Source organism: Artibeus jamaicensis, unplaced genomic scaffold (genome assembly GCF_021234435.1).
Source record: "Artibeus jamaicensis isolate MK-2021 breed Jamaican fruit bat unplaced genomic scaffold, CSHL_Jam_final contig_233, whole genome shotgun sequence".
NCBI classification, from domain to species: Eukaryota; Metazoa; Chordata; class Mammalia; order Chiroptera; family Phyllostomidae; genus Artibeus; species Artibeus jamaicensis.
Genome location: NW_026521486.1, coordinates 1 through 60,642, shown reverse-complemented (window position 1 = coordinate 60,642; position 60,642 = coordinate 1). Strand labels below are relative to the sequence as shown.

The 60,642-nt window shown below is 45.6% G+C and overlaps 2 protein-coding genes across 7 annotated transcripts; both read right to left on the bottom strand.

Moving 5' to 3' along the window:
• Positions 1–2,796: 2,796 nt before the first annotated feature.
• Positions 2,797–17,373, bottom strand: LOC119060370 (histone-lysine N-methyltransferase PRDM9-like). The gene is made up of 11 exons (XM_037160492.2): positions 17,254–17,373; positions 16,425–16,512; positions 16,099–16,216; positions 15,717–15,827; positions 14,622–14,671; positions 12,254–12,410; positions 11,540–11,641; positions 11,069–11,340; positions 10,594–10,661; positions 9,282–9,463; positions 2,797–5,674 (listed from the first exon to the last, which is right to left on the bottom strand). The coding sequence occupies exons 3-11, from the start codon at positions 16,130–16,132 to the stop codon at positions 5,574–5,576; spliced, it is 1,077 nt and encodes a 358-aa protein (XP_037016387.2). The 5' UTR covers positions 16,133–16,216; positions 16,425–16,512; positions 17,254–17,373; the 3' UTR covers positions 2,797–5,573.
• A 20,184-nt stretch (positions 17,374–37,557) lies between these two features.
• LOC119063186 (histone-lysine N-methyltransferase PRDM9-like) lies at positions 37,558–59,577 on the bottom strand. 6 transcript variants are annotated; one of them, XM_053661963.1, is made up of 11 exons: positions 58,921–59,439; positions 57,741–57,864; positions 57,348–57,458; positions 56,239–56,288; positions 52,270–52,426; positions 51,563–51,700; positions 51,089–51,360; positions 50,606–50,673; positions 49,304–49,497; positions 46,992–47,375; positions 37,558–39,414 (listed from the first exon to the last, which is right to left on the bottom strand). In XM_053661963.1, the coding sequence occupies exons 1-11, from the start codon at positions 59,206–59,208 to the stop codon at positions 39,362–39,364; spliced, it is 1,839 nt and encodes a 612-aa protein (XP_053517938.1). In that variant the 5' UTR covers positions 59,209–59,439; the 3' UTR covers positions 37,558–39,361. The 6 variants fall into 6 exon arrangements, with proteins under 6 accessions (XP_053517938.1, XP_053517937.1, XP_053517932.1 ...); XM_053661962.1 differs by lacking the exon at positions 37,558–39,414 and adding an exon at positions 59,504–59,577 and having other exon boundaries at positions 39,421–47,375; positions 58,921–59,009; XM_053661957.1 differs by lacking the exon at positions 37,558–39,414 and having other exon boundaries at positions 39,421–47,375; positions 58,921–59,453.
• Positions 59,578–60,642: the final 1,065 nt, after the last annotated feature.

Here is a 60,642-nt window from a genome sequence, read left to right as displayed (position 1 = left end):
GTTGGGGTGACTGCCAGGGTTGGTTCAGGACTCGGTTTAGGTTTGGGGCTATAAGCTAGCAGTACATGAAGACAAGATATGTGGGACTAGGCTTAGGTTCAAGGTTAGAGGTTGCATTTACAGGTTACAGGTTCCGATTTCGAGGTCAAAGTGTTCTGTTTGTGGTTAGGGTCATGGAACAGGTGAATGTGAAGGCTGTGGGCTAGGTTTAGCATTACATTTTAATTTAGGGTTACAGAGTCAGAGGTAGGGGCTGGAGTTAGGGTTTGGGTTCAGCAGTTAGGGTAAGGATCACGGCAAGGCTCCAGATCGAGTTCAAGGGTCAGGGTCTGGATTATGGTCAGAACCAGAGGTTCGGAGTCAGGATCAGGTCTTAAGGGTTAGGGGTTAGAATTAGGGATTTTAGGGCTGTGTGAGGACAGATGTGTAAGGAGGGGCAGAAGCCTGCCAGAGCGGCCACTGAGGGGCTGATGTAGATGGTGAAGACCGGACAGCGTGATGGAACCCAGTGAACACATGTTGAGATGTGAGTGTCTCTGCAAGACCCCTGCCTCACGCTGGTGCCACCATGTTTGGCATCAGTGGCCGTGGTTGCTCCCAGAAGAACTTTAGTCCCAGTAATGTCTCATTTACACAAGACCCACAGCATCAGCACAGAGTGCCCTTGCTCTGTCACTCGGTTCCCACTGTCCCAAAGGGCCACACATGTCCCGCACATGAGTGCCCAGGGCAATGCACACTAGTCGGGACTTCCACAGAGGTCCATGCAGGCCCCAGTGAGGACAGCAGGGTGGCTTTGGTGTCACCATCCAGCCCCCAGGCCCACCTCAACTTCCACACCTGCCCCTGGGGTATGAAATACCATGTTTTACTGTGACCCAGCTTTCCTGGAACGGTCCCTGAGACTGAGCCCCATCCTCACACCTTGATGGATTTAAAGGGCACTAACAACTGTGGCCTGGGCCTGACTACTGTATCCTTCTGTGAAGACCAAGCCCTGCCTTCCTGCAGGGACACCTGGCCTGATGTTGTGACTGCCCAGGACCACCCATCTGCATTTGCAATGTGCAACCACCTAGTTCCAGAACCTTCTTTCCACCCTATGGGGAACCCCTACCACTCAGCTGTCACTGCCCTTTCCCTTCCCCTGAGCCCCTGGCAACAGCTAATGCACGTTGCATCTGTGTGGATCTGACCCTTCTGGTCATTTTATGTAAATGGAATCGCACACAGTGTGTCCCTCTGTGACTGCCTTCTCTCGCTGAGCATCGTGTCTTCAGGGTCCATCCTCCTTGTAGCCTGTGTCAGAGCTGCGCTCCTTGTTATGGCAGAGGAATGTTCAGTGTGTGGCTGGACCCCCTCTTGCCTGTCTGTCATCCATCAACCGACACTCAAGTTGAGCTCACCTTTGGGCTTATGGGTCATGCAGTTGTGAACATGGGTGCACAGATCTCTGCTCAAGTCTCTGTTCTCAGTTTTGTGGGGTGTGCACCCAGAAGTGGAAGTGCATGGTAACTTAATAGTTAATTTCTGATGAACCACCATGTTTTCTACAGCAGCAGCACCACTTTATATTTATGACTTCGTTTTTGACTGAATAGTATTGTATTCTAGGGAGAGAGTACGTTTTGTTTATCTACCTTTCTGCTATGTGACTAATGCATTACAAACATTCATGAACAAAGTTTGTGTGGGAAACCTGTTTTAAATTTTGGGAAGTAGATAACTGGAAATGGAATTCAGTCAAAAGGTAACTATTTTTAGCTTTTTGAAGACACGTTAAACTGTTTTACATTCCTAGAGCGTAAGAGTCAAACATCTCTGCACATACTAGTCAAAACTTATGTTCAATTTCTTAATTATATTCATCCTATTGTATGTGGAAACAAATATCTCGTTGTGACTTTAATCTTCATTTTAATAATGATTATTTCCTTGGCTGGTGTGGCTCAGTGGATTGAGTGCTGGCCTGCTGACCAAAGAGCGGTCGGTTCAATTCCCAGTCAGGGCACATGCCTGGGTTTCAGGCCACATCTCCAGTGAGGGTGCGTGAGAGGCAACCACACATTGATGTTTCTCTTTCTCTCTATCTCCCTCCCTTATACTGTCTAAAAATAAATACAATCTTTAAGAAAAAGCAAAAACAAATAACAGTGGATACTTATTATTGAGATCCACATAGTTTATGCAGACACTCCTCTTCACAAGCCTGGCACTGGGAGGACAGAAAGGTCATCCTTCCAGGACCCCCTTTGGTGAACCCACCCCAGCAGGAACAGGGTGGGTCATGCTTAGGTCTCCCTCATCCAGGAGGAGTTATGATGGTGTCCTCACTGATTGTTGACCATCTCTCTGTATTGAACTCAGTTCTGGTTCTAAGAAAAGTGTGACCACTGGGAGCTGCTACCACCCTTGCTTATGCAGATGCAGATGCAGATGCGGATGTTTACCCTGTTCTCACCCTGGACTCCCACCCATTGGGTCCATGGGAATTTTGTGCTCTTGGGCCATTGCAGACATTGTCTGTGAATGGGTGGCCAGGAATGACCAACATTGTGTATGTCCATTGTCCCATCAGGCTTTACTTTACAAACAAGTTTAAAGATACAATAAGTATTAATTTTGAGATGGTTGTCAGTGATGTATGAAGCCCTGTGGAGCCCAGGTACAAGGACAGTGCATTACAGAAGCTTCTGTGTCATGGCTTCATGAATGCCACATGCAGATAAGGTGCACCTGTTACAGGAGAAACTCAGTTCTTCTTGCCAATGCAGTAAAGGATTACAGATCATCAAGTGTATTAGCATGCAAGCAGGGTTTATTAGTGATATGTTCTTGCTGAAGAGGACAGGTCTTGCTGAGGTGGGAGTGAAAGGCAAGAGCTTGGGTGGCAAGAGCACCAGGTCCTTTGTCCTGAGAACTTATGTAGTTGCTGGAATGGGGTAAAGAATCTACCTATTGATTGATGGGTAAAAGTGGTGCCAGCTTCCACAGGGGACAGGACTACCCAAATGTAGGTGTGTATAGGGGTTGATAGCCTGAATCCTTACCTCCTTCAGACCCCATTTGGCCATCTTGTAAAATAGATACATGACAGGAGACGGTTAAAGTTGAGGCAGTTACCCAAAGTTACCAATGGGCTCTTTCTGTAAGCACTAGGGACCCTCTCATAAAACAGGTAGTGGCCAGAGGCAAGGAATTAGCCAAATTTGTTTTATGGGTCCTTTTCTTCAGTGCTGCAGACCCCCTCCCATCTTCTAGGGCTTGGGATGAATAGTCCCAAAGCCTTTCTTTCCCAGGTAGTGGAGACAATACCTGGAATTTCAACGTGTTAGCATGGTGTTTCTTGTGATGCTGGAACATCTGGCAGTAGAACTGGACCAGGCTCAGGACTGCTGAGTTTGTGGGTGAGACATGTCTTCCTCGTCCTCCCTGCCTTAGCTCACCATCTACCCTAACACCCCAGTGCAGGCAGGTGCTGTTCCCCCGTCAGTTCTCAGCAAGGGGTGGGTGAGGGTCTTCTTTCACAGCTCACTCTCAGCACTGCCTGCCTGTGTTGAGTAGGCTCTGAGGATGCGCAGGGTCAGTGTGAGGGGGGTGACCTGCAGGGAAGGGAATCCCCAACCTCAGACCTCCTTCTCAGGGCAGCTCAGTCTATGTGGGGAAAGCAGTGGGGTCTGCTCAAATTCTGAATTTGGCTGCAGACCTCTACCCTGTCCTTATCTTCCTTTGTTCAGCACTAAAGACCCAGAGGGCATGGACACCAAAGTCTGTTCAGCAGGACTCGCAATTTCAGCGATCCTCTTGCCACATTCTGTCTGTGCTGACTCAACTTTGAATGTCAAACTGAAAGGCTGGAGTTCCCATTTCCATTGTACAGACTAGGAAGCAGGCAGAGAGAAGTTGAGAATCTTGCCTTAGGTCACACAGCTGGAGAGAACAGAGCTGAGATTCACACCCAGTATGGACTGATGTGGAATCTGTATGCTGTGCACCAGGAAATGCTGACCCTGAAAAGGCAGCAAGGAGGAAGAACAGGTGCCCAGATTCAGCCAGGCTCACATCCACGCACAAGCATCCATCCCTCCCTGCCATTCACCTCTCAGGCTCCAGAGGTTGTAGGAAACCAGAAGAGCCAAGAGAAGCCAAGGGAGAAGGGGTAGGGAGCTGATTAGGAGAAAAGGCCCCCTTCCCAGGGATATGGACCCTACCTTGTGGGGTGCGAGACACTGTGGATGAGATCTGAGACAAATTCACAGACTACCAAGTCCTGTGGATGAAAATGGACAGCCTAGCCATTCTCAAAGGGAGAGTGCCCTGACCCCTGCCTTGACAGGCTTTTATTGCTTCTCTGGGCACATTACATGATGGTCCTCATTTACTATGCAGAAGTTCAGTTTAGATGGTTACCTTTTACAGAAAACAGAGGAGAGGATACCACTAATCACATCACAGAAGGATATTTGCAAATGCAAAGGGAAAAGTGGTTGAACTGGTTACACTCTTCCTTGGTAAATTCAGCATAGACTTTAGGAAGTTATGTTAAAGATATGTAGTAAATGTTTTTTGCCTCAATTTAGGGTGAGGGAGTTTTTGCAAAGAGCCAGTTTCAAAATGGCATGGGTCCTGTCCAGGCCCATGCCACACAGAAGTCTCCTATATCTCAGGAGTCTGGGGAATTTCCTTCCTTGATGAGTCCCTCTCAAATCCCTCTCTGGGCAGTAACCAAAGTAGACTGACTCCAGACTTACACATTAGTAGGAGCTTAATTTCTGTGGCTGAGTGTATGAGTTTTTTGTGGCTCTTCAGGACCCCTTTGCTTTCAGTGATGGGGAGAATGAGAGATGTGTATGGAGACAAAACATTTTAGAATAGGTCAAAAAACCATGAACGAGTTTGGTGCTGACATCCCCGTATCACTATGGAACTGTTTGTCCATTTCATCTCGTGTAATGAAACTGGAGGGTTTGTTTAACCAGTTATTTCTGTATAAATTACAATCTTGTGGAGAGTAAGGGGCCATAGACTTCCTATAGATATTGATATGCAATTTCAAAATAATGACTCACTCAGTCCACCTGCAAACACAGGGGACAGACTCTCCCCTGAGTGTTTCCTTTGGTGTCTGATGAGACTTGGTCTCTGTGTAAAGCCTCTCCCGCACTCCTTACAAACATAGGACTTCTCCCCTGAGTGTGTCCTCTGGTGTGTGATGAGATGTGACCCATCACTGAAGCCTTGCCAATACCCTCTATGCTCAATCATTACAATTCTTGGCATTCCTACTTTCACAAGTAACTTGCCTGTGTCCTCTGGCCTCTCTGGGGCTCTTCTTCCATCGGTCTCTTGTGCTCACTAGAGCTCATTTGTTCTTTGGAAGGTTGGAAAAAGGGTTTTGAGATTCTCCTCTGACTGATCCTTTTAAGCAAAGGTTTGGACCTCTCCTTGACCTCTTGACCTTCAGCTGTATCATTCCAGCTGTGTGTATTAGTACATTGCTGCTGCTGATTCTGACCCTCTGGACAGGGTTCCTCTGCTTGGAGGTGTTTTCTTGCAAATGTTCCTGGGAGAATCTAAGAGGGATGACTGAGTTTCACGTGTTGGCTGAGGAATTTCCGACTGGAGAAGGCCAGAGAGCAGGAGGGACATGGGTGCACCTCTGGCTTTGGTTCTGCTGAAAGAGAAAGGTTTGGTCAGGGCAGATGTTGATAAGAATGCCTGGGCCCTATAATTAGTCTCCTGCTCCATGAGTCCTTCTTACTGTGGTGACAATGGCTCTGTCTCCCACAGTGTGTCCACTTGTAGTCTATTTTCCTTTTTATTTTTATGCAGTGCTTCTTCTTCCGAAATCCAGAAATTCCCTATCAAGGGTCTTTTCTAATATTCCCCAGAGTAGGGACTTTTGAGTAGCACGAGAGGCCATTTCACTCCCTGAGCTGCAGTGACCTTTCTCCTGTACAGGTATCTTCTAAGTCATGTTAAAGAGGGAAACTGCAGGCCCCAACTAGGAATTGCTTCTCTTTCAGTTTTTCAAATCAATAAATTAAAATGTCTTTCCTGCCCTTGTTCGTGTGGCTCAGTGGTTTGAGTGCCTGTCTGCGAAGCAAGGAGTCGCAGGTTAGATTCCCAGTCTGGGCACCTGCCTGGGCTGTGGGCCAGGTACCTAGTAGGGGGTGTGCCAGAGACAACCGGTTAATGTTTCCCTTGTACATTGATTTTTTTTCTGCCTCCTTTCCACTCTCTGTAAAAATAAATAAAATATATTTTAAAAAGATTTATTTATTTTCGCCCTGGCTTGTGTAGCTCAGTGGATTGAGCACAGGCCTGCGAACCAAAGGATCACGGTTTGATTCGCTGTCAGGGCACGTGTCTGGGTTGCAGGCCAGTTCCTAGCAGGGGACGCACGAGAGGCAACCACACATTGATATTTCTCTCCCTCCTTTCCTTCCCCTCTAAAGATAAATAATAAATAAAATCTTAAAAAAAAAGATTTATTTTCAGAAAAGGGGGAAGGGAGGGAGGGTGAGGGAGAGAAACATCAGTGTGTGGTTGCCTCTCATGTGCCCCCTACTAGGGACCTGGCCTGAAATCCAGGCCTGTGCCCCAATTGGGAATCAAACCGGTGACCCTTTGGTTCACAGGCTGACGCTCAATCCACTGAGCCACACCAGCCAGGGCAAAAATCTTTAAAAAACAATGAATGCCTATATACAAAAACATTTTATTTAGAAGTATGGAGGAAAATTAAGAAATCACTATAAAAGTTTCAGAAAAACTGCTTCGGTGAGAGAAGTGGTTAGTGCTTAGAAACTTTTCTTTTTTGCCTCTCAGTCTTTCTGCACTATATGCGGTTGTATATTTTGTGCATGAAATATTTTAAAAATAATATAAAAATTTTGCCTAAGAGTCAAAAGCATATGAATGAATTGTGAATTTCTGAAACTGCCACGTCCACAGTTGGATCCCTTCCTTGACAAAGTCAGGAGGGGAGGTCCAAGACTTCAAAGAAGCATTTTCCAACCTGGTGGACGTGGCATGGAGGGCATGTTTACCCCCCCGAGTCAATTTTAGACATACCTAAAACGCAGAATAAGAATAGGCCCCCTGCGACAGCCTAACCAAGGCAGACAGCCAAGTTCCTGTTCAGACCGAGAAGCACAGTAACAGTAACTGCAAAAGCCAACGAATCCGAAATCGCTTGCCAGCTGAAATCGCTTGCCAGCTAGAATAGTATAAAAGCTTCAGCCTTACTTTCAATAAAGGTCTTCAGAGCATCACCTGCCTTGAGCTGCGTAGTTGCCTGATTTCCACGCCAACTCCTACCTTCACCTCGAGGGGACCCTTAGACCCGCTGCGGCCAGACCGCGGCATGAAACTTTGATTTGAAACTTTACTGACTTTAGAGTGGATTTTACTCTACTTAAGAGTTGGATCGCCCTGGCTGGTGTAGCTTAGTGGATTGAGTGCAGGCCTGAGAACCAGAGGATCGTGGTTTGATTCCCAGTCAGGGCACATGCCTGGGTTGCAGGCCAGGTCCCAGCAGGAGATGCACGAGAGGCAACCATACATTGATATTTCTCTCCCTCTCTCCTTCCCTTCCCCTCTAAAGATAAAAAAATAAAATCTTAAAAAAAAAAAAAAAGTTGGATCGACCTCCGGCCAAGATGGAGGTATAGGTAGACACACTGTGTCTCCTCACACACCCAAAATAAAGACAACAAAAATTTAGAAACAACAAAAAAAAACCAAGAGTACTGACAGAAAATTGAACTGTATGAAAGTCCTAAAACCATGGAGTTAAAATGCACATATTCACACAGACCGTTAGGAGGGGCAGAGTTAGGTGGCCTGGTGGAGAGGGGTCAAGGCAAAAAAAAAAGGCACAGACGACAGAACAGATCAAAACTCCAGAAAAAATACAACTAAGCCACAAACCACAAAGAGATAGCCAACCTATCAGATGCACAGATCAAAGCACTGGTGATCAGGATGCTCACAGAACTGGTTGAATTTGGTCACAAATTAGAGGAAAAAATGAAGGCTACACTAAGTGAAATAGAGGAAAATGTACAGGGAACCAATAGTGATGGGAAGGAAACTGGGACTCAAATCAATGGAGTGGACCAGAAGGAAGAAAGAAACAACCAAACAGAAAAGAATGAAGAAACAAGAATTGAGAGGAATGAGGAGAAGCTCAGGAACCTCTAGGACATCTTTAAACATTCCAACATCCGAATTATAGGGGTACTACAAGGAGAAGAGGAAGAGCAACAAATGGAATAGTTAGTTGAACAAATAATAAAGGAGAACTTCCTCAATCTGGCAAAGGAAATAGACTTCCAAGAAGCTCAGAGAGTCCCAAAGAAGTTGGACCCAAGAAGGAACACACCAAGGCACATCATCATTATATTAGCCAAGATTAAAATGAAGGAGAGAATCCTAGAAGCAGGAAGAGAAAAGGAGACAGTTAACTACAAAGGAGTTCCCATCACACTGTCAGCTGATTTCTCAAAAGAGACCTTATAGGCAAGAAGGGGCTGGAAAGAAGTATTTCAAGTCATGAAAAGCAAGGACCTATGTCCAACTATGCTCTATCCGGTAAAGCTTTCATTTAGAATGGAAGGGCAGATAAAGCACTTCTCAGACAAGGTCAAGTTAAAAAAGTTCATTATCACCAAACCCTTATTATATGAAATGTTAAAGAGCTTTATCTAAGATAAAGAAGAAAAAAACCATGTATAGTAAAATGACTCACAATTATTAACAAGCACACCTAAAACAAAAACAAAAAGAAAAACAATAAGCAAACAAGTAGAACAGGAAGAGAATCACAGTAATGGAGATCACATGGAGGGTTATCAGTGGGGGAGTGGGAAGAGGAGAGAGGGGGAAAAGGTACAGAGAATAGGGAACATAGATGGTAGGTAGAAAATAGATAGGGGGGAGGGTAAAATAGTATGGGAAATGTAGAAGCTAAAGAACTTATGACACATGGACATGAACTAAAGAGGGAGAACGTGGGTGAGAGCGGGTGTATAGGGTGGAGGGGGATAAAGGGGGGAAATGGGACAACCTTAATAGCATAATCAATACATTAAAAAAGAAACATTACTTTCATATACAAAGAAAACTTCATCTTACAGAAAATGTTAAACTGAGAAAAACCACTATTATAAAATGGCATATAATAAACCTCTTACATCTAAAAAAAAAAAAAGCTGGATCATGACTATTTCTATGGAGAATTCTCTTCTCTTTCTGTTTTGAACAGTGGTACCCACCTCTCTCAGCTGCGAGCTCTCTTTTCCACTTGCTGCCCAGCTCCTGGCCATACTCGTCCCTGCACCAGACCAGCAGCTCATGGCCCGGCCTAATGACATGGCAGGTTCGGTAGAAAATCTGCCTGTGGTACTGAAAGACCACCAGGTTCTGCTCTTCATCATCCCGGGCACAGCTCACAAACCTGGGATTGAGGCAGATGAAGGGAAAAAAAAGCACAGAGATGAGTTCCCACTACCTGTTACATCCATGTCCAGCCCCTCACTGATTCTGAAGGCCCTCAGGCTCTGGTGTTGCCCACTGCCCCTAATGTTCCCGGGGAACCTTCTGTTCAGTGTCTGAGCGTCTGTCAGCATGTCATGTGAACACCTGTCTCCAAGTCCTGCTTGTGGTGCTAATGCTGCTTAATTAATACCACTGTATAAAAAATCCAGTTCTAGACTTAACCTCCACCCTGATTGGCCATAATATCCAGCTATCTCTGGCTTCTCCAAACTCTAAGTCAAGATGTCTCACACCACAGAACCTGGTGCTTGATCTAGGGCTCTGCTTCTGAATTAGCTCACTAATTATCCAGTACGCAGCCTACGTCTGTTTTCTCTTGAGAGGCCCTTCTCCAACCCCCCTACCCTTTATTTAGGATTCACTTGCCTGCCCAAAGTTACTATAGAAAATTTAGTATCTTTTTGTCTTGTTGGAATAAAACAGAATAGTAGTTGATTCACATTCTGTTAACCCTGATACAAGAGAGCCCCTCTCAGGAAAGGGCCCATGACCGTTCCTCTGCAGGCCCCAGAGCCCAGCTCTAGTTAGAAGTGAGGCTGGGATGGTTTGCTCCCCTCACGGGTTTAGGACACCCTTGGTTTGTGCTATCTTGACACTGTGCACTTTTTGGAAATTACAGTTAAGTGTTTCCAAAAGCAATTGCTCTATGTCCATCTGTGAGAAGTCCTCCATAAGGACATGGGTTGTGTGATCTGTTTAAATAATGTATTCCTTCACCTAATCTGGAATATAGTAAGTGCTTAATCAATGTTCATTTGATAAATTGTAATCCAGTGTCTGTCTCTGGTGAATTTAGGCTCTTCAAGGTCCTTTCCAGAGCCCAAATTGTGTCTAGTAGAGAACTTTATATTTTGAGGACGTATGCTATACTTTTTTTCTAAATATCCCGTGAAGTGAAAAACACTGTATAAAGAAAAAGAGGGAAAAAATTAAGGGAGACCACTGAGCAAGGCATGATAAGAGGGAAAGACACATGGGCTTGTGGGGGATGAGAGTCCCCTCTGGCACCCAGAGACCTGTTGCCCTCACCTCATCCAGTCGGCCCAGGACCTGTCCTTTCCATCCACATACTCATAGCAGTTTCTCCCTTTGGCGATCTGTGTTTCAGAAAAGAAGTTAAAGACCTTTTATTTTTTTGGTGGGGAGGTTATAGTCAGAAGAATTATTTCACACTATTGTCATCAAAGCTCATTTGGCCTGCATGGGGATTCAACTGCCAGCTGTGACATGATATTTTTCTTAATCATCACATACACAGCCGAGTCTACCTGTCCAATCACAGAAGGAGCCTCACCAGGGAGGAGCCACTCTTTTGTGCACCACTTTGCTCCCGCTTACCTTCTGATCCTTAAACAGGAGCTCTGTGTCCATGGAAAGTCCAGTCAGTACACAGAGCAAATCACATCGTTCCCTCCATGTCTAGCACATAAGAGCTGAGGTCCCCCCAAGTCTCAGAAGGAATGTGGGAAGGCAAAGGACAGTGGAATAAGTAAGTAGTTCTCACCAGCCAGGAGTGTCTGCTCTTGGCTGCCTCTTCATGTTCTGTTATGTGTCCTTCATAAGGGCCAAAGTGCAGACCCACTTGCAAATCAGCTGCTTCATTCCACACTCCAAGCCCAGCCTCAGGGATGCAGGATGGCCCGATTCTCAACCCAGGGGGCAGGGTGAGGGCTGAGTGGTGGGGATGCCCCTTGTCCACTGCACTGTCCTTTACAAATGCAGGGAGTTCATGCACAGCGCAGCTGTCAATGAAGAAGTTCTGACAGTTCTCACAATCTGGAGGCGAGAGCAACAGGGGTTGGGGAACGTTTAGCACATGTTCCTGGACACAAAGAGCTTCAGAGGCAGTCCAGCACTGACATCAGTGAGACTCAATCCTGTATTCCAGGTCCCTAGAGGAACGGAATGATTTGAGGACCAAAGGACTAGATGGAATTATTGTATCATAACTTGCTTCTTAGTGAGGGTCACTTACAAAGGTAGTCATCATCCTGGGGCTCAGTGACCTCTTGGTACACACAGTCCTTTCTTTCTTCTAGGCTGTACATCTTCACGTCCATCTCCTTCCTCCTGAGTTCTGAGTTGGAGAAGAGCAGGTGAGCCAGGTTGGTGGGATCTATAGTGTTAGTTCCCATTTTGTCAGATAACACACAATCTGCTCCCATAATTTATTACCTGTCCTTTGCATACTCTGGTATGTTACCGTTAACTATTGGTTCCAAAAACTAAGACACCACACTAACTACAGATGAGTGATTCAATTCTAGTTTCTAGATCTTCCCATTACCAGGTTTAACTTGCCAACCTTTAATCATTGATAAAATATTTATTGAGTGCACATTATGTGTTAGGCATTGAGTAAAGGCCTGGGCACACAACACCAGTACAGTGTGGTTGCTATTATCGCAGATGGATTTTTTGGACAACTTGCATGTGTCACCTGTTTTAAACTCAATTTAATGTTTTCAAACAATAGATGAGTGATGTTTCCTTACCTTCACTTTACACATTAGCCTGCAGGGGCTCAGAGAATTTATAGGATTTGCCCAAAGGTCCAGTGGTAACTTCAGTCTCAGCTTAGCCCAACTTATATCCAGGCCTACCAAAGTCTGTCCCACAGACCTAGGTCATACTTATCAGCCCTTCTGTAGGACTTAGAGGAACTAAAGTTTTCAAATTATTTTCTTACCCGATTTTTGTCTAGTGTGCTTTCCAAAGGCACGTGTTTCTCCAGGAGGGGACACTGGTTTCTGGGCCTGCTCTGAGTCACTTGCAGTCATCAAATTTGCTGTACTTGACAATTCCTCCAAACTATATTCATTGCTTAATGGCACCCCGGATGTTGCCTTCAATATAAGAATCGTATTATTAAAAGATAACACGTATTTAATTTTTTAAGGCCTATCATATAATTTACATGCATGTCTTTAATACTTCAACCCCTGGAAATACCTAGGGAGTATGAATATTAGAGGGGATAGGGCCAATGTGGGTAATGAATCCAAGATTAGAACTTGTGCCTTTATGACACTTTTCTTTCAATTGTCTCTGTAATATTGAGAGTGAAGGATATTTGGAAGAAAATAAATAAATAGTTGGCAGAAACATATCTATCTAGACAAAAATAAAATGGTGACAAAGTTTGCAATACCGTAGAAAGGATATTTGTACTCAGATTAGCTGGTTCCCACCAATTCTGTTTGAATAAGGCTGTATCAGTAGCTAGTTGTCTTTAGTGTCATGATCTCTAACATACTAATTTTCAATGTTCTACTGAACGTGCAATTACAATGCTCACCGAAGTGTTGTGAATTGTGTAATACAGTATGAATGTGAGATTACAGTCCTGCTATCAATTTACCCCATTCTCCATATTTCAAATCTCACAGAAATCACCTTCAGCATTCATTGATCATCTTCTAGTTTAATTTGTAACTGTGAAACCATTCATGCAGCAAACATTTGGGGCCTCTGACCTCTAAGAAGACTCAGGTATGGACCAGCCTCTCAAAGAGCTCACAACCGAGAGGTAGGCAGGGTGAACAAATGATTCTAAACAGAATGAGAGTGGCCTCACTGGAACTCAGAGAAAGAATCTGTTACTTCACCCCATAAGAAATGGCATTTGAAATCAATTCCAGACAGATGGGCTTCTATTGAACAGTGTGAACCTATATGAAGTCCTTAAGTCATTTTATTATTTGTTGTTTCTCAGTCATCAAACCTGAAGCTCCTCAGGGCTGGGAGATGCTCTTTATTAGAGTGGGAGGCTGTGATCCTGGACACTTTACATTCTTCTTCATCTGGGACCATCCACTGTACAAACTGCTTGCACATTGTACACTTTCCTTAGTCAGAGGGTCTTAGTGCATCTCTCACTGCAGCATAGCAGAGAAGAACTTTGGTTGAAATCATCGGTCAGATGAATGATGTAATGACATATGGATAAGACAGTGTAAACTTTAGAAAACTATGAAAAATGATTTTTCTAATTTTAAAAAATATTTTATTTTTCTTGAGAGAGAGGAAGGGAGAGAGAAAAGAGAGGGAGGGAAACATTGATGTGAGAGAAACATTGATCACTTGCCTCTCGCAAGCACCCCAACTGGGAGCCTGGCCCACAACCCAGGCATGTGCCCTGACCAGGAATCAAACTGGTAATCTTTCCCTTTGCAGGATGACACCCAACTGAGTCATGCTGGCTAGGGTAAAACTATGTGTTTTAATGAGTTCGTAAGTGGTTTAGAGAAGCAACTATGGGTTAGACTGCACTACCACTGATACTGTGATCTTAGACATACAGTCAAACTTTTCTATATCTCTGAAAGCTCACTTCCCTCATCATAAATGGTGACAGTTATAGTATATACCTCATCGGTTTGTTGTGATGTTTCAGTGAGTTTATTCACATAGAATTCTTAAAGTCTGAAACATGAGAATGAAACAAATGGTGGTTACTATTGTTGCTGTAGTTCTTGAATATAAAGATGACGATGAGCCCTGGCTGGTGTGGCTTAGTGAACTGAGCACTAACCTGCAAACTGCAAGGTCGCCAGTTCCATTCCTGGTCAGGGCACACGCCTGGGCACAAGCCAGACCGGGCCCCCCAGTTGGGGGTGTGCGAGAGGCAAGCTATTCATGTTTGTCTCCCTCACTTTCTCCCTCCTTTCCCCTCTCTAAAAAATCAATAAATAAAATCTTTTAAATATTTTATTGGATTTTTAGAGGGGAAGGGAAGGAGAAAGAGTGGGAAAGAAACATCAATGTATGGTTGCCTCTCATGCATCCCCCACTGGGGACCTGGCCTGCAACCCAGGCACGTGCCCTGACTGGGAATCGAACCAGCGACCACTTGCTTCACAAGCCCATGCTCAATCCACTGAGCTACACCAGCCAGGCCCAATAAATAAAATCTTTTAAAAAAGATGATAATGTTGGACAATGTGTTGAAGAGACCAAGAAAGGAAGGCAGCAGTTCCTAGGATGCTTTCTGTAATTTTCTACTCTTACCTGCATTTCTATCCACAGAGAAAATTTTGTCGATGGGACACACTCACCTTCTGGTGTTTCCTCTGTTCCCTTCTGAAAGTTACCCAAGAAGGTGTCACTGAAAAATGATGAGAAATCAGTGTTTTGGTTGGTAAATGTTTCCAAAATCTGGAGATTCTTATTAAGGACACACAATTCTGAATGAAAGTAGTCCAAGAACAATCCCAGGATAATTGGAAAATGTTTTCTGAGGTATCATTAAGGCCTATGCTTCTATTGGGGCCATCCACTAATTTCATTAGAATGATAAAAAAAAAACTGACAAAGTGGCATCTACACTGCACCCTATGTTCATAAAGCATCTATTACATTTATTAAAAAATAAATTGGCCTCTCCTGACAAAGACGTAGTGAAAGTAACTGCACAGAAACTCTATGTCTTCAACATAACCCTTTCTCTGCTCTGTTGTCTTCATTCAAAAACTGGCCTTGTCCAGGCTAAGGGCACTACCAACCCCTCACCTCCCTTCTCTGGTATCCTCCTTCCTGTGCACATACTGGCCATCCACGCCCTTCCTTATCATTAGACTCTGCTTGGCATCCACAGTGCCAAGCTGATCACAGAAACAGAATTCCAGTCAAGTTAAAGATCACATCTTGACTTCAGCTGTGTTTCAACCCCAGACCCATGAAAGTGGACTGACCCCACCAATCAAACACTCAAGACATAGGACAGAACGGCACTATAGCTGAGATCAGGAAATGATACAGTGATCAACCACTCCCGTTCCTGGCCTTCCCCAGCTCCCGTAATCACCATGGTTAAAACTGCCCCCCATCTGTCCTGGTGCAGGCCATCATGGAGCCGGGTATGGGGACACTCCTCACCAGCCAGACCAGCCTCCTCTCTTGTGATGACAACTCCTCTGAATTCGTTATTTCTTATTCACTTGTATGTTCTTATACATTTACTGCTTATTAATATATCTATAAGTATATATGATTATGTTACAGGAATAGCCCCTCACTGTACGACACACTGTTCTGCATCCTGCGTGTTCGCAGGACAAGCAAACCCTGCTGCCTGGTTATGTCCTGAGATGCAGCCTGACCTAAACCAGGTCCGTGTCAGGAGGGCAGCTCAGGCTCCTCCTGCCCCTCACCTTGCTGCCTTGGAGTCCATTCTTCATCAGAGTCCTCAGGGTCCTCCTCCTGGAGCTCGGTGGCCTGCCTGGGGTGGTGACACAGGAAAGCTGGTCGAGGGGCCCTGAGACCTGGAAAGACACAAAACCTTTGTCCTGAAAGCAAAGGTTGGAGGAGGAACAAGCTCCAGGAGGCCAGTGGGACTGGCTCTGATCAAATAGGAGAGTAAAACGAGTTGCTGTGAGCGCTGCACCACCAGCGCCAGCCCTGCTCTGACATGAAGGAGCAAATTCCCCCGTTGGTGTCCATGCAGGAGGGAGATGCAGGTGGATGGAGTCCCCTGCACCCAGCAGCCTGCCAGGTCACCGGACTCCTCCTGCCCAGCGCCTGCGCACTTGCTACCTAGGCTGGTGAGCACGTCCAACTTCCTCTTCATGTTCTGGCATTTCTCCCGGTCCCCCACCTCTGCCCACTCCTCCCTGGAGACGTAGAGGGAAGCGGCTTGCAAAGCTTCTTCGGCCTGGAGAGGAGAGGGAAACCCCAGTAACTCAGTGATGCGAGTGAGGACGTGCGCGGAGGGTCTTCCCTGACCGGCCCTGCCCCGCGGAGTCCCGTCTCTCCCACCAGCGTTCTGCACCCGCACAGCCAGGGTCACCCCGAGGGCCGGGCGTCTGAGGAGCTCTGTGCCCGGACCCGTCCCCACGCTCCCCTCTGGCCCCTCAGCTCACCTGCGGCGTCCGCCCCGCTTCACCCTCGGGGCTGTGCTGCGGGCCCCCCGTCGGGGTTCATGGCGTCATAGCCCCGAGTCCCAGGCGCCTATGGGAGGAGAAGGTGCTGAGAGGACCGAATGTCCTTCTCAGCGTTGGCGGGGCGCCGCGAGAGGAGGACGCGGGGGCCCCTCGGGAGCAGGGGCTGGACGCGGGGCGCGCTGCCTGCAGACCCGCCCGCAGGGGGCGCCCTTGTTCCCGCCCTTCCCTCCACGCGCCACCGCTCAGGATCAACAGGCCCGGGGGGCCTGTGGCGGCGCAGGAAACGCGCTTTTCCCGGGGAAGGGCTCGGAGGTGCACCTGGGGGTCCGGAGAGGCCCGCAAGAGACGCAGGCGCGTCCCCGGCAGACCGCCGTCTCTCAGGCTGGCAGGCTCGGGGTCCCTGAGACCCGATCCTGCGTCTTCCCGTCTGAGGACACTGAGGCCGGGGGGAGGGTCAGACCCTGCGGCTGAGGAGATTTGGGGCGTCTCATGGAGGGGCTTCAGGGTCCCCACCACTGAGTCGGTTTCCAGGACGACAGCATTGGGGTCTCTGAGTTTGGGGAGATTCGGTCTTTCCGGGCGAGCTGCAGGTTGGGGGCCCCGAGCCGAGGGGAACTGGGGTTTTCGGGATGTTTGGGGGTCTAAGCGTTGGGGGGTCAGGAGATGGGGGTCCTCCGGGTTGGCGGACGCGGGCCCCTCGATGCTGACGGGTTTTGGGGACCCTCAGGGTGAGGGCATCTGGGGTCTCTCAGGCTGGACTTTGAAGGTCTCGGGCTAAGGGCTCCACGTGGCAGGGCTCCCCGCTTACCGGTCAGTCTCCGGGGGTCCCTGCTGCGCTGCCCACCTCGGACCAGCGCCCTCTCGGGGCTCCTGGGCTTCCGGCCCCCCCAAAGAGTGCGGGCGCCTGGGGCGATATTCATACCAGGATAGCCGGTGGAAGCAACCCGCCAATCAGTGCTGCGATCCCTGGGCCCTGCTCACCAATGAGCGGTCAGAAGCTGAAAGGGCGGGGCAGGAGGCGGGGCCCCGTGGGTTTGGGCGGAAAACCCGCCTCACCACGCGGGGATTGGCTGCTCTGGAGCGTCTGTCTCACAGCCTACAGGGAGGCGTGGCATTTTCCGTGGCTAGTTTTCCAGAGGCTGGTGAGGGACCTCCTCCGCCGGGGTTGGGAGCTCCGAGCCCAGGCCTGTCTTTAGGGTGAACGTGGTCCTCCTGCCGCCTGACAAAGTGTCTTTGTGCCACCAGACTGTGGTCGGGATCCCCGACTTTCCTCTAGGCCCGTCCTTGCCCTTCCTTGTCAAATCCACTTTTGCAAGATATGCATGACCAGTGAGTACACGGTGAAGACTGCATTGCATTCGGTGGAAACTTAAGTCAGTAAATTCTGACCACGCTATTCACAGACCCAAAATAAGTCCCAGAAGGCTCAAAGATTTAAACGCAATAAATGACATAATAAGTACACTGGAAAACACACTGGGAGAATTTCACATCTCAAAGAAGTGGCGTTATGAGGAATATGTATGTTTAAGTAACTCAGGTGCAAAAACATTTCAGAAATAGGAAGACAAGATATAACCAAATAAAACTAAGTTTTTAAAATGCTGAGAAAACCTACAAGTATTTCGCATAAAAATAAGATATCAAGTTTGAGGACAGGGTCCACAGAGCAGGGTAAGTGTAGCTGCTACTGGCTTTCACAGGATAAAGTGGGAAGAGTGTCTCTGGTCCCTACCTCGTTTTGAGCACATAAATATAACTTCATTTCCATGGACTGGAACTCCTCCAACTAACTGCAATTATTACTGTGAAACTGCATAAAGGGAAACCTCATTAAAGTGGAGTTGGGGGTCACTGGGGGTGCTCCACATAGCACCACCCAGGGTCAGTTACAGGAAAAATTGTCTGTCACAGGCCCCAACATGAAAATGGTACTGTGTGCTCCCAGCAGAAACTGACTCCCCAGCAACTCAGCCAGAGAGAAACCATTGTCACCCTGGACTGAGGATTTTCTGCACTGCACTTTTCTTTGAAATGACCCCTTCCAACTTCTTTTTTCCCTGTAAAATAACGTTCCTGTCTTTTACTTGTGGAGCTTGCCTATGACTTTTGCTACAGCTTGCTTGTCCTAAATTGCATTTTTAACTGTTTCTGAATAAACCCTTTATTTGTTGTTAAAATAACTGATTGCTATATTTTTAAGGTCAACATAGTTTGGTGGCCCATTTAAAGATCCAGAGGACTCCTGAAATGTCTGAGGCTGATGAGCAAGCAGGTACAGTGTCCTTGCCCTGAAGGACTCTGGGAAGGGTCCTTTGGTGCAGACTCCCTGGTGATCATTTTGAGAATAGCCATCCAGAAATAACATCCTTATACCCTATGACCCAGAAATTTCACTTTTCAAAAATTTCCCCTAGTAGCCCTGGCCTGGTGGCTCAGTTGGTTAGAGTGTCCTGCCTACATGCCAAGGTGGTCAGTTCATTCTCCAGTCAGGGCACATTCAAGAAGCATGTGAATGAATGCGTAAGTGGAGCAACTCTCTCTCTTTCAAATTAATAAATAAAATTAAAAGAAAACCATAAAAATTCCCCCCATTATGCTTCTCTGTGTATGAAATGAAGTATGTTTAAAATATTGTATCCAACAGTTATATAATTACAGATATAATTTTGAAAAGTTTTCAGTAGAAGAGAATTTGTTAAATTATAATTTGCTCACATTATAAAATATTATAGAACATTAAAAGTGGGTGAGAAAAAAAGCGGGCAGACCCAGTGAGGGCACAAGGCGGCTGGCTGATAGCGGTCACACATTCATATGCAGATAAACCAGGTGAAAAAATGGACAGTGAGACAGACCGAGCAAAGCAGAGCCCCAGTGCCAAGAAATAAAGCCTAAAAGCACCTATTAAAAAACTTTCGGGTGTTGAGGTGCCGGGAGATGCTCCCAGACTCACAGGAGAGTTCATTGGAGAGACCGACAGGGTCCTAGAATGCACATGAGCCCACACACTCAGGAACCAGCACCAGAAGGGCCCAATTTGCTTGTGGGAGGTGGCAGAGGGGACCAAACTCCGAGAGAGAGAATGGAACAAATGCCATTGCTCCCTCTCTGACCCTGCCCCCAGTCACAACCTAGTGACCGGGTTGACCTGCCCCAGTGAACACCTAAGCTTTTGCCCCTCCTATGTAATAGGCTCGAACAGACCAAAACATTATGGCTCAAGCAGAAGAACAACTCAAACTCCAGAGCTAATACTTCTAAGTGACCAAGAGACAGCCAACCTATCAGATGCACAGTTCAAAACACTGGTGATCAGGATGCTCACAAAACTGATTGATTTTAGTTGCAAATTAGATGAAAAAATGGCTACACTAAGTGAAATGAAGCAAAATGCACAGGGAATCAATAGGGATAGAAAGGAAACTGGGACTCAAATCAATGGAGTGGACCAGAAAAAAGAAAGAAACAACCAAACAGAAAAGCATGATGAAACAAGAATTCAAAAAAAAATGAGGAGAGGCCTAGGAACCTCCAGGACATCTTTAAACGTTCCAACATCCAAATTATAGGGGTACCAGAAAGGAAGGGAACAGGAACAGCAACAAGTGGAAAACTTACTTGAAGAAATAATGAAGGAGATCTTCCCCAATCCAGCAAAGGAAACAGACTTCCAGGAAGTCCAGGAAGCCTAGACAGTCCCAAAGAAGTTGGACCCAAGGAGGAACACACCAAGGCACATCATAATTACATTAGCTAAGATTAAAATGAAGAAGAGAATTCTAGAAGCAGCAAGAGATAAGGGGACAGTCACCTACAAAGGAGTTCTCATCAGACTGTCAGCCGATTTCTCAAAAGAGACCTTACAGGCAAGAAGGGGCTGGAAAAAAGTATTCCAGGTCATGAAATCCAAAGACCTACAACCAAGATTGCTCTATCCAGCAAAACTTTCATTTAGAATGGAAGGACAGATAAGGTGCTTCTCAGATAAGATCAAATTCAAGGAGTTCATCATCACCAAGCCCTTATTATATGAAATGTTAAAGGGACTTACTAAGAAAAAGATTAAAAATATCAACAGTGAAAGGACAGCAAACTCACAGTTACTAACAACCACACCGAAAACAAAAGCAGACTAAAGGACAGCTAGACCAAGAGCAGAACCACAGAAATAGAGATCACACGGAGGGTTAGCAACAGGAGAGTGGGAGAAGGAGAAGGGGGGAGAAGGTACAGAGAATAAGTAGCATAGATGGTAGGTAGAAAATAGACAGGGGGAGGGCAAGAATAGTATGGGAAATATAGAATCTAAAGAACTTAAGACACATGAACATGAGCTAAAGGGGGGGAATGGTGGGGGAGGGGGTGTGCAGGGTAGAGGGGGAATGAAGGGGGGGAAATGGGACAACTGTAATGGCATAATCAATAAAATATATTTTAAAAAATCAATAAATATATCCTCAAGTGAGGATTAAAAAAAGAAAAAGGAAGAAAAAAAAAACCCAGACAGAAGACATGTGCTGAAAGGACACACAGGGACTATTCACAGGGTTGGGGTCTGGGCAACGTGCAGGGGAAAACTTGGTTTTCCTTTATGTCGTTTGGAACATTGTGTCACTTGTTTTCTCCTTTACTTAACACAAACCTATCTGTATATTTTTGTCGAACACGAAGGCTCCGGACGCCTGAGCCAGGGAGCTGTGCACACTGGCGGCCTCCAGGCAGCAGGGGCGTTACACGCGCACTTTTCTCTCCAGACCTTTCTTTGGCTGTTCAGTGCCAGTAGGGAGAGTCAGCGTTTATGTCAGAAATATCCCTGGTGAGACAAACATCCCTGTCCGAGCAGACGCCTCCCGGAACTCAGGGGCTTCAGAGCCCAGGCAACAGGAACCGCTCTTCTCCCTGGTTGGACAGTTTTCCAGACACACAGGGGACAGAGCCAGTGTGACAGGCTCCCTACTCTGTCAGGTGGGAGCCCTTCCCACATCCACAGGACTCAGCTGTCAGGCAGGATGCTTGTCTTTCCCAGGTCGTGTCCCTCTTCACTGTGACAAGATCCCACTCCTGGTAGGGAGAAGTCCCTTCCAACACTCTCAGGACCCAGAGTTCAGATGGTAGGGCCCCCTAGTTTCCCAGTGAGGGGCCCATCCCACATTCACGAGACCCCGAGGTGATGAGACAGCACCCCAGACTATCCCATGTTGAACCCCCACACACTCTCTGGGACCCTGGCTGATGTCAGAAGACCAGGTGTCCTCTTGGGTGGGGCCTCTCCTCCTGTTCAACACTCAGTGCCGATGCGAAACCACAGCTTCCTCCCCCTGGGGGGGCTTCTTCCTGCAATTCCTGGACCCAGGACTGAAGTGACAAGACCCACAGCTCTCTCCAAGAAGCCCCTGTTGCCGCGCCCACAGGACACAGGTGATGGGACTGGACCCTTCACACTCACAGGCAGGGACGTTCCTTGCAGTCATGGACCCACGGCCTCTGTGCACCTTGCGATCACAGGGTTGGTGTGGCAGAGCCCTGTGCTCTTGGAGGGAGGGCTGTGTTCAGGCTCCCAGGACCCACAGCTGAAGTGACAGGACCCCCTGCTCTCTCAAGTCAGACCCCTCCCCACAGTCATTATACTCAAAGGTGGAGGGTCAGGACACTTACATTTCACAGACAGGGACCTTTCTCAACCCTCACAGGACACAGGTGTGCAGTAACAGGACACTCCTGTCTCTCGTGTGGTCCTCTCCACACTCAAGTGCCCCAGGCCTGAGGTCACAGGACTCTTGGACCCCCAGGTCTCAGGTGGGGCCCCTCCCCTTGCTTATAAGACGCAGAGGTGACCTGACATGAGCTCTTATGCTCTTTGGTGAGGACCCAGAGCTCATGTTATGTGGCTCCATCCTCTCTTAGGTGAAAATACTTTTCCCAGCAGTCAGAGGACCCAGGGCTGACTTGGCAGGACCCCAGGTGGTCTCTGGGAGTGGGGTCCTTTTTCACACTCTGCTGCACACCGCCATCTAGTGTGCATCTTTGGAATAGCATCCGAGTTGAGGCCAGCAGGAGCTGCTCTTTTTGTCGCCACCTTGTGGACATCTTGAGAATAGCACATTTTTTCATAGCATTTGCTCGTATCCTTTTGCAAAGTTACTTTGAAGCCCCATGGCACCTCACACCATCACAGCCTTAGTACATTTTATGTGTGCACGTTTCCATTCTCTCCCTGATGTTCTTCTGCATATGGGGTTCCTGACTCTGCCATGTGAGTGAGGTATGTATCACATGCCTATGCACGTCTCAAATTTGATGGTTCCATTTGCTAATCTGTGTCATACCTGTTGGATTATCAGACCAGCCCACAGATTCTTGAGGTTAGAGGAAGGATTGTTTCTCCATCACATAAGCAAACGGTCAGATATTTAATAGGAGGTGGATTTGGGCAGTACATGTTTGTAACCATTTACTTAAGATTTAATAACTTAACTGAAGTAACTATTCTCAAAACTGAATGATTACCTGAATGAAATATGGAGCAATGTACTAGTTAAGTTTGTTGACATAAAACTTCTATGTAAAGTTTCAGAGCTGGTAATGAAGAAGACCAACATTTTGCATTTGGCATGTTTTTTTTTTAAAAAAAAAACTGGCTCTTAGGAAAAGGAAGACTGGGGAATTACTGAGGATTGTTATGTCATTTATTGCTGAGAGATTAGTTGCCAAAACTGGGTTTAGGAAGAGAGCATCAGCACAGCTCTAGACAGTACTACTCCTAGCAAGAGCTTGTTGACTGTCTCACCTTACTCCCTGTGTCTTAAAGTTCTTGGAAGATAAAAACCCTCATCACAAGTGGTGAATGTGTGTGTGTCCCTTTTCCCACTGAAGATGCATGAACATAAGCAACATTTTCAGCTCCTTTGGCTTTGTCAGTTCAAGAAAGGTACAAGCACAGCTGCAAGGCAACAAAAGGTTTGTGGTGTGTATGGAGACGTTGTTGTGAGTGATGGAATGTGTCAGAAGTGGATTGAGAAGTTTCGTGCTGGAGATTTCTTAAGCTCAGTTGCACGAGTTGGTATACCAGGTGCAGTGGAGAGCCATGGAGGGGAGATGTTCATTGAGGACACACCACGTTATGGCACGGAGGAGACAGGCGACACACTCAGAGGGTCAAAATCGAGTATGAAGAATTATTTGCGTCAGCACGGTGACGTTAATCGTTTTGGCATTGAATTCCACAGCAGTTAAGTGTGGTGCTGGGGGACCCCTTTTGATTGCATTGCCACAAGTGGTTCTCCACTGAAACCTGAGGAAAACATTCTGCTTCCAAGACAAATTTTGAGAGGGGATGAACTGTTGATATGGTAGAGTAATGTGGAGTGGGAGAGTTGAGGGAAATAAAGGAACCACCGTCAGCAGCTCCTCCAAAGGCTGGTCTTCATCCGTATGTGGTGGATTCCCGAGGGTGTTCTGCAGCGGGAGCTCCTTGCAGAAACCCAGTAGGTTCCTCCCATCAGAGCAACTGAAAGCCACCTGTGGGAAAGTGTTCAGAATTTGTCAGCAGAAGATGCAGAAAGTGCAAGCCCATTTAGTTCAGTCTTTCCAAATTTGTCTTAATGGAGAGAAATTTCCATTCCCTGGAAGACTGCAGAAGGCACCTGGAAGAGTTTTCTGCTCTGAAAGAGGACAATGTTGTGGGATTGATGGAATGGTGAAGTTGCCTGAAAAGTGGCAAAGGGCAGTGGAACAAAGTGGTGGCTATGTTGTCCAGTCGTTGTTCAGTCACATTGCTGGGGGAAAATGAAAAATGTACCAGTCATGGCACCTGATGGTAAAAAGTGAACTAACCTTTCTGCCAAGCCAGTGGTTCGATGTATTCCAAGTGTCGGTCTCTGCTGCCATCTGGTGGCTATTTTGGGAAATGATGCCTCAGTACAGGTCAGCAGTAAAAGTGGTTGATTCCAGTGGAATATCAATGACATTTGATGGCAGGGGTTTTTACAAGTGCATTTGAAAACATCTAAATGTCGGGGCTGTCCATTTACCTTGTCACTGGTTTCCAGATTAATGGCCAGGAGAGCAATTAGCGTGTTTTGTGTGACATTCCTTGGATCTGCTTGTGTAGTGTGATAGAGTCGGGTTTCCACGATTTCCAGGTGTGCTTGAAAATTGTCATTTGCTTTGTTGCAGCTTTCTTAAACAATGCAGAGGTAAAATTTATTTGAAATTCTCCACCAAGAGTTAAAGGAAAGGAAAGTAAAACATAAGCACTCTTATTTTATGTATGTGCCCCTACAACATGTTTATAGGCTCATTTCCTCAGCTTTGCCTAGATTGAGTTTAGTATTTTAGGTTCATTGTACCTAAAATGAACCAAGGAAAAAGCTAAGGAATCTTTTTGTGAAGCACTAGTAACAATGTGTTTCCAACTGTCGGTCTCTGCTGCCTTCTTGTGCTCATTTTTTTAAGAATTACACCTCAGTTTAGATCAGGAGGAAAAGTGGTTGATTCCAGTGGAATATCAATGGTTTTATTTTTTTAATTGATTATGCCATTACATTTGTTCTATTTCCCCCCTCCGTTCCCCTCCACCATGCACACCCCTCCCCCACCATCCCCCCTTTAGTTTATGACCATGTGTCTCAAGTTCTTTAGATTCTATATTTCCCATACTATTCTTACCCTCCCCCCTGTCTATTTTCTATCTACTGTCTATGCTACTTATTTTTTGTACCTTCTCCCCCCTTCTCCTTCTCCCACTCCCCTGTTGCTAATCCTCCATGTGATCTTCATTTCTACAGTTCACTCCTGATCTAGCTGTCCTCTTAATTTGCTTTTGTTTTAGGTGTAGTTGTTGATAACTGTGAGTTTGCTGTCCTTTCACTGTTCATCTTTTTTATCTTCTTTTTCTTAGGTAAGTCCCTTTAATATTTCATACAATAAGGGCTTGGTGATGATGAACTCCTTGAATTTGGTCTTATCTGAGAAGCACTTTATCTGTCCTTCCATTCTAAATGAAAACTTTGCTGGATAGAGCAATCTTGGTTGTAGGTCTTTGGATTTCATGACTTGGAATACCTCTTTCCAGCCCCTTCTTGCTTGTAAGGTTTCTTTTGAGAAATTGGCTGACAGTCTGATGGGAACTCCTTTGTAGGTGACAGTCCCCTTATCTCTTGCTGCTTCTAGGATTCTCTCCTTCATTTTAATCTTGGCTGATGTAATGATGATGTGCCTTGGTGTGTTCCTTCTTGGGTCCAACTTCTTTGGGACTCTCTGAGCTTCCTGGATTTCCTGGAAGTCTATTTCCTTTGCCAGATTGGGGGAGTTCTCCTTTATTATTTGTTCAAATAAGGTTTCCACTGGTGGCTGTTCCTCTTCCCCTTCTTGTACCCCTATAATTCAAATGTTGGAATGTTTAAAGATGTCCTGGAGGTTCCTAAGCCTCTCTTCCTTTTTTTGAATTCTTGTTTCTTCATTCTTTTCTGTTTGTAATTTTTTCCTTCCTTCTGGTCTACTCCCTTGATTTGAGTCCCAGCTTCCTTTCCATTACTATTGGTTTTCTGTGCATTACCATTCATTTCAATTAGTTTAGCCTTCATATGTTCCTCTAATTTGTGACTAAAATCAACCAGTTCTGTGAGGATCCTGATCACCAGTGTTTTGAACTGTGCATCTGAAAGTTTGGCTATTTCTTCATCACTTAGATTCATGGGCTCTGGGGCTCTGAGTTGTTCTTTAGCCAGGTTTTGATCTGTTCGTGCCTGTTACGTACAAGGAGGTGTTCACCAGGGCAGGGCCACCCAGGTCACTGGTTTGTGATGCTGTATGTTGGGGCGGGGTCAGAGAGGGACAATGGCAGTCCCCTCTGCTGGTTCCCGCCACCGGGGCCTGCACGGTCTGTCTGACCGCTTTGCTCCTTCACCGGTTTATCTGCTTGCGAATGTGTGACTGTGATCAGCCCTCAGTGAGTCCACCGCTGTGTGCCCTCAGTGGGTCCGCCCGCTACTCCACACCTGGGATTCGCCCATGGCCGCCTGCGTGCCTGGGTTGTGCGCCCAGGTTGGTCTGGTGGATCTTTCCTGCCCAACCTGCTCTGCTGCTGGCTCTGCCTCTCTTATCAGTTTGGCTGAAGGGTTCGTGGTTGTCAGACTTCTGTGTAGTTCAATTTTCTGTGGTTTGGCTGTGTTTTTGTTGCTAAAACTTTGTTGTTTTTAAACTTGGTTGTGTGAGAAGGTGCAGTGCTTCCACCTACGCCTCCATCTTGGCGGAATTCTGCAAAGGTCCATATTTTCAAAGTAGAGAATGTTAGATGGTGACTTCTAGAATGTAAAAGAGTAAGATTGTAGATTCTAAGTAATTTTAAAAACAATTGCAGAGTGATTTATGGGCAGTGAAAAGGGACAGTGACCTTCAGTGCTATGGTTTGTCACAGTGTGGTGCAGTTTCTTAAGGCGTCAGATCTTCCTTGGCTTCTGAGTTTTTATGGGTGTCTTCTTAGCCAAGGACATTCCTCCCCACTCGTTGCAAGATGACTAATTTCATTAATTTTCTGTTGTTGTTCTTTAGCTCTCAGCCTCCAGGTTGCCTGTCCAGAGAGAGGTGTGATTTCAGATCTAGGGTGCAAAGTCACATGCTGTTTGTATTCTACTGGACTCTTCATCTTGCTTCATAGAGAGTAGGGTTTCTCATTGCTATGGATAATATTTTCTTCTTGGGAATTTTTCTCCACATTGTAGGTGCTTATTAGTAATCCTTCCCTCTGTTCAGTGCGTTCCAGTAACTCCCACCTTAACCCCACCCCAAGAACAATCTTAAAGGTCTCCATACAATGTGCCAAATGTCCCCTTGGGGGAAAAGTCAACCTGAGGTGGAAAACCACTGAGCTTGAAGCTGTCATCATGTTTGGAACCTGAGTGATCTGTACTGGGTAAGAAGTGTTTTTACTATCATTCCATGCAAATTGTTTTCTAACTCCAACTGTGATTTATTTTGGGTGGTTATTTAGAAGTGTATTTCATAATTTGTAAATATAAGTACTTCTAGGTATGTGTTGTTACTGATTTCTTTTTTTTTTTTAAAGATTTTATTTATTTATCTTTAGAGGGGAAGGGAAGGAGAGAGGGAGAGAAACATCAATGTATGGTTGCCTTTCGTGCATCCCCTGCTGGGAACTGGCCTGCAGGGAACCGGCCTGCAACCCTGGCATGTGCCCTGACTGGGAATCGAACCGCGATTGTCTGGTTCGCAGGCCCATGCTCAATCCACTGAGCTACACCAGCCAGGGCTGTTACTGATTTCTTGATTAATGTCAGTGAGAGCAAAAAATATATACATGTTTATATATACACATATATGTGTATATAAATATAAATATAAATATAATATATATATATAAATTTCAGTCCTTTAAAGTTTGCTGGAACTTGCTTTATATCACAATATGGCCAGTTTTAAAAAAAATTCCCAGGGAGCTTGGACAGCATCTGTACTTTGCAGTTTTGGGGTGCAGTGAAGTACTTACGCACACTGAATGCCATTTGCTTTTCATGTTATTTTAAAAATATTTTTACTATTTTTTTGTGGGCTCTATTGGTTCTGAAACAGAACGTGCATGACAGAGGTTGGTTAATTCTCCTATTATGATTTTTAATTTGCAGCTTTATTCTATATAATTTTGAGTTTATGTTATTAACTGAATAAAAATTTGGAACTAACTGGTACATTGAACTTACTGATAAGAAGTACTCGTCTTTATTTGTAGTAGTGGTTCATTTTTTCCCTTCAAGTCTACTGTATGTTATATAGTTTTCATTTGGTTCATGTTCATATAGATTATTTTCCCCATTCTTTCACTTTAGATCTCTTGGTATGTTTTAGATGGCTCTCAGTGTTTTATTTTAGTTATGAGTGGCTATTGAAATCAATTAAAGAATTGATTTTGGTGGAGGATGTAATGTAGGGGGCCCAACATTTTTCTCCTTCAGTTGTTCAACATCTTTTATTACATCTCAAATATGTTCCCACAGATCTAAGGATAGATCTTTGTCATAGAAAATGGCCACCCCCCGCCCCCCATTATCGCTGCCTCATTTGTGCTCTTGTCTGTGTGGGATTTCTGACTCTGTCCTCTGAGTGAGGTTGTCCTGGCTGTGTATGTCTGACACTTGGCCATTTTCACTTGCTAATCTGTGTTATACCTGTTGGATTATTAGAGCAGCCCAAAGATTCTTGAGGTTCCAGAAAAGGTTGTTTCCCTACCACATAAGCAAGCAGTCAGGTATTTAATATGGGGTGAATTTGGGGAGTACATGCATGTCACCATTTACTTAAGTGAGATTTAACAATTTAAGTACAGTAACTGATTCCAAAACTGAGCGATTATGTCAGTGAAATATGGAACAATGTACTAATGTAGCTGGTGGATATACAACTTCTATGTAAAGTATCAGGGGCGGTCATGAGAGGGTCAGCATTTTGCACTTGGCACATTGATGTTAAACTGGCTGTTCAGAAAGGGAAGACTGAGAAATTACTTAAGACTGTCATCTCAGTTCTTCCTAAGAGATTTAGTTGCCATAGTTTGGTTTAGGAAGTGAGCTTCAGCACAATCACCTCAGCTTCAGACAGTAAGACTCCTAGCAAGAGCTTGTTGACTGTCTTACTGTACTCCTTGTGTCTTAAAGTTGTGGGAGTTGCCCAACAGAAATTAGCCTGGCAGATATGCTGCTTTTTCCCTAAATTACCTGCATGTCTCCCACTTGACCTTTGAAATCTCAGACTCTGTTCTTCCATTTTCCAAAATACTCCATATACTCAATATTACCTCATTATGTTTGGTATTCACTTTAATATGAATTCCCCTTGCCCATGTAGTAGACTCTGAATTCCTCCCATTAATCAGATTTTGTGAATTTGATTGTTATACCAGCTGTTAGAACTAGAAGGTACTATTGCAGGAAAATGAAGCCACCAGACACTGAGGGTTTCTGGAGTACAAGGTTTTATTAATGTGCACGGGCCCATAGGAGTCAATCTCCAAATTCTGAGCCCCAAACAAAGGATTCTTGGGGTTTTTATAGTTTACAGGGTCTTCTTGTCTCCGTAGCAAAGCGGGATACAGAAGCGGAATTCGGAAGTCAGTTCTAGCTATGGGGCAGAAGCAGAGGACAAAGGCCAAACTCGAAGGTCAGTTTTTAACAGCAGGGGTGTTAATCTCAGTCCTAGCTAATGCACTGTTGTTTACTTATCCCAGACAGCCCCTTCACTCTCCCTAGGGCGCCTGGGGCCTGGGCAAATAAAGGTTAAACAAAGTTTCTTCAAAGTTTCCCATATCAGTACAACAAGAATAATTTTTTGTTCCCCCACAAGTTTTCTGAGCCGGCCGTGTGACATTCATGGCCGGGACACTAACTTCTGGAAAGTGCAGCCTCTGAGAGATCATGAACATCTCCCGGCAAGAATAAGCATTATTATTATTTTTGGTTCTGTCGGTGTTTTTGGTGTGTTCCTGCAGGGCTTGGTATCATTTAGTAGTGCCGGAAGCTGTTTTCTTCCCTTGTACATTTATATTGATATGAAAAGCTATTTCTGAGGCCACCTGCTTAGACTTAGAGAGTCAGGAACGTTCTTTATTGCCTCCTGGCTCTGTTTACATTGTGAGGACTCAGTTCTGCTGTTGTATCTGGCAAGTGGGGTCCATTGTCCAGCTTCAGCTCTGGGGTCTGGCTGTGGGGTCCTGCTTCCAGATCTGGGTTCTGTCTCCTGGGTCTGTGGTCTGGGGTTGAATCTGTGCCTGTGTGTCTGGGATCTGGAGTCTCTTCGGGTGCAGCTTCATGTCCTGGGTGGGTGTGTGGGTCCACTGCAGCTCTGGCTCTTAGCTCTGATGTGTGGAATCTGGCGTCCAGCATTTGCCATCAGTCCCTGGTGTCTGGGGTCTGGCATTCAGGGTCGATGGTCTGGCCTGGGTCGTGGGGACAGTTTTGGAATTGGGGCCTGGGTCTGGGGTTCAGCTTTTGGTTCTGGGTCTGCTCTGGGGCCCAGGTTCTGGAGTCTAGGGCCTGTGTCTGGTTCTGAGTCTGTCTGTGGCATCTGGTGTCTGTGAACTGATGGTCCTTGGCTCCAAGTCAAAGCCAGCAGGAGTTCCAGAGTTGGGGTGTGGGGGAGAAGGAAACTATTTAGTGCAAATAGCTCCGTTTTGGTACTAATGGGTGTGAGTGCAGCATGGCTGTTAGGAAGCTCAGTGTTGGTCCAGGTGATTCATGAAGCAGCACCTGTGTGGGTCAGCCCAGTGGTGCTGCTGCTTAGTTGTGAAGCGTCTTGGCTGTGAGGGCCCCTCCCCAAATGAGGCAGCCCCAGGGCAAGTTCCTCCTCAGGCTGTGCCGCCCAGCTGTGCTCTGCTCATTCAGGTCTGGTCTTGTCATTTCCTCTGTGCTGGGCTGCATTTGCACACAGAGAAGTGCACTTTGGAGAAGGGGCCCCTGTGAGGTCAGCCTGGGAGAGCAGAGAAAAGGCCTGTGGTGTTGTTTCCGCAGCGGTCTAGGTTATCACCGTTCTTAAATTATGTCACGTTTTCCTCTTGTACTGTTTCATTACCCAAAGTGAGGATGGTTTTTGTTGGTGGCAGCTTACTTGAATTATACAGAGAAATAAAAATGAGTTCAAAATCCTACCCAAACAGGTAATAGCTGCTATTGTTTTAAATATATTCCCTTCCAGACATCTCTCCTTGTCTATTTCTATTCTTCTAGTTTCCAAGATTTAATTTATTTTTCTGGGTTCGTAGTATGGATGCAAAACATGTGAATTTTCAACTGTTTTCCCCTAATGTGCAGATTAATGCCTACATTTTCCCATAGGTTTTTAAAGTATTTTAATAATATTCTATTCAAATTATTTTTAAACTCCAATTGTGATTTATTTGGAGGATTACTTAGAAGTGCATTTCATAACTTCCAAATGCAAGAATTTTCTGGTGACCTTTACGACTGATTTCTAGATTATCTACAATGAGAGCCAGCAACTTCATGTAATTTCAATCCTTTGAATATTTTTTGAAACTTCATTACGATAAGGTCAATATAAAAAATGTTCCAAGCGTGCATCTCTGCTTCCACCTTGCGGTCATTTTTGGGAATAACACCTTAGGGCAGGCCAGCAGGAAAAGCTGTGCATAGTCGGTTCTCTGTGTATGTTGAATCCAATTTGCTGCTCATGGTGTTTCTCATATCCTTACTGAATTTTTTGAGGTATTCTCTTGTTTCTGAAAGTGGAATGCTGTATTTCTCATGAGAAAGGTTTGTTAAATCTATTATGACTATACCTTTTTATTTGTCTCTGTTCTATACAATTTAAGTTTATGACATTGTTTATAAATTTGGATCTTCCTAGTAAATTAAACTCATTGAAATAAAGTGCTCATCATCTCTAGTCATGCTTGTTACTGTGAACTCCACTGCATGTTAAACGTATGTAATTTTCATGTGGTTTATGTTTGCGTAAGACAGGGTGGGACAAAAGTAGGTTTAGAGTTGTTAGTACGAGAAACAAAGTTTACTGTTGTGTTATTATTTAATAATTATGACATTATTGTTAATGTGAGCAACTGTAAAGCTGCTTTTGTACCATCCTGTGTGTCTTTTCCCATTTTTTAACTTTCAATGTTTTTTTTACCCCATGTTTTAGGTCATTCCTATTTTCTCCCAATTTGTGTCTTGTCCTTTTATTCTCTGAACGTTTCAGAGTACTATTTTATTTTATAAAGTGTATACTATTAATATATTTCTTCATTACACTGCATGTCCACAAGTATACCTGAGTTCTGGCTGGTTTTTTAAAAATGGGCCACTAAATATCAAACTTACAGATGGCGGCGGAATCTAAAGTCAGAGGCTGGAGTGGGCTGGAGGTGAGAGGTGGCCAGGCCGCAGATGTGGGTGGGGGTGGGAGGGAGGCATATTTATGCGTGAAGGAGTGAGGAGTGAGGGGGCAGTTCTGGTGGAGAGATGAACCAGTATGCGGGCTGGAGGTTAGGCGCTGCCGGCTCCAGGTCTCCGTGGTCACGAGGTGATGCTCACATTCTAACGTGATGCAAGCAATGCAGTCCAAGGGCAGGAGGTGAGTTGCATGGGGGCTCTGAGGTGATGGGGCTGTGGGGGGCAGATACAGCCACCCTGTGGGAAGCATCAAAGGGGGGACAGACTGTTTCTGGGGTACATGTCTCAGGTCCAATTTAGCTGACTACTTCCTGTGAGAGCACTGTTCTTTATATATGTAGATTATATTTCAATTATAGAGAACTTTGGTAAATAGATATACAGAGATAGCTACTTTTTAACCTCACAAGAAGATGACATTTTTCATTTGTTAAAGTTTGTGTTATTGCATAGCAGTTTCCAATTTTGTTCATATAGATGCTGTACATTGTTGTTAAGTTTATTTCCAGTTTTTTTACCTGTTTCGTTTCTACTGAGTCTTTTTAAAAATTACAAATTTAACTTAGCATTTCTACATATTTATTTCTGCATGTTATTTTCCCATTACTGCACTAAATTCTATTGTGATACTTTTCTGTTGATTCTAATGAGTTATGAAGGTAAACATGCTCTCATGCAATAATGATCATTACATGGTTGTAGCTGTAGGTGACCTAGAAATAGTTAAAGCTTGAATGAAAACAGGAAGTTGTGAGGTAATGTGAGGAGCTAGAAAAATAGTCTTTGTTAGTCATGAATATATTAATGACTAAATAAGATAGTAACATCCTTCTTAGCATTTTAAGTGAGTTTAGGGCCTGGAAGCATGGTGTTCCAGAAATCAGAAGTATTCTGTGACAGGAAATGTGCCCCAGGTAGGTCATCTGAGGAACACAGAAAGTAACCAATGTCCACATCCTCAAAGAGAAAAACTTCAGATGGTCAAATCTGGAATCTAGCAGAGTAAAATAAAATTCTTTGTTCTAAGTAACATCATGAATCAGTTATTAAAGTGATGTATCAGCAATGGAAAGAAGCAGGGATCCTCAGATGACTACTCTGCGTGATCACAGTGTGATATGGTCTGCTAAGTGGACAGATCTTCCTTTGCCGCCTGACCTATTGTCCAGGACACTTCTCCCCAATGTTGGCAAGACGGCTGGCATTTTTTGTTCTTTAAGTTTTAGCCTCCATGCTTCCTGTTCTTAGATCTGAAAGAAAGGCAGCCTTTCAGATGTAGGATGCAAAGGGACGTGCTGTTTGTATTCTAATGGAGTCTTCATGATACAGAGCAGGGGTTTTTATTCTCAGCACCGTGGATGTTTTGGGCCAGAGAATTCATTCTCCTGGGGGATTGTCCTCTGCATTGTAGGTGCTTATTAGCATCCAATACCTCTATTTGCTGCCAATCACCCTCACTTCCTTTCCCCTCAGGACAATCTAAAATGGCTCAGTACGTTGCCTGAAGTCCCCTTGGGGCAAAACTCACCTTTGGTTTAGAAACAGTTTGAAGCTTTTATCATTTTTGAAACCAGAAAGATGTTGGTCTGGCATGCAGTATTTTTATTATTTTTCTGTGTAAATTATTTTCCACTCTGACTGTGATTTACTTTGGGAAGGTATTTAGAAGTGTATTTAAAACATCTAAATATAGGGACTTTGTAGTTACTTTGTGACTGGTTTTCAGATTAATGGCAAAAAGAGCAATAAACATAGCTTGTGAGACATTTGTTGAAACCTGCTTTATAGCTAAATGTAGTCATTTTTTAAAAAGTCCCAAGTGTGGGTGAAAAGCATTTTTAACTTACTTTGTTGCTGCTTACTTCAACAATGAGAAAACAGTTATTCAAAATTTTACCTAAGAGTTGAAAAAAATAGCCATCATTTTATGTATATACACTTGCAGATAAGTCGACGTGAATGTTTCTATCTACTTTCTTTGGATTTCACTTACTATTTTAGGTTAGAAGTATGGGCACAAAAGTTGTAAATTTTCAGCTTCTATTTTTGAGACTGTGCATTTAAGGGCGAAGATGTTTTTCATAAGTTTTAGTATGTGGTATCTTTATCCCCATTCTGTTTATTTTGTAATTCAAATTGTTGTATTTTTGTGGTTATTTGGAAGTGTATTACATAACTACCAAATATAAGGCCTTTCCAGTCACCCAGTCGTAATGAATTCTAGCTTCAGTGCAATAATAGCACTTAGAGAAACGTACATACTTTCAATGCTGCGATGCTTGTTGACACTGGCTTTTTATTGTCTTCCCCAAAAGATAAAAACTTTTGGGAAGATGGAATTATGAAAGTGCCTGAAAGACTACAGAAAGCAGTGGGACAAACCAGTGAATACCTTGTTCAATAAAATTATTGGTGAAAACGAAACACGTCACTTTCATTGTGTCTTTACCTAAAAATCTAATGAACCTTTTGGCTAAGGAAATGGTAGCGTTCCAAGTGTGCATCTCTGCTGCCATCTCGTGGACCTTTTGGGAATAACATGTTAGTGGCAGGTGGGGGGTAGTGGTTGACTGTAGTAGAATATCAATGAATGTTGATTGCAATGTTATTAAGATGTGTATTTAGTAAGTTTTATATATCAGGACTAACTAGTTAACTTTTGTTTCTAATTTCTATGTTAACAGTAATGACAGAAAGAAACATACTGTATATAATTTCAGTCCTTTGAAATTTGTTAAAACTTGCCCTAGCACAGGATGGTCCCTTTGAAAAAATGTCCCAAGTGTGGCTTTCTGCTGCCACGTCATGTGTCACTAGAGATGACAAATGTTATTGTCCCACCTATGTGGCCGTGGCTCGCCTGCTGGTTGTGGCTTCACGGTCCCTTGCCTTGTACTCATGGGCTCTGCTGCACTCTGCTGGCTGCAGGCAGAGGAGGACAGTCCACACTGCACTGGACTGAGATGCTCAGACCTTTGACCCCCTGTGGGCGATGCAAGGCCCTCCTGGCAGCTGGTCACTCTCCCAGGCTGTGTCCACTGCTGTTGCCACAAGATTTAACAATTTTAGCAAAGCAATCCATTTTCGACTGAATAATTACGTTAATGAAATTTGGAAAAGTTTATTAGCTTAGCTTGCATCCTATAGTTCGTAGGATTGTCTGCCAAAAAGTAACATTCCATGAAGGTTGCACTTTTCATAAGTTTCCTGTCTCTATCACCCATCTTACCTCTCTAAGGCCCTGTTTCCCCAGACTCCCAAAGGTCCTGTATACCTGATAACACCGCATTGTCCGGTATTCATTTGTACTCATGCATGTATTCAATGTTGAATATCTTGTATTGATCTTATGATACAAGATTATATCTTATATTGTGCTATTTTAATTATTATCGCACAGGTGTTAGAGTCGACAAGGTTTGTGGAAAATAATCTCTTTTTGTGGAAAATAATTCCCCACAGGTTTGAAAAGCTGGCAGTGTGGAATGAATGGTGAGACAGTGCTAACTCCTGAACCTGTTGCAACTGAGAGACCATGGACATCTGCCTTCCAAGGTCAGCATCCTTTTTCTTGACTCTGTCTTTTGGCCTATTTCTGCTGGGTTTGGTAAATTTTGAAGTTTGCATTGGGAGAGACAAGGGTTTTATCTTATTGAATCACGGGGTTGTGTAAAATGGGAGGAACTGGTTCAGCTCCTACCTCTGGCCTCTGGCCACAGGGGCCTGGCAAAGGGCTCCAAATCCAAAATCTGGCCTTGGTGTCCTGGTTATAGATCTGCATCCTGTGTCCAGGGTCTGTGCTTCAGAGTCAAAGTGTATTCGGTTGTGGGTCTACAGTCTTGTACCTCTTAGGATGTGGCTTTGTGTCCTGGGTTTGCATGGAGGTCCATGTGCAGATGAAGCTTTTGGTTTTGGTGAATCTGGTGAATTTTGGTGAATTTGGTTTTGGCATCTGGTATTAAGGGTCCAATATCAGTCCCTGGCATCTGGTGTTTGGTCTTCGGACCTCATGGTCTGGCTTGGGTGACGGCACAAGGCTTTGGGTTTGGGGCTTTGGGCTTGCAGTCCTGGTTTTGGTTTGGGTCCACTCCAGGGTGCAGGTTTTGGAGTCAAAGGTCTGTGTCGAGGATCCTGAGTTTGGCTCTGGTGTTTGTCAAGAGATGACCATTTTGACAAATTCAATGCCAATATGAATTCACAAGTGTATGGAGTTGAGGTAGGTTTGTAAAAAAAAAATAGGAAAATTCCTTGGCAAGTGGAATGGAAAAAGTAAATTTGATAGCTAAATAAGGCCTAGCAATTTACAGCCAGGTAATAAATCTGAGGCCCTTATCTTCCCTGACAAAAGGACATTTGAGAGCAAATGGTTCACACATTCCAGATCACACAGGGGAAGACCCACCTCAGTCCCAGCCCTTTTCTGGTGACTTTTCTGAAGGAGAAAGTCACCAGAGCAGGACCCTGATCACTCTGTGTGCTTGTTTTGTTGCATCAGCACATCGATGACACTCCTGGTCCTGGGAAGCAGAGTATGCTGTGGCGATGACTCTTCTAAGACCTTCTCTAAAGTCCTCAACATTAGAAAACAGGTAAAACCCTAAAAAAAGGACCCAGTGTGAGCTGTTCATTGAGTTCACATGCACCTTCCCTTCTCTTCTTTGCTGCTTATCTTCACTGTTTCTCATTATCTCCAAAGGTCCCTGGGACTTGCAGGCAGGGAGCTGTGGGCAGCAGCAGCTCATCCCGGGCTCACCCCCTGATCCTGTCTCCAAGGACCTTTGCATCTAAATTTCTGTTTCTCAAGAAGCAGCTCCTCCTGTGCTCACTCTTGTTGCTGTGATTGTGCCTCTTCTCTCTGAAGCCCTTCCTTTGTTTCACTGTCCTTAGATTTAATATACAAACTCTCAAAATTCTCTAGATTTGTGTTGTGAAATTTTGCTGCAGGAGGTCAAGAACCTACACACGTGAGACCTTTCCAGGGCAAACCCCCCTTGGGTCCAGTCCCTTTTCAGTGACAGAATAACCACATTTTGTGTATTCGTTTACTTGTGGATGGACATTTGAATACTTTCTACCTTTCAATTCTTATTCACAGTGCTGTTATATATAATCATGTACAAGTTTGTTATAACATCTGTCCTCAATTTCTCAGATTGTATTTCAAAGTAGATTTGAACACAGTAGGATAATTTTTTGATGAAATGTCAAACCATTTTATACAAGGTCTGCAATATTTTACATTTTCAAAAGAAATGGTCAATTGTTCCAATATTAGTTTCTGATCATAAACATTTCTCAGTTTTGCTTTCTCATTATAGCCTTTGTAGTGTCTGTGAAGGGGTATTGTGCTGTGATGTAGCCATTGAACATCTTCTCTGGTATTTTTTTTTACCACTTCTATGAATATCTTCTCATTACAAGAGACTATTCAAGTTTTCTTTTTTATAATATAGATGTCTTCCTGGGTGTCATGGCTCACTGGTTGAGCACCTACCTGTAAACACCAAAGGGGTCTCTGGTTCAATTCCCAGTCAGGGCACATGCCTGGGTTGAGGGCCAGGTTCCCAGTAGGGGGCATGTGAGAGGCAATCACAGATTGATTGTTTCTCTCCCTCTCTTTTTTCCTCCCTCACCCTCTCTAAAAATAATAAATAAAATGTTTAAAATAATACAGGTTGTTGGGAACCTTACACCTGGCTTCTAGCTAAAAACATTGCGTTGATTACAGGAACCTGTGCGCTCCACAAGCCAATCGGCTACAGGCACATGAGGTGTCCACGAGTACCAGTTGCACCCAAGTAACCAATAAGCAGGCCCTTCTTTGTCTCAAGCTAGCCAATAGCAAGCAACCTAATCTCTCCCTCCTCCCCTATGTATATACCCAGTTCGGAAAAATAAAGTTTGCAGCTTGATCAGAATCTTTTGTCTTGCTGCCATTCTTCGCGCCTCTTGTCCCCCCAACCCATTTGTTCTAGGTAGGTGGTCGAGCTCCAGTTGACTGCTCCGCGGGCCGGAGGAACAGGTGTCTCTTCATTGATGACTCATAAAGTTCTTTGTTGTGGAAGAATGAGTCTGATCGAAAGTATAATGTGCAGCCATTTTCTTCAATTCCGTGGGTGGTCTTCTTACGCTATGGATAGCTTCTCCTGCTACCCAGAATTGTTTAATCAGGAGGACACCACATTTACTCATTTACTTTCATCAGTTTTGCTTTGGAAGGGTGTGCCTTGATATGGAAGCAGCAGCCTCATGCATCTCAGGTCTTATGTATGTCATCACTGCATTATCTAATTTGCTTGATTTAATATAACTTGTTTCACAGAAACCTGTTTTATGGCTTTAGATATGAGTTGATTACATTTCAAGGGTTTACAGGTTTAAGTAGGAGAAAAGACTATTCTGTGGAGTATGATGTCCAGAGTCAGGCATCTGGAGTCAGGGACAGGCTTGGGACACCCAGTCCGGTGTCTGGTGCATGGCATGGTGCATTGTTAGGATTAGGGCTTGGGGTTGCAGTGGATACCATGACTTGTCTTTAACTATTTGAAACCATCATGTGAGACTGTATCACGACAGGTGTACTATCAGTGTGTGATAGAAAAAATATCACTACAAGTGGTAAATGTATGTTTGGCCATTTTCACAGAGAAGCATGAACATAAGGAACATTTTCTGCCCCTTTGGCTTAGTCTTTCCAAGAAAGGTACAAGGGCAACTGTAAAGCAAGAAAAGATCTGTGGTTTGTGTGGAGAAGATGCTGTGCCTGACCGAATGTGTCAGAAGTTTATTGCAAAGTTTCATGCTGGAGACTTCTCCCACAGGTAGGCGGGCCAGGTGCAGTGGAGAGCCCTCCATGGGAGATGTTCACTGAGGACAGATCACATCATGGCAGGTGGGAGACAGGCAACATGTTGAAAGTGTCCTACTCAGGCTTCGAAAATCATTTGCACCAGCTTGGTTACATGAATTGCTTTGCCGTTTGGGCTCCACAGGAGTTCAGCAGGATGGTGGGGGACCTTCATGAGTGGATTCCCACAAGCGGTTCTCCACTGAAACATAAGGGAAATGCTCAATTTCCATCAAGATCGTGTGTGTGGAGGGAGGATGAATGTTTGCCATTTGAGAGTTATGTGGAATGAGAGAGATTGTGGGCAAACAAAGGAAATACCACTTGGTCATCCAAAGGGCTGTCTGCACCCAAAGGAGGTGATGGTGCCCTTGTGGTGAATTGGAGAGGGAGTCCTGCAGCAGGAGCTGGTTTCGGAAAGCCAGCCGGTTACTGGCAACGGGTACTGCTCCCCATCAGACCAACTGAAAGTGCCACCTGAGGGAAAGAGTCCGGAATTTGGGAGCAGAAGGTGCGGAAGGTTAGGATTAGGTGAGAGAGCACATATCTCTTTGGTGACCAGGGAAAACGGTTCCAGCCTGGCTGCACAGTCCTGATTCCTCCGCAGTACTCAGAAGACCTTGCTCCTTCCCATGGCCATCTATTTTGTCTCTCTGAATTCTTCTTTATGGGGAAAAATTTCTGTTCCCTGGAAGACTGCATAAGACACCTGGAAGAGCTCTCTGCTTCGAAAGAAAACAATGTTGTGGGACGATGGAATGGTGAAATTGTGTGAAGATGGCAGAGAGCAGTGCAAGAAAACGTTGGTGACATTGTTCAGTTCTGTTGTGGGAGGACAGTGAAAAGTGTGCCCGTCTTTGTAACTCAAGGTAAAAAGTGAAGGAATCTTTCAGCCAGGCCCTTAGTAGGATATGCATTGCATTGTCGGTCTCTGCTGCCATCTCCTGGTCATTTTAGGAAATGACACCTTATTGCAGGTCCAAGGGAAAAGTGGGCATAATGTATCAGCTAGGAATGTGGAACCAAATGTTATTTAGATGTACATTTCATCACTTTGAAAAAAAAGGACTTTTTAGTAACCCTTTGTTACTGATTAATAGGTTGACCTCAGTTAGTGTCAGCAATATGCTTTCCATAATTTCAATGTTTTGAAGTTTTTTGAAACTTGCTTTACAGTACATGACCACTGAAAAAGTGTTCCAAGTGTGCCTCTCTTCTGCCACCTGGTGTTCGCGTTGGGAAAACACCTTGGTGCAGATCAGAAGGAAACGTTGGGTATAGTGGGTCATCCCTAAATGTTGAATCCAATTTTGCTGCTCATGTTAAGTTTATTTTAAAAAAATTAAATTTGTTAGAGAAGGGGGAGGGGAGGGAGAAAGACAGAGAGAGAACACTGATGTGTGTAAGAGATACATCAATCAGTTGTCTCTCACACACCCCAAACTGAGAATCTGGCCTGCAACCCAGCCATGTGCCTTGATTTGGAATCCAACTGTGACCGTTTGGTTCACAAGCCTGTGTGCTCAGTCTACTGATCCACAACAGCCAAGGGTCATGTGAAGTTTTTTTTTATATCTCTTCAGGGTTGTTTTTTTTTGGGGGGGGGAGTCAAGAAGGCTGCAGGTTTGATCCCTGGTCAAGCCACATGCAAGCCTCAAGCAATGGCTGGTGTGGCTCAGTGGGCTGGGCATCTATCTGCCTGCAAACCAAAAGGTCACCAGTTCCATTCCCAGTCAGAGCACCTACCTGGGTTTGAGGCAGGAGATGGTCAGGAGGAAACTCTGGAGGTGCGGCAGGGCTAAGAGAAAGGACACCAATACAGGACAGAGACCCTGTTCTAAGACCAGTTGTTCCTGCTTTCTGGAAAAGCACTGAATCATGGCGAATCATAACTATACCTGCACAGAAGGTGCTACATGACCCCTGCTTCATTATAATAGCATTGTAATAAATCAACCTTGTGGGACCCCCTTCCCTGGTGGTTAGTCAAGGAAGATCATGGGAGACCACGTGTAGTAGCTTTAAAGTAATAGAACTACTTGTACATGGGCAATAAAACCCTGCTAAAACTAGCCAAGAAATATTACCCTGTAAGTATAGAATCCCTCCAGCTCCTGAGATCAGCCTGTTTGGAGTCAGCCCGCTCCTGTGTTCCGTACAGTGTACTATCAATAAATCTGCTCTCTGTCTGCTATAAACTCTCTTTGGTCTGTTCAATTCCTTGTTTGCTATCATCAAGAACCTGGTTATCTGTGCCCACCTGTGATGGGTTGTGGGCCAGGTCACCAGTTGGGAGCATACGAGAGGCAAAGGATAGATGTTCCAAATGAAAAATAAGTCAATAAATTTTAAAAAGTAAGTAAAACACAATTTCTATGTGGATCTGTATATATTAATGAACCTAGTATTCTTTTCCATCAATCTGTCTATTCATGATGCATTAATCCACTGTTGTACTTCCCACAGCTTTGTAATACAACTTTTACTTGTTCCTTATTTTAACAGGTAAACTGAAACTGAGCTTGTTTTACTTTAAAAAATTTTGCTGAGCCCTGGCCAATGTGGCTCAGTCTGCTGGAGCATTGTCCTGTAAGGTAGGAAAGATAGCAAACTAAGGAAAGGAGGAGGGAGACATGTCTGACCCCCTGACTCAGCCGTCCTGAGCCGGATTTGATAATAGTGCCAGGTGTGCCAGGTGTTCAGAATGTCACAAGAAACACATGGTAGTGCACGAGGAGGGAATTCTATGTATTGTTCCCACTTTCTGGGAAGGAAAGCCTTAGAATTAAACTGTGTGTTAATTCCAAGGTCTGGCTGGTAGGTGGGAGGGTGTCCACAGTGCCCAAAGAAGCCCACAAGACAACTTTGGTTACTTGCCTACTTATGGTCACTATCTGTTTTACAAGGGAGTACCTAATGTTTACAGAAAGCCCATAAATAATTTATAATTTTGGGTAACTGCCCTGGCTTCACCTGGCTCCTGTCACGTATTTGTTTTACAAGAGGAACAAATGGGGCCTGGGGTGAGATAAGGATTCAGGCTAACAGACCCCCACACATGCCTGCATTTGGGTAGTTACTTCCCTCATGGAAGCTGGTAGCACCTTTACCCACCAGTTAATATGTCACTTCTTCACCCAAATCCTGCCAGCTACCTAATTCCTCAGGACCAAGGACCTGAGGCTCTTGCCACCCTTGCCCTTGACTGTTGCCATCCTTACCTTGCCCTGCCCAGAATCTACACCTCTCACCCCCACCTTGGCAAGGCCTGTTCTCTTCCATGAGAACATATCACTAGTAAACCCTGGTTCCTCATGAATAGACTGGCTGACCTGTAATTCTTTACTGTGTCAGCAAGGAGAACTGAGTTTCTCCCATAACAATTCCATAAACCGAAAGGTTGTAGTTCAAGCTCTAGTCAGGGCACAGGCCTAGGTTGTGGGTTTGGTGCCCAGTGGGGAGACAACCCTTTGATGTTTCTCTTTCACATCGATGTTTCTCTCCTTCCCTTCCCTTCTCTCCGAAATCAATAAGCATGTCCTCAGGTGAGGAATAAAAATTTTTTTCCTGATATTTTAAGCTAGATCATATTATATTTGTAGGTAACCGTGGGAAATGGAGATATTTATCTCTCCAAGAACATGCTGTTACTTTCCTATTGTTCAAGTGTCTTTTTGAAAAAAAAAAAAAAAAAAAAGATTTTACTTACTTTACACAGGAGATGGGAAGGGGAAAGAGAGAGAAAAAAAACCCCAAACAAACATCTATTAGTTGCATCTCACAAGCCCCCAACTGAGGACTGAACCTTCAACTCAGGCACATGCCCGGATTGATAATCGAGGTGGTGAACTTTAGATCTGCGGCACGGAGATCATCCTTCCAGGTCATGGGGGTTGTTGTCCCCCTTTGGTGAAACCACTGCAGCAGGAATGGGGTGGGTCATGCGTAGGTCTCCCTCGTGCAGGAGAGGGTCTGATGGGGTCCTCACTAAATGTTTGACATCTCTGTATATTGAACTCAGCTCCGGTTCTTAGAAAAGTGTGGCCTCTGGGAGCTGTTGGCACCCTTCCTTATGCTCATGCAGATGTAGATGTTTACCCTGTTCTCACCTTGAGTCCTGTTGGACTCCCACCCATTGGGTCCATGGGAATTTTGTGTTCCTGGGCCATTGTGGAGATTACCTGGGGACGGGTGGCCAAGAATGACCAACATTGTGCATGTCTATTATCCCATGAGACTTCACAAACAAGTTCAAAGATACAATAAGTAATCATTTTGAGATGGTGTCAGCGGTGCATTAAACTCTGTGGGGCCCAGGCACAAGGAGGGTGCATTACAGAACTTGCTGTGTTGCAGGCTTCATGAATGCCATGTGCAGATTGGGTGCACCTGTCATAGGAGAAACTCAGTTCCTGCCAACACAGTAAGGGATCACAGGTCAAGTGTATTGCCATGCAAGCAGGGTTTATTAGTGACACATTCTCATGGGAGAGGACAGGTCTTGCTGAGGTGGGGGCGAAAGGTAAGAGCACCAGGCCCTTTGTCCTAAGGACTTATATAGTTAGTGGGTAAAAGTGGTGCCAGCTTCCAAGGGGATGGACTTCCAAGGGGACTACCCAAACGTAGGTATGTGTGGGGGTTGTTAGCCTGAACCCTTATCTTGCTTCTGACCCCACTTGGTCATGTTGTAAAATAGATCCATGACAGGAGACAGTTTAAGTTGAGGCAGTTACCCAAAGCTAACAATGGGCTCTTTCTGTAAGCATTAGAGACCCTCTCATAAAAGACAGTGGACAGAGGTAAGGAATTAACCAGATTTGTTTTAGGGGTCCTTTCCGTGAGTGCTGTAGACACCCTTCCATTTTCTAGGCCTTGGGATGAATACAGTTTGAAAGCCTTTCTTTCCCAGATAGTGGAAACAATACCTAGAATTTCAACGTGTTAGCATGGTGTTTCTTGTGATGCTGGAACATCTGACAATGGAATTGGACCAGGCACAGGACTAGAGTCATTGGGTGACACCCATCTTCCTCTTCCTCGTCCTCCCTGCCTTGGCTCACCATCTATCCTAACACCCCAGTGCAGGCAGGTGCTGTTCCCAGTGTCAGTTCTCAGCAAGGGGTGGGTGAGGGTCTTGTTTCACAGCTCACTCTCAGCACCACCTGCCTGTGTTGAGGAGGCTCTGAGGATGCCCAGGCTCAGTGAGAGGGTGGTGATCAGGGGGAGGCACACCCCCAACCTCAGGCTTCCTTCTCAGGGCAGCTCAGTCTATGTGGGGAAAGCAGTGGGGTCTGCTCAAATTTTGAATTTGGCTACAGACCCCTACCCTGTCCTAATCTTCCTTTGTCCACCACTAAAGACCAGGAAGACATGGGCACTGAAGGCTGTTCAGTAGGGCTTGTGACCTCAGTGATCCTCTTGCCAGATTTTGTCTGTGCTGACTCAACTTCGAATGTCAAACCAAAAGGCTGGAGTTCCCATTTCCACTGCGCAGACTAGGAAGCAGGCAGAGAGAAGTTGAGAATCTTGCCTTAGGTCACACAGCTGGAGAGAACAGAGCTGAGATTCACACCCAGTATGGACTGATGTGGAATCTGTATGCTGTGCACCAGGAAATGCTGACCCTGAAAAGGCAGCAAGGAGTGAGGAAGACCAAGTGCCCAGACTGAGCGGCTCACGTCTACCCACAGGCATCCATCTCTCCCTGCCATTCACCTCTGAGACTCCAGAGGTTATAGGAAAGCAGAAGAGCCAAGAGAAGACAAGGGAGGAGGGGTAGGGAGCTGATTAGGAGAAAAGGCGCTTTCCAGGACTCTGGGGAATTCCCTCCCTGGGTGAGTCTGTCTCAAATCCCTCTGTTCAGGGAGTAACAAAAGTAGACTGATTTCACATTTACACATTTGCAGTAGTTGAATTTCAGCGGCTGAGTTCTTTGTGGCTCTTTAGGAACCCTCTGCTTTCAGTGATTGGGAAAATGAGAGATGTGTATGGAGACAAAACATTTTAGAATAGGTCAAAAAACCATGAACGAGTTTGGTGCTGACATCCCCATATCACTATGGAACTGTTTGTCCATTTCATCTCCTGTACTGAAATTGGAGGGTTTGTTTAACCAGTTACTTGTATACTAATTACAATCTTGGGGAGAGTAAGGTGCTGTGGACTTCCTATGGCTATTGATATGTGACTTAATGCTAATGACTTACTCACTCCACCTGCAAACATAGGGCTTCTCCCCAGAGTGTGTACTCTGGTGTGTGATGAGATTTTTCTTATGTGTAAAGTCTCTCCCACACTCCCTGCAAACATAGGGCTTTTCCCCTGAGTGTGTCCTCTGGTGTGTGATGAGATTTGACTTGCTTGTAAAGCCTCTCCCACACTCCCTGCAAACATAGGGCTTTTCCCCTGAGTGTGTCCTCTGGTGTGTGATGAGATTTGACTTGCATGTAAAGCCTCGCCCGCACTCCCTGCAAACATAGGGCTTCTCCCCAGAGTGTGTCCTCTGATGTCTGATGAGACCTGTCTTGCATGTAAAGCCTCGCCCACACTCCCTACAAACATAGGGCTTCTCTCCAGAGTGTGTCCTCTGGTGTGTGATGAGACCTGACTTGCAGGTAAAGCCTCGCCCACACTCCCTACAAACATAGGGCTTCTTCCCAGAGTGTGTGCTCTGGTGTATGATGAGATTTGACTTGCGTGTAAAGCCTCTCCCACACTCCCTGCAAACATAGGGCTTTTCCCCTGAATGTGTCCTCTGGTGTGTGATGAGATGTGACTTGCATGTAAAGCCTCGCCCGCACTCCCTGCAAACATAGGGCTTCTCCCCAGAGTGTGTCCTCTGATGTCTGATGAGACCTGTCTTGCATGTAAAGCCTCTCCCACACTCCCTACAAACATAGGGCTTCTCCCCAGAGTGTGTCCTCTGGTGTGTGATGAGATTTGACTTCTGTGTAAAGCCTCGCCCACACTCCCTACAAACATAGGGCTTCTCTCCAGAGTGTGTCCTCTGGTGTGTGATGAGACCTGACTTGCAGGTAAAGCCTCGCCCACACTCCCTACAAACATAGGGCTTCTTCCCAGAGTGTGTGCTCTGGTGTGTGATGAGATTTGACTTGCGTGTAAAGCCTCTCCCACACTCCCTGCAAACATAGGGCTTTTCCCCTGAGTGTGTCCTCTGGTGTGTGATGAGATTTGTCTTGCATGTAAAGCCTCGCCCACACTCCCTACAAACATAGGGCTTCTCCCCAGAGTGTGTCCTCTGGTGTTTGATGAGATGTGACTTGCTTGTAAAGCCTCGCCTGCACTCCCTGCAAACATAGGGCTTCTCCCCAGAGTGTGTCCTCTGGTGTGTGATGAGATCTGACTTGCATGTAAAGCCTCGCTCACACTCCCTGCAAACATAGGGCTTCTCCCCAGAGTGTGTCCTCTGGTGTGTGATGAGATTTTTCTTGTGTGCAAAGCCTCGCCCACACTCCCTGCAAACATAGGGCTTTTCCCCTGAGTGTGTCCTCTGGTGTGTGATGAGATTTGACTTGCATGTAAAGCCTCTCCCACACTCCCTGCAAACATAGGGCTTTTCCCCTGAGTGTGTCCTCTGGTGTCTGATGAGATTTTTCTTGTGTGTAAAGCCTGTCCCACACTCGCTGCAAACATAGGGCTTCTCCCCAGAGTGTGTCCCCTGATGTGTGATGAGATGTGATCCATCATCAATGCTTTGCCAATACCCTCCATGCTCGATTGTTACCATTTTTGACATTCCTCCTTTCACAAAGAACTTGCCTGTTTCCTCTGGATTCTCTTTCTGGCCTCTCCGGGGCTCTTCTTCCATCACTCTCTCGTGCTCACTAGAGCTCATTTGTTCTTTGGAAGGTTGGAAAAGGGGTTTTGAGATTCTCCTCTGACTGATCCTTTTAAGCAAATGTTTGGAGTTTTCTTTGATCTCTTGACCTTCAGCTGTATCATTCCAGCTGTGTGTACTAGTATGTTGCTGCTGCTGATTCTGATCCCCTGGACAGGGTTCCTCTGCTTGGAGGTGTTTTCCTGCAGATGTTCCTGGGAGAATCTGAGAGGGATGACGGAGTTTCACGTGTTGGCTGAGTAAGTTCTGACTGGAGAAGGCCAGAGAGCAGGAGGGACATGGGTGCACCTCTGGCTTTGGTTCTGCTGAAAGAGGAAGGTTTGGTCAGGGCAGATGTTGAGGACAATGCCTGGGCTGTATGATTAGTCTCCTGGTAAGACCTGCCCCGTGAGTCCCTCTTACTGTGGTGACAACGCAACCTCTATATCCCAGTGTCCACTCCCCGTCTATTTTCCTGTTTACTTTTATGCAGTGCATCCTCTTCAGAAATCCAGAAAACCCACACCAAGGGTCTTTTCTAATATTGCCCAGACTAGGGACTTTTGGAGCATGAGAGGCCATTTCACTCCCTGTGTGGATGGAACTGCAGTGACCTTTCCCATGTACAGGTATCTTCTAAGTCACATTACAGAGGAAAACCACAGGCTCCAACTAGGAACTGCTTCTCTGTTTTCCAAAATAGTAAAATGAAATGTCCTTCCTCAAGCCTCAGACCAAATATTTATGCTTCATCTCATTTAGTTAGACTATTTCAAATACACAAAGAAGACCTGTTTCAAAATATTTCAACCACATTTCTTTCAGGTCTGACTTCTGTTTCTCTCTGAGCAATCTACCATGCTCTCTCACTTGGAGATGAAGTAATCTGAGGGGATTCCCCACTGGAGTTTATCTTCTAAAAATTAACAAAGCATAATCAGAATAGAGAACACACCACTGTACAGCTGACCACTGCACACTTTCACTCAGGAAAGTCCCCAGTGTCTCAACTCGGATCATCGGCACTGCACCTCCGGGCTGCTAAGCATCTGTCCGATCTGTTTTTACCCTCTGTGCTGAGACGAGACCTGAGTGAGCCTCATCCAATTCAATGCCACACCGTTTTTCTTCCCTGGACTAGCTGCTCCCTCTGCCTGGGATCCTCTGCCCGCAGGTATTTTTGTAAATGCTGTCTCCTGAGAGCCCTTCCCCGACCACCTGCCACACGGCACCTCCCCTCACACTGATCTTTGGGCCCTTGTCCTGCATTAGTTTTCTCCAAAGCACTAACCGCTGTGTGGTGTTATGCACACAGAAGCACGTGTGCCTGGGTTTCCCTCCTTCACCCGTCAGCTTCTCAAGAGCAGTGATTCTGATCCTCATATTAACCTGTATCTCCAGGTCCCAGGACACTGTGCACCACAGAGTAGGATCTCTCATGATAATTCACTGAAATGATGAATGAATGCGCCCTGCCTGAATGGTGTGGCTTGGTGGGTTGGGTGTTGTCTGAAAACTGAAAGGTTACAAGTTCGATAGCCACTCAGGGCACATGCCAGGGTTGGGGGCCAGTTGGGGGTGTGCCAGAGACGACCGGTTAATGTTTCCCTTGCACATTGATTTTTCTTTCTCCCTCCTTTCCACTCTGTGTAAAAATAAATAAAATCCTGTTTAAAATTTTTTATTTATGTATCTATTTTCAGAAAAGGGGGAAGGGAGGGAGGGAGAGGGAGAGAAACATCAATGTGTGGTTGCCTCTCACATGCCCCGTACTGGGGACCTGGCTCAAAGCCCAGGAATATGCCCCAACTGGGAATCAAACTGGTGACCCTTTAGTTCACAGGCTGGTGCTCCATCCTCCGAGCCACACCAGCCAGGACAAAATCTTTAAAAAATAATGAATGCCTACAAACAAAAATGTTTTATTTAGAAGTATGAAGGAAAATTAAGAAGAAACAACAACTATAAAAGTGTCAGAAAAACTGCCTGGGTGAGAGAACTGGTTAGTGCTTGTAAACTTTTCTTTTTTGCCTCTCAGTCTTTCAGCACTACACGCAGTTGTGTATTTTGTGTACAAAATATTTTAAAAATAAAAATTTTGCTTAAGAGTCAAAGGCATACGAATTTCTGAAGCATGTGATTTGAGACTTTACTGACTTTAGAGTAGATTTTACTGTACTTAAGAGTTGCATCATAAATGTTTCTATAGAGAATTCTCTCCTTTCTTTCTGTTTTGAAGAACAGTGGTACCCACCTCTTCTGGCCATGAGCTCTCTCTTCCATTTGCTGCCCCACTTGCTGCCCAGCTCCTGGCCATACTCGTCCCCGCACCAGACCAGCAGCTCACATCCCGGCCTGACGACCCGGCAGGTTCGGTAGAAAATCTGCCCGTGGTATTGAAAGGCCACCAGGTTCTGCTCTTCATCATCCCGGGCAAAGTTCACAAACCTGGGATTGAGGCAGATGACGGGAAAGAAAAGCACAGTGATGAATTCTCAGTACCTGTTACATCCATGTCCACCTCCTCATTGATTCTTAAGGCCCTCAGGCTCTGGTGTTGCCCACGGCCCCTAATGCTTCCAGGGAATCTTTGTTCAGTGCCTGAGCGTCTGCCAGCATGTCATGTGAATTCTTACGTCCAAGTCCTGCTTGCAGTGTTCATCCTGCCTAATACTACTTTCTAACACCCAGTTCTAGACTTAACCTCCACCATGATTGGCCATAATATCCAGTGATACTGGATTCTCCAAACTCTAAACCACAGAACCTGGTGCTTGATCTAGGGCTCTGCTTCTGAATTAGCTCACTAATTATGCAGTACTCAACCCACGTCTGTTTTCTCTTGAGAGGCTTTTCTCCAACCCTTCTACACTTTATTTAGGGTACCATTCACTTGCCTGCCCAAAAGTACCATAGAAAATTGGAGGTTTTTTTGTCTTAGTAAAACAAAACAAAACGATAGTGGTTGATTCACATTCTGTTATCCCTGATAAAAGAGAGCCCCTCTCAGGAAAGGGCCCATGACCATTCCTCTGCAGGCCCCAGAGCCCAGCTCTAGTTAGAAGTAACATCAGGATGGTTTGCTGCCCTCATGGGTTTACGCAACCCTTGGTTTGTGCTATCTTAACTCTGTGCACTTCTTGGAAATTATAGTTAAATGTTTCTAAAAGCAACTGTTTTACGTCTGTCTGCAAGAAGTCCTTCATAAGGACATGGGTTGTGTGATCTGAAGGAATGTATTCCTTCACCATAAGCAGAATATAGTAAGTGCTTAATTAATGTTCATTTGATAAAGTAATCGAGTGTCCCTGTAAATTTAGGCTCTTCAAGGCCCTTTCCAGTGTCCACATTGTGTCTAGCAGAGAATTTTATATTTTGAGGACATGTGCTATACTTTTCTCCTAAAAGTCACCTAAATGAAAGAACACTGTATGGAGAAAAAGAGGGAAAAAAGGATTAAGGGAGACCACTGAGGGAGGCATGATGAGAGGGACAGATATATGGGCTTGTGGGGGATGAGAGTCCCCTCTGGCACCCAGAGACCTGGTGGCCTCACCTCATCCAGTTGGCCCAGGACCTGTCCTTTCCATCCACATACTCATAGCAGTTTCTCCCTTTGGCGATCTGTGTTTCGGAAAAGAAGATAAAGATCTGTTATTCTTTTTTGTGGGGAGGTAACAGTCAGGAGAGTTATGCTACTCTATTGTCATCAGAGCTCTTTCCACCTGAATGGGGATTCAACTGCCAGCTGTGATCACATGATATTTTTCTTACTCATCACCTACACACCTGAGTATACCTGTCCAATCACAGCAGGACCCTCACAAGGGAGGAGCCACTCCTTTGTGTCTGTATCACTTTGCTCCCATTTACCTTCTGATCCTTCAACAGGAGCTCTGTGTTCATGTGAAGTCCAGTCAGTACACAGAACTAACCACATCGTCCCCTCCATGTCTAGCATGTAGGAAGTGAGGTCTCTCCAAGCCTCAGAAGGAATGTGGGAAGCCAGAGGACAGTAGAAGAGGTAAATAGTTCTCACCAGCCAGGAGTATCTGCTCTTGGCTGCCTCTTCATCTTCTGTGATGTGTCCTTCATAAGGGCCAAAGTGCAGACCCACTGGCAAATCAGCTGCCTCATTCCACACTCCAAGCCCAGCCTCAGGGATGCCCGATGGCCCGATTCTCAACCCAGGGGGCAGGGTGAGGGCTGAGCGGTGGGGATGCCCCTTGTCCACTGCACTGTCATTTACAAATGTAGGGGACCCATGCACAGCACAGCTGTCGATGAAGAAGTTCTGACACTTCTCACAATCTGAAGGCGAGAATGACAGGGGTTAGGGAAGTATAGCGCATGTTCCTGGACACAAAGAGCTTCAGAGGGAATCCAGCACTGACATCATTGAGACTCAGTCCTGTACTCCAGGTCACTAAGGAAGGGGAATGACTTGGGGACCAAAGGACCAGGTGGAATTATTGTATCATACATAACATGCTTCTTCGTGAGGGTCACTTACAAAGGTAGTCATCATCCTGGGGTTCGTTGACCTCTTGGTGCACAGGGACCTTTCTTTCTTGTTGGCTATACATCTTCACGTCAATGTCCTTTCTCCTGAGTTCTGAGTTGAAGGCCAGGTGGGTGAGGTTGGTAGGATCTGGGGTGTTAGTTCTCATTTTATCAAATAACACAATCTACTCCCATCAAATTATCACCTGTCCTTTTGCACACCCTGGTGTTTTACTCTGTTAGCTATTGGATCAAAAGATGAAGACTCCACACTAACTACAGATGACTGATTCAATTTTAGTTTCTAGATCTTCCCATTACCAGGTTTAATTTGCCAACCTATAATCATTCATAAAATATTTATGAAGTGCACAGTATGTCTTAGGCATTGAGTAAAGGCCTGGGTACACAACACCAGCACCGTGTGGTTGCTATTATCACACATGGATTTGTTGCACAAGTTGCATGTGTCAACTGTTTTAATGTTTTCAAACAATATATATGAGTGATGTTTCCTTATCTTCATTTTACACATTAGCATTCAGGAGCTCAGAGAATTTATAGGATTTGCCCAAAGCTCCATTGCTAACTTCAGTCTCAGCTTAGCCCACCTTAAATCCGGGCCCATCCACAGTCCACCTCACATACCTAGGTCATACTTATCAGCCCTTCTATATGACTTAGAGGAACTAAATTTTCCAAATTATTTTCTCTTACCCGATTTTTGTCTTGTGTGCTTTCCAAAGGCACATGCTTCTCCAGGAGGGGACACCAGTTTCTGGGCCTGCTCTGAGTCACTTGCAGTCCTCAAATTTGCTGTTCCTGACAAATCCTTCAAACTACATTCATTGCTCAATGGTATCTTGGATGTTTCCTTCAATATAAGAGTCACATATTAAAAGATAACATGTATTTAACTTGTTAAGGTTTATGGTATATTTTATATGCATGTCTTTAATACTTCAACCTTTGGAAATACCTAGGGAGTATGAATATTAGAGGGGATAGGGCCAATGTGGATAATGAATCCAAGATTAGAACTCATGTCTTATGGCTCTTTTCTTTTGTATAATATTGAGAATGAAGGATATTGGGAAGAGAATAAAGAAACAGTTGGCAGAAACATATCTAGACAATAGGTAAAATGGTGATAAAATTTGCAGTACCTTAGAAAGAATATTTGTACTTAGGGTAGCTGGTTCCCACCAATTGTTTGAATAAGTTTGTATCAGTAGCTAGTTGTCTTCAGTTTCATGAACTCTGACATGCTAATTTTCAATGTTACAGTGAATGTGCAATTAAATAATGCTCATGAAAGTGTTCTGGGAATTGTGTAATACAGTATGAATGTGAGATTATAGTCCTATCAATTTACCTCTCGGCTCTCTCCATATTTCACATCTCACAGAAATTACCTTCAGCATTCATTGATCATCTTCTAGTTTAATCTGTAATTGTGAAATCATTCATGAAGCAAACATTTGGAGGCCCTCAGGGGCCCTGATTTGGGCCTGTGACTTCTGAGAAGTCTCAGGTATGGACCAGACTCTCAAAGAGCTCACAGAACACAGAGAGAGGTGGGTTGAACAAATGACTCTAAATAGGATGAGAGCAGCCTCACTGGAACTCAGAAGGAGTCCCAATGGAACAAAGAAGCTGCCACTTCACCCTATAGGAAAGGCCATTTGAGATCAGTTCCGGACGGATGAGTTTCTATAGAAGAGTGTGCAACCTATATGAAGTCCTTAAGTCATTTTATTATTTGTTGTTTCTCAGTTATCAAACCTCAAGCCCCTCAGGGGTGGGAGATGCTTTTTTTGATTAGAGTGGGAGGCTGTGATCCTGGATACTTTACATTCCTCTTCATCTGGGTCCATCCACTGCACAAGTTGCCTACACATGGTACACTTTCCTTATTCAGAGGGTCTTAGTGCATCTCTCACTTCAGCATAGCAGAGAACTTTGGTTGAAACCATCATTCAGATGAATGATATAATGACATATGGATAAGATAATGTAAAATTTAGAAACTGTAAAAGTTTATTTTTCTAACTTTTAAGAAAGATTTTGTTCATTCTCTTGAGAGAGGGGAAGGGAGGGAGAAAGAGAGAGAAACATTGATCACTTACTGCCTTTCACACACACCCCAACCTGGAAACTGACCCACAACCCAGGCATGTGCCCTGACCAGGAATCAAACTGGCGATCTTCCCCTTTGCAGCATGACAAGCAACTGGTCACGGTGGCCAGGGCAAAACTCTGGAAGTTTTAATGAGTTCGTAAGTGTTTTAGAGAAGCAACTATGGGTCAGACTGCACTACCACTGATACTGTGATCTTAGACATATAGTCAAACATTTTTACTTCTCTGAAAGATCACTTTCCTCACTGTAAATGGAGACAGTTATATAGTACATACCTCATCGGGTTGTTGTTGTTATGTTTGAGTGAGTTCACATAGAATTCTTAGTCTGAAACATTGTGAGAATGAAACAAATGGTAGTTACTATTATCGCTGTAGTTGTTAACTATTAAGATGATGAGGAGCCCTGGCTGGTGTGACTCAGTGGATTGAGCGCTGGCCTGCAGACCGAAAGGTCACCAGTTCCATTCCCAGTCAGGGCACATGCATGGGTTGCAGTTCAGGTTCCCTGCTTGGGGGTGGGTGAGTGGCAACCCATACAGGTGTGTCTCCCACATGCTTTTCTCCCTCACTTTCTCCCTCCTTTCCCCTCTGTCTAAAACATCAATAAATAAAATCACTAAAAAAGATGGTAATATTGGGGACTTCCGCCAAGATGGAGGCGTAGATGGAAGCACTGTGCCTCCTCACACAACCAAGTTTAAAAACAACAAGGTTTTAGCAAAAATACCCAGCCAAAATCACAGAACATTGAACTATACGGAAGTCTGACAACAACGAACCCTTCAGCCAAAACGGTAAGAGCCAGCAGTAGAGCGGGGTCAGGCAGAAAAGATCCACCAGACCAACCCGGGCGTGCGACCCAGGTGCGCCAGCAGCCGTAGGCAGATCCCAGGTGTGGAGAAGCGGGCAGACCCACTGAGGGCGCAAGGCCTTAGACCCACTGAGGGCTGACCATGGTCCTACATTCGCGAGCAGATAAACTGGTGAAGGAGCGAGCGGTGAGACAGACCCTGCAGGCCCCAGTGGTAGGAAGCGGTAGAGGGGACCACCATTGTCCCTCTCTGACCCCGCCCCCACATACGGGGTCACAAACCAGTGACCTGGGTGGCCCTGCCCTGGTGAACACCTAAGGCTCCGCTCCTCATACATAACAGGCACGAACAAATCAAAACATGGCTCAAGAAGAACTTAGAGCCCCAGAGCTGATAAATCTAAGTGATGAAGAAATAGCCAAACTATCAGATGCAAAGTTCAAAACACTGGTGATCAGGATGCTCACAGAACTGGTTGATTTTAGTCACAAATTAGAGGAACATATGAAAGCTAAACTAATTGAAATGAATGGAAATTCACAGGAAAACAATAGTATTAAAAAGGAAACTGGGACTCAAGTCAAAAAGTGGACCAGAAAGAGGAAAAAAATGACCAAACAAAAAAGAATGTAGAAACACAAATTCAAAAAAATGAGGAGAGGCTTAGGAACCTCCAGGACATCTTTAAACGCTCCAACATCCGAATTATAGGGGTACCAGAAGGGGAAGAGGAAGAGCAACAAGTGGAAAACTTATTTGAACAAATAATAAAAAAGAATTACCCCAATATGGCAAAAGAAATAGATTTCCAGGAAATCCAGGAAGCTCAGAGAGTCCCAAAGAAGTTGGACCCAAGAAGGAACACACCAAGGCACATCATCATTACATCAGCCAAGATTAAAATGAAAGAGAGAATTGTAGAAGCAGCAAGAGCTAAGGGGACAGTCACCTACAAAGGAGTTCCCATCAGACTGTCAGCGGATTTCTCAAAAGAGACCTTACAGGCAAGAAGGGGCTGGAAAAAAGTATTCCAAGTCATGAAATCCAAAGACCTACATCCAAGATTGCTCTATCCAACAAAGCTTTCATTTAGAACGGAAGGACAGATAAAGTGCTTCTCAGATAAGATCAAACTCAAGGAGTTCATCATCACCAAGCCCTTATTATATGAAATGTTAAAGGGACTTATCCAAGAAAAAGAAGACAAAAAAGACGAACAGTGAAAGGAGAGCAAACTCAGTTATTAGGAACCACACCTAAAAACAAAAGCAGACTAAGAGGATAGCTAGATCAGGAGCAGAACCATAGAAATGAAGATCACATGGAGGGTTAGCAACAGGGGAGTGGGAGAAGGAGAAGGGGGAAGAAGGTACAGAAAATAAGTAGCATAAACGGTAGGTAGAAAATAGATAGGGGGGAAGGCAAGAATAGTAGGGGAGATATAGAATCTAAAGAAGTTGAGACATGTGGTCATAAACGAAAGGGGGGGGAATGGTGGGGGAGGGGGTGTGCAGGGTGGAGGGAAATGAAGGGGGGGAATAGAACAACTGTAATGGCATTATCAATAAGATATATTTTTTAAAAAAGATGGTAATATTGGAGAATGTGTTGAAGAGACCAGAAAAGGAAGGCAGCAGTTCCTAGGATACTTTCTGCATTTCCCTACTCTTACCTGCATTTCTATCCATGAGGAAAATTTTCTTGTCAACAGGATTTGGGAAATACTCACCTTCTGAAGTTTTCTCTGTGCAGTTTTGAAGGCCACCCAAGAAGGTTTCACTGAAAGATGATGAGAAATCAGTGTTTTCGTTTGTAAATGTTTCCAAAATGTGGAGATTCTTATTAGAGACACAGAATTCTGAATGAGAGTAGTCCAAGAACAATCCTAGGATGATTGGAAAACATTTTCTGAGGTATCATTAAAGTCTATGCTTCTATTAGGGCCCTCCACTAATTTCATTAGAATGATAAAATAAAACTGACAAATGTCATCTACACTGCACCCTATGTTCATAAAGCATCTACTATAATTTATTAAAAGATACATTGGCCTCTCCTGACAAAAATTTAATAAAAGTAACTGCACAGAAACTCCATGTCTTCAACATAACCCTTTCTCTGCTCTGTTGTCTTCATTCAAACTGGCCTTGACCAGGCTAACGGCCCTACCAACCCCTCGCCTACTTTCTCTGGTATCCTCCCCCCTGTGCACACACTGGCCATCCACGCCCTTCCTTATCATTAGACTCTGGTCGGCATCCACAGTTTGATGACCACAGAAACAGAATTCCAGTCAAGTTGAAGATCACATCTTGACTTCATCTGTGTTTCAACCTGAGACCCATGAAAGTGGACTGACCCCACCAATCAAACAAACACTCATGATACAGGATGGAACGGCATCATGGCCGACATTAGGAAATGATACAGTGATAAAACTACTCACTACCCTGGCCCCTCCCCGCAGCCCCCGTCATCACCATGTTAATACTGTTCCCATCTGTCTCCATGCAGCCATCGGGCAGCCAGGCGTCCGAACAGTCCTCGCCTGCCAGACCTGCCTCCCTCTCTTGAGATGACTATTCTGAATTAGTTATTTCTTACTCACTTGTATGCTCTTATACATTTACTAGTTATTAATGTGTCTATAAATATATTATGATGATTTTGCACAGTTGAAAGTTTATAGGAGTATCCCCTCACTGTACCACACACTGTTCTGCATCCTGTGTGTTCACTGGACAAGCAAACCCTGCTCAGTGGTTAACTCCTGAGATGCAGCCTGACCTAAACCAGGTTCCTGTCAGGAGGGCGGCTCTGGCTCCTCCTGCCCCTCACCTCGTCGCCTTGGAGCCCATTCTTCATCCGAGTCCTCAGGGTCCTCCTCCTCCAGCTCGGTGGCCCGCCCGCGGTGGTGACACAGGAAAGCTGGTCGAGGGGCTCTGAGACCTGGAAAGAGACAAAACCTTTGTCCTGAAAGCCCAGGGCTTGGAGGAGGAAGAAGCTCCAGGAAGCCCCTGTGACCGACTCTGATGGGATGGGAGAGTCTACAAGGAGTTGCTGTGAGTGCCACACCATCAGCACCAGCCCTGCTCTGACACAAGGAGCAAATACCCCTTGATCGGTGTCCTTGCAGGAGGGAGCTGCAGGCCAATGCAGCCGCCTGAGCTGGAGCCAGCTCAGCAGCCTGGGAGGTTCACCAGGTCCCTGGCCCCAGAACCTGTGTACTACCTAGGTTGGGGAGCACCTTGAAGTTCCTCTTCACATTCTGGTACCGGCTTCTCTCCCGGTCTCCCATCTCTGCCCACTCCTCCCTGGAGAAGTAGAGGGAAGCGTCTTTCGAAGCTTCTTCTGCCTGGAGAGTGGAAACACAGTAACTCGGTGATGTAGTAAGAACGCGCACAGCCCCCGGTTGCAGGGAGCAGGCGGGGCCTCGGTGGTCCCTGTGCTGCAAGCACTGAATCCCTGTCTGAGTCGTTTCCCAGGTCCCTGAGCGGCTGTTCCTCCGGGTGCGTCCGTCCTGCGGGTCTGCTCACACTCTGGGCCTTCTCCCACTTCCCTTGTAGCAGGAGACCTGCTCAGACAAGCCCAGACAAGTCAGAAGGACACGCTGAGCCACTAAGATAAGGAGGGGTGAGCAACTAAGTAACTAAGAAGTACGAACAAAAGAACATTGGATGACCCTATTGATGTGGGAAGCTTTGGAAAACTTTTGTTCACCCAAACCCCAAGCGCCCTGGGAGAGCGATAAGGCCGTCTGGGAAAAGCAAACAGCAGGACAGTCACAAGGGCTGGGGCTAGCACCCCTGCAGCTACAACTAATTTCCACATTTAGCCTTTGTACTCTGCTTTTGCCACTAGTTAGAACTAACTTCTGTATTCCGTTTCTGTATCCCGCTTTGCTACGTAGACGGGAAGACCCCGTAGACTATATAAACCCCAAGAATCCTTTCTTCGGGGCTCAGAATTTGGAGACTGACTCCCCTGGACCCGTGCACGTTAATAAACCTCGTACTCCAGAAACCCTCGGTGTCTGGTTGCTTCATTTTCCTGTAACACTATCAGCAGTCCTGCTTTCTCAGCAGCCCTGCTTTCTTGCTTCTGTAAACCTGCTTCTGCTCGTAGGCTTAGTAAAATCGCTTCAGCATGCCACACTATAAAAACAAGCCCCTGCCCAAGCTCGGGACCCAGAATTTGGAGATTGCCTCCTCTGGGTCCGCATGCATAAAAAAAGTCCCACTCCGTACACCCGAAAGCGGCTGAGTTGTTTTTCCGGAACACCCTGACCGGCCCTGCCCCGCGGAGTCCCTTCTCTCCCACCAGCGCTCTGCACCCGCACAGCCAGGGTCACCCCGAGGCCCGGGCGTCTGCGGAGCCCTGTCCCACGCTCCCCGCCAGCCGCTCAGCTCACCTGCAGCGTCCGCCATGCTTCTCCCTCGGGGCTGTGCTGCGGGCCCCTGTCGGGGTTCATGGTGTCCCAGCCCCGAGTCCTCCGAGTGCCTGTGGAAGGAGAAGGCGCTGAGGGCTGACCAGCTTTCTCCTGGCTGTCTGGGCGGCAGGGTGGCAGGCCGCCGGGAGAGGGGGGCGCGGGGCCCTGAGCGAGGAGGGGCTGGACGGCCCGGGGCGTCTTCCGGGCTGAGGACACTGAGGCCGGGGGGACGGTCAGACCCTGCGGCTGCGGAGATTTGGAGCCTCCCATCAAGGGGCTTCAGGGTCCCAGGACGACGACATTTAGCGTCTGAGTTTGGGGAGATTCGGTCTTTCCGGGCGAGCTGCAGGTTGGGGGCCCCGAGCCGAGGGGAACTGGGGTTTTCGGGCTGTTTGGGGTCTAGGCGTTGGGGGTCAGGAGATGTGGGTCCTCCGGGTTGGCGGACGCGGGCCCCTCGATGCTGACGGGGTTTGGGGCCCCTCATGGTGAGGGCATCTGGGGTCTCTCAGGCTGGACTTTGAAGGTCTCGGGCTAAGGGGTCCACGCAGCGAGGCTCCCCGCTTACCGGTCAATTTCCCGGGGACCCTGCCGCACCGCCCACCTCCGCGGAGCTCTGCTCTGGGCTCCGGAGCTTCCCGCCCTGAGGGGGGGAGGTTTCATCCTGGATAGCGGCCAATCAGTGCTGGGATTCCAGGGCCCTGCCCGCCAATGGGCGGTCAGAAGAAGCTGAAAGGGCGGGGCAGAGGGGCAGAGCCCCCTGGGTTCCGGACTGGCCAGCGGAAGACCCGCCCCGCCCCGCGGGGATTGGCTACCCTGGGTCTCCTACCGCCAGTCACCGCAGCCTGCAGCTCCGAGGCTGGTTGTCCTGCAGCTGGTGAGGAATCCATTCAGCAGGACCTGGGATCTTCGAGCCGGGGCCGGACCTTAGGGTGGACGTGGGCCTCCTGCCGCCTGACAAAGTGTCTTTGTTCCACTAGACTATGTTCGGGATCCCCAACTTACATCTAGACCTGTCCGTGCCCCCCCCCCCACTCCCCTTTTGAAACCCACTTTCAGATAGAGCTGCATAAGCAGTGAGGATGCGGTCATGACTGCATTGCATTACGTGGAGACTTAAGTCAGTAAATTCTGACCACGCAACTCATAGACACAAAATAAGTCCCAGAGGGCTGAAATATTTAATTACAACAAATGACATAAGTATACTGGAAAACACACTTGGAGAATTTCACATCTCAAAGTAGTGGCGTTATGAGCAATAGGTATGTTGAAGTAACTCAGGTGTAAAAACATTTCAGAAATAGGAAGACGAGATAAAACCAAGCAAAAGTAAATACATTTAGACATACTGGAAAAACCTACAAGTATTTTGCGTGAAAATAACATCAAATTTGAGTACAGGGGTTCACAGAGCAGAGTCAGTTTAGCTGCTACTGCATCGTCACCCTGATGGTTTCCTCCCGTGCACTTTCTGTTGAGATGATCCCTCCCAACTTCCTCCTTTCTCTACGTAACATAACGTTCCTCTCTTTTACTTATAAATCTTGCCAATGACTTTTGCTACAGCTTGTCTTAAACTGCATTTTTTGACTGTTTCTGAAACCCCTTATCTGCTGGCAAAATAATCGACAGCTATGTTTTTAAGGTCAACATAATGTGTTGGCCCATATGGGGATCCAGAGGACTCCTGACATCTCTGAGGCT

Excerpts from the sequence above, each read along its gene's own strand:
- LOC119063186 (XM_053661957.1), bottom strand. The coding sequence starts at position 59,208 with ATGGGAGGCTCCAAATCTCCGCAGCCGCAGGGTCTGACCGTCCCCCCG. Across the intron at positions 57,865-58,920 it reads AAGCATGGCGGACGCTGCAG|GCAGAAGAAGCTTCGAAAGA; the intron begins GTGAGCTGAGCG and ends TCCACTCTCCAG. Across the intron at positions 52,427-56,238 it reads CACAGAGAAAACTTCAGAAG|GAAACATCCAAGATACCATT; the intron begins GTGAGTATTTCC and ends CTTATATTGAAG.
- LOC119060370 (XM_037160492.2), bottom strand. The coding sequence starts at position 16,132 with ATGAAGAGGAAGTTGGACGTGCTCACCAGCCTAG. Across the intron at positions 14,672-15,716 it reads ATGGACTCCAAGGCAGCAAG|TGACACCTTCTTGGGTAACT; the intron begins GTGAGGGGCAGG and ends ATCATTTTTCAG. Across the intron at positions 9,464-10,593 it reads TCCTGGGCCGACTGGATGAG|GTTTGTGAGCTGTGCCCGGG; the intron begins GTGAGGGCAACA and ends CCTCAATCCCAG.